Here is a 72,089-nt window from a genome sequence, read left to right as displayed (position 1 = left end):
GAAAACTGTGGGTAGGGGGGAAATTGACTTTTTTTAAACTGCAGGAGCTCTAAGAGATTAGAAAATTGCTGAGGGGGCAAGGAAAAAGTATTGGACCGATTCGCGCTAGAAATGTTTTAAGAGGGTAAATTGATATTTTCCACATCTAAGGTTTTTCATCTAGTAGTTTTCAAATTATACATCTGTTTTTCTTTTTTTAGGATTTTTCCATATATAGTTTTCGAATTTGACATTCAATTTTTTATTTTTGTGCTTTTTAGGCACATTTTACGATGTAATGACAAAATTTCTGATCAATATTTCAGTTTTTTCATTTTTAAGGTATTTCAATGTTTAGTTTTCGAATTTCAGTTACCTTTTTTTATTTACGTTGTTTTAGGATATATTGACTCGTATTTTTCAGATTTTTGATTGATTTCTCGATTGTTAACATTCTAGGACATTTTAATGTATAGAATTCGAATTTCAGTTTTGTTTTTTCGAATTTCATTATTTTAAGATATATTGACTCGTATTTTCATTTTTTCGAACGATATTTCGATTGTTAACATTTTAGAGTATTTTAACATATAGAATTCAAAATTTAGTTCCTTCTTCTGAATTTTGTCATTTTAGGATATATCGACTCGTATTTTTAGATTTTCGAATGATGTTTCGATTTTTGGTATTTCAGAGTATTTCAACTTATAAAATTTGAATTTCATCATTTTAGAATATATCGATTTGTATTTTTAGATTTTCGAATGATGTTTCGATTATTGATATTCTAGGGTATTTCAATATATAGAATTTGAATTTCGTTTTTTGGAATTTTGTCATTTTAGGATATATCAACTCGTATTTTCAAATTTTTGAATGATTTTTTAATTGTTGATATTTTAAGGTATTTCAATATATAGAATTCAAATTTTAGTTACGTTTTTTTGATTTCACCATTTTAGGATAGATCGACTTGTATTTTTTAGATTTTACAATTATTTTTTGATTGTTGACATTCTAGGGTATATCAATGCATAGAATTCGAATTTTAATTTGGTTTTTTTTTTTGTCATTTAAGGATAGATGAACTCGTATTTTCATATTTTTGAGTGATTTTTCGATTATTGACATTTTAGGGTATTTCAACATATAGATTTCAAATTTCATTTCTGTTTTGATTGTTCGTCCATTTTTTATCTTTCTATGTTTTTTTATTTTTTATTTCCACATTTGTTTAGAGATCTGTTTTTATGAAATTCTTACTAATATTCAAATTTTTTTGCAGGATACTACTCATAAAAGGAAACGTGTCAAATGTGAGCTACGAATCTCTGATGAGTCAGGACATTTTCAGGTAGAGGTTATATGTCGTGTACAACACACCGCTATGTCCAAGATTAGGTCAACACTGACCCCGAATCAACTTCGATTGTTTGATAGGACATGTTTTGGGCATCTCCTTCATCTGCCTGATATCAAATTTTCTAGAGTGTTGGTGCATGTATTTCTCCTACAACAACTATATCGACCTTCTGTCAGAGATGAGTTGTGGTTTAAGGTTAACGAGGTTGATATGAGATTCAACCCGTTCGAGTTTTCCTTGATGACAGAGCTATCATTTAATTGACTCACTACTCTTTTATCGTATATTCCTTGCTCATCTAAACATAGAATCAGATATACCTAAGGTATATCTGGTTATTACCATTGCGGCCCGCTATAAGGAATAAATTACTTAAATATCAACCTTCAAAGAAAGAAACATCATTGCAAATAACAGATCGAAAATATTCTCTAAATGCATGAACAAAACATTCTAATGCCATGAAAAAATACTTAAATCGATGGTCATCATCCGTTTCAATAGTGGTAATAGTTCCTAGATTAGTACTCTGTAAATTATAGCAATAATCTTGTAAGAGCATAAATGACTCTTCTGGTGAGTCCCTTAATTAATTTAAAACTTAATTTCTTGTCCGTTAAGTCTATGAATATGAAATGTCAATTTTATACCAGTCGATAATGTCCGTAATTATTTTTTTAGGTTAATAAATTCGATCAATCAACACAAACTTTAACCTTTTTAATTGACTTAAAACTTGGGTCCCAGCTTGTCGGTGATGTGGCATTATTTGATCAACTGAACATGTGTGGGTTAGATTCATTTTACTGATTTGAAAGACTTCACTAACCTTGGATTTGGATGTAGATATATACTATTGACAATTTTCAACCTCGCACTTAATATTTCATTGCCCCGTGTCAGACTTCTTTACCTTGTATTGAAATCCTTTCTGTAGGGTAAATTGCTTCACAACATCTTTCAATTGTTATTTATTATAAAAAATATCACCAAGCTTTATAACATTCTCCTCTCAAATGAGTCTGGTACCACCTGATAATGTTGATGACTATGGAGAAAAATCAGGAAGCCACCTAAATGGATCAATAGAGACCTTGTCAAAAAATGACCCAAAATAATTTCCATCACCCAAAATAAGATCTTCAAGCTGTAAACTGTTTATACCATCGGTAACAGGTGGCTCATGCTTGGGCTCTACCTCTTCAAAAGAAATATCAACCATGTCATTTTCATTAAAGTCACCCCAATCGGAAACCCTATCTTTCTCTCCATAAGCTTATGAGTTTGCAATATACAATGCGTCATTATTGAAATCAATGAAGTTTTTCAAATCATTTTTTTTTTTTCACTCCACTAATTTCTTCTTCTTCTTCTTCCTATCCTTCAATCGATGTATATATAATAAAAAACAGAAATACATTCCTGTAAGTATTGAAACATATTAATAAGACCTTGGATATTTTCATCATTTTGGATCTGTACAGGGCAGTCGAACTCAATTTTTCTTAGCTTTATGATAGTTAAAGGTAGTTTTTCATTGAATCAAGACTGCAAGACTCCTTCAAAAGATGAATATATCCCTCAAATGTTGTTGTGGAGGGAATTTTAATCAATTGTTTAGACCCTCCAACATATTTCATTGTGTTGTCATCACTTTAAATCTATTCTCCTTGGTAACAAATTGATGCATAACCAGTCATTTTAATTATCAATCCTACAATGACAAATTTTTGGAAAAATTAATAATTTATAAGAAAAAAGTCCACAATAACCATTTGAAACAATCTTACAATGATTAATATCAAAATACCTTCCATATTTTTCTAATATTTCATTTAACCCTTATAACAATCTAACATGATAGTTAAAAGTAGTTTTTCATTAGATCAAGACTGCAAGACTGCAAGACTCCTTCAAAAGCTAAATATATCCCTCAAATGTTGTTGTAGAGGGAATTTTAATCAATTGTTTAGACCCTCCAACATATTTCATTGTGTTGTCATCACTTTAAATCTATTCTCCTTGGTAACAAATCGACGCATAACCTGTCATTTTAATTATCAATCCTACAATGACAAATTTTTGGAAAAATTAATAATTTATAAGAAAAAAGTCCACAATAACCATTTGAAACAATCTTACAATGATTAATATCAAAATACCCTCCATATTTTTCAATATTTCATTTAACCCCTATAACAATCTAACATTTTATTTAACACCCTTGTATATTGTCTTGTATCAAAATACATTTATCTATTCTTAACATTTCATTTAAAACATTCTTACAGTGTTTAATATCAAAATACTCTCATATCTTTTAAACTTTTTATTTCCCCCCGTAATTATCTAACCTTTAATTTTACACCCTTATATGTTGTCTTATATTAAAATGTGTCTATCTATTTTTAACATATCATTTAAAACCATCTTACAATATTTAATATCAAAATACCCTCATATTTTTCTAGCATTTCATTTTTCCTCTATAATTATTTAACATTTCATTTAACACTTTTGAATGTTGTTTTGTATCAAAATACATCTATCTATTCTTAACATGTTATTGAAATCCTTTATATATTGCGTAATATTAATATACCTCTATATTTTTGTAACATTTCATTTAGCCCCTCATACTTATCTAACCTTTCATTTAACACCTTTGTATGTTATCTTGTATCAAAATGCATCTATCTATTTTTAACATGTTATTTAAATCCTTCATATATTATATAGTATCATAATACCCCCCGCCCCCATGTTTTTCTAAAATTTTATTTTACCCTCTATAATTATCTATTCTTAACATTTCATTTAAAACGTTCTTACAATGTTTAATATCAAAATACTTCTCATATTTTTTAACATTTTATTTATCCTCTCATAATTATCTAACACTTTATTTAACACCTTTGTATATTATCTTGTATCAAAATATATCTATCTATTCTTAATATGTTATTTAAATCCTTTATATATTGTGTAATATCAAAATACCCCCATATTTTTCAAACATTTTATTTAACCCCTAAATTATTACTAATATTCAAATACCCCATTTACGTGACATACAAATTAGATTTAATAAATAAAATTAAATTTTTAGTTAAAATTCGTATAAATACTTTTTTCACGAATTGACTTGTTTCAATTCAAATTCAAAAATAAAAACTTCTTTCTTTCGAACGAACCTATAGTAATTGAAATTGAGTAAAAATGAGAGTAAAAGTGAGTATTTGAGTGATATGAGAGGTATATGTAATAAGAGTAAGAGTGAGAAGATTTATATAAATGTGGTTAAGGGTAATTTTGGTATTTAAAAAAATTTAGAGCATTTTTGCTTAGGAATAGGAAAAATGAGCATTTTTACTTAAAAATAGGAAAAATGAGTATTTTTGCTTAATAAAAGGGTAAAATGGTCATTTAATTTAATTTCCCTTTCAAATTTTAGTCTAGTTTTTTAATTGTAATTCTAGGATATTTTAATATATACTATTCAAATTTCACATTGATTTTTCAGCTTTTATCATTTCAAGGTATTTCAACATTTAGTTTTCAAAATTTATGTTTGCTTTTTATTTTTGTCATTCTAAGGTATATGGACTTGTAATTTTTGTTCAATTTTTTGGTTTTTGATATTTTAGGGTATTTTAATGTGTAGTTTTTGAATTTTAGTTATATTTTTTGATATTTGTCATTTAAAGGTTTTTGGATATATAGTTTTCCAATTTTAGTATAGTTTTTTGATTGTTTCAAATTTAGTTTGTGACACGAAATTTAAATTGATACGATACGAACACGATCCGATGATACAAACTATCAGCGCTAATTAAATGGTAAATCAAATAAAATAATTTCAATAAAAAAATGATTAGAGTAAGAAAAAATTACCGAGTAAAATCTTTCACCAAGAGAACTAGCGGTGATAACAAATGACAAACGGATTTGCAAGATAGTGCTTCGTTACTATGGACAGCTTTCTGCGTTGTGATGTTTTCTGTCCTACAGATAGGGACTACTTATGTGCCACATCATTGGGCTGTTATATGTTTAGTTTGTGCTGACGAGGTTATTATAATTATTTACTCTTGTTTTTATTCTTTTTTCACCGCTTCTTTTCTATATCTCTAGTACAAGAAATTTCGATGAATTCTCCACTCTTCCTGTTGGAAGACATCATGTTTCTTGCAGCGAATAATGACTTGGGCTTTCACTCAAGAAGGAAAACCAACCTTCCAATCTTCAGAAATTTTGCCAAATAATAGCCATAGTGCAAGCGGCTGCCATTTCTTACAGACACAGCCGGCTGTGCTTTTGCATATGGCCATGCCCATGCAGAAACAGCCCACAGGGCATGGCCAAATAAGGTTACATCAATGCAATGTTGATAAATTTAATTCCCCACGAAAGAGTATTGATAATGCTACATAACTACGTTGAAAACCCAGTTGTCTAATCCACATTTTCTACGTGCTTCCAATTTAAGTTCTGTTAGATATTCCCTATAGTTAGTGTAGTCATAATTATAATACAATGTTATATCTATCTATTTTTTAATAAACAATTATTTAATAATATATAATCTTATAATTAAATATTATTTTATCTTTAATTCAACATTATATAAATACATAATAACTCATTTTTTGTATATCCATTTGTACACCAAATTGTGTCTAAATATTGCAATTTTAAAGCTGCACACATTTGCTTAATTTGTGTTTCATTCTCAGTCCCAGAATCTTCAAAATCAATTTTACAAACCAAAAATAGCCATAGCTAAAATATATTAATAGTTAAGGAACACGAGAATCACACATTCATAAAATACTTGCCAGTTTCTTTCAATGCACCACAATAAAAGGGTTTTCTTTGTACTATAAATATACTCACCCACCATGAAGAAAAACAAATGCCTAACCGTAGAATCTTCCCTTACAACCAAGACTCAAGGACAAATTGAAAACTCAATGCTGTCTTGACAATCACTACCCCTTCAAGGACATCCCCGCCTTTGCATCAACACCATTTCTAATACATCTCATTCTCAGGTTTCTTCAGCTAAAATTACGGTCACCCTCATGCTGTAATTAAACCCAACTGGCCTCAACTTATTGGACACCGTAGTATAGACTGACCTCCGTCGGCAACTCTTCAACCACAATAGACACTGGACCAACCTGTAACCAGACATGTAAAGGTGCCTGACCCAACCACAGCAGACTTGAACCTCACATATACTCTTGTCAACCCGGTATGAACATCTGTTCCATTAGATGAACTAAATATCCCTGCAATTGTAAACCAACTCAATAAGAACCATATTTTAGTTTGAAAGAGAAATAACATGACTTCAATTGCTACTTAAAATTAAACATTTGAGGCCACAATTCTAGCTTACCCTCACTCCTGCATGTGAAGTAAACTGTGATATGGAACTTCAGCTAAAGTTGAATCCACCAGATGGAACTGGAAGCTCACTCCCTCCAAATTGGAAACCTGGCTGGGCACCATCAGCTGGAGGTAGTGCCTCATCCTCCTCTTCCAACCAGAACGTTTCAAGAATCTTAACTGCCTTTTCATAGATCTCATTATTGTCATGACTTTGTAAATTTTCAATCTTTTCTAAACCCTCAGCCTCCTCTACTAATTGGGCATAGTAATTAACATCTCCAGTGTTGCCCATACTCTTCTCAGCTTCCCCAACCTTCAAAATGTTCTCTAAGCCTTCCAGACAGACAGTGACAATCCGTGGATCAGGGCATGCAAAGAGATCACAGAGTGGTTTTATACATCCCTGATCGGCGAGGTACCTAAAATGCAGAAAAGTAGTTCACAACCAATTTTATAACACAAAAACAAGATGACAGAATGAAAAATGCATAAAAAAGAGTTTACAACTGATTCTATAACACAAAAACAGGGGACACAACAGTAAAGAGGAAAGTTCAAAACAAATGAAGAAACAACATACTTGATCTGCTCATGTGTACCACCAGAGGTGGCATTTGAAATTGCCCAAGCAGCCTCTTTCTTTATCTCAAACTCAGCATTTTGAAGTAGATTAACAAGGGGGCCAATTAAACCAGCATCAATTACAGCCTGCATCATTTTAAAATTTACATCAATCAAGAAGCGATTTCTCTTTCCAGAACTAAATGTATTAACTTTCCGATAACAAGTCAGTTAAAAAGCCTATTTATTTTCGCACATATAGTATAATTATCTAAAATTCACCTATATGTGGTGAGATGCAAGATTTATCACAGCATAGAAATGCCAAGAAAATTTTCTTACTTAGCACACTCTCAAACCCCCACTTCAAAACAATATATATCAAACTAGGGGGACAGATATCGACCATCCATCTTGATCATAAGTTATTGTATGCCACAGATACATTCCCGACATACTTGAAACTCATACATTGAAGTTTCACCGTAAAATATTCTGGTTATTCCATTGAAGAACACACTGAGTTGTGCATAACAATTACCAGGACATCACAGGAATTAGAAAATCACACGATTTAAACACACCTAAAGCCTCACCTGAATTTGTTCCCTGTTTCCAGCTGTAATGTTTGATATAGTCCAGCAAGCTTCTTTCTTGATGCTCTTTTTATGATTATGGGTCAACAGACTCAAAAGACAGGGCAAAGCACCATGGTGAATTATACACTAAAGCAAGGAAAAATCCATTAAAATTGATGAAACATAAACATTGAATATTAAAAATTACAATCAGATCCATCACAGCAGGAGATGGTATTGTAAAAATTTCGCAATTATATGCACAAGAAAAAGAGCCTATGAGACAATAGTAAAGCAATTTTTCTAATGCATCTTAAATGAATAATTCTGCAATTGAATAGGATTGAATGAAATTCAACTTAATCATTTATATCATTGTTATGCTTAGTCTACAACTTCTGGTTATCTTAGGCTTATAATATTGATTTTCATTCAGTTTAAAGCAGACTAATTATGTATAGATTTGTTCCAGCACTTTGGACCAATAACAGCAAATCTACAAAGTTACACTAAAATCAGAGCAAGAAGCACATGCTAACTGATAAAAAGTGCTAAATGTACTCCTATTAAACTGGTTGCAAGAAAAGTAACTATGCTAAGATAGAATATTTACATATTCACAAGCACATACTAATGCATAAAAAGTGTTAAATCCCTCAATATTTTTCACATTATATGAACAAGTACACTTGCAACGAAAGAAGATTCAAGAAAGGTTTGTCAAATGTGACAGCTGAAATAAACTGCATATTTAGAAATAGACGATAAATTACAATTTCTAAACAAAAAGAAGATACACATGTTCAAGGGAAAAACAGCTCCCCTCTAGCCAGGTTACCGACATCAAGAGTAGCCTTCCTTTGAAGAAATTATCTTTGCCACTGAGCTCTTAAACAGTTGAACCATGTACTTCTAAGCATCTTATGCTTTAAGCTAAAGAATATCTAAAATGATATGCTGATATTCATCCGGTACAAACATGGGCTCCCAAAGAGGTATCAATAAAAGCAAATATGACAAAACATATGGACTTGCAAATCAAATAGTTGTGAATGGTACATAGAGGCTTTTTGTTAAATGTTAAAATACCTGCAAAAACAGAATCATTAGTACTTGCCACAATCATACCTGAGTCTGCATATCATCTCCTGTGACAATATTTCCCACTGTCCGCAGGGCAGGAATGAGTACTGAGGGAGATGGATGACTGAAACATGCATTGTTTACATGATCAAGTTTATGTCAAAATATGGGAACAAGAAACTTTATCAAATACAATACATAAATGTGTCACACTCACAGAAGGAGCTCAACAAGTCGTGGGCAAACACCAGCCTCAATCACAGCTTGTATTTTGTCATTTGTACCATCAGAAAGATAGGAGAGTGCCCAGCAGGCATCAGTCAAGACTTCTTCATCATTTGAATGAACAAGCTGTGCAAGTGCCGGAAGGGCAGGCTTCACCTGTTCAACGAATTTCAAAAAATAATAATTAGAACGGTTGTCAAGAAAAATTGAATGAATAACAACTAATGCACCTCCAACAAAGCAACCTGATCAAATGGTGGCTGTGGTTTGCCCCTGCAGAAGTTGGATAGTGTCCATGTGGCATTTCTTAGCATCGACAGTTTTGCATTTTCATTCAATTGTGCCAGTAATGGCATCAAAGCTCCTTGGCTAAGCACAAGATCACGGCACCTGGGTGAATCACCAGCAACATTTCCTAGTGCCCAAACAGCCTACAGATGTATTTAGGGAGAAAAGAGCGGTCAATACAAAACCTCCAATTCAACCAACTCCAATAACATCAAACTTTCACAAGCAAACTATATATAGCATTACCTGTTCACGAACATCATCGCTTGGAGAAGCAAGTAGCTTCACAAATATAGGAACAGCACCATGGTCAATCACCACCTTAGTGTTATCTGATGTTCCAGAAGCAATGTTCGTAAGAGCCCAAGCAGCCTCAAACTACAAAAAATTTCAACACATCAATCCACATTAATCATTCTAACACCCTAAGCCAAAAATAACCCACCGTTTGTACAAAACCCCTACCTGAAGTTGCGGGAAGTCCTCTCTCATAAGAAACTCAACAAAGCGCGGAACAACCCCAGACTGTATCACTTCCTCGATCGGAGGACTCCTCTCTATATATAATAAATTTCAAACATTTATTATCATGAAAAATGATTAAAAAATAAACTTTAACAAGCTAAATTGTACCAATGGAAAGCAGTTTCCGAAACTGAGTAGTTGCTTCGAGCTGCATGTTTTTATCGTTCGACCAAACCCCAGCCACCATCGAAGGCAGACTTTCCAACTTCAAATCATTCAATCAACAAATAAAAACTTCCAATATCTGCAATTGAAACCCTAATTAATAGAACAATGTCGAAATGATAATTCCTTACCTTGTTTTGGAGGCTGAGATTGGGAAGAGGAGCAGCCGATGCTTGGAGCCCTTCACGGCGCTTCTTAAGCAAGCTTTCTTCACGCTTGCTTTTCCGGATCTCCACCATGTTGTCTTCTCTTCTTCGTCGACCTTCATCGGCGTCCACGGCCACCTTGTAACGGTGCCGGCGAACCTCGGTTCTGGCGCTCGGTCGAAGCGACATCGTTTTAGGCGAAAGAAAAGAGTTTTGAAAAACCGTGATAGAAAATTAAAGTAAATATGCTAGGGATTAGAAAGGGCAAAAGAGAAAGCTATTTATACAAGAAAGGACTGAATAGTGATTTTATAATTCTTTTTAAAAAATTAATTCTCCGTTCACTTTACTCCCATGTTTTAGAAAATTAAAACACACTCAAGAGTTCTAGAACTGACAAAATGCACCCAAGAAGAGTTTCAAATAAAATTTTATTTTAGGACAGTAAAAGAAAATAAAAAACTGTAATTGGGCCATCGGCACTAGGCCCAGAGATTGCTGGATCCTTCTAACAAAAAGACAGTAATCACAATCCGAAACGAAACAACGTTGTGACCTAAATTATGAAAAAATAAATTCAAGAAAAATTAATGTACAAAAGAGAGTTTCTCGCATAAAATGGAAGTCTAACTTAAAATATATGTTGTTTATACACATTACACTTGATTTGAGTGCTTGGTAAAAGCGGGTGAAAATGCGCGTGTGGGGTGCTGCCGGTGGTTTTCAAGTTGAGTGTCTCTGCGTATTGGATTCTCTCTTGCAATGGTGGTGAGGTGGGGCGATCTTGGTGGAGAAACAAAGAGTGCAGAGACCTCAACAACCTCTCGCCGCACGTTTTCGTGTTCTTGGGATACTTTTTCTGCACCCAATGCTGTCAAGTATAGACCGGCTGCAAGGAAGACTGTCATTAATGCGAAAACCCCTCCTGCAGAAAACAGACCTTCTTTGATTACTAGACAACTTGGTCTTGGCCTTGACCAGTTCTTCAAATGGCCTGATTCTATACTCACCCCAATTAGCAGTAGAATCTCCGCAACCGCAAAACAAATCCTGAAGAAATCACCCCAACAAACTCAAATTACATAGTAAATGGGATTACTCTGCTTGAGCTTGATTGAGACATAGGAATAACAAATCAAATTATACCAAGTTGTAACAAAGAAAAAGCCTGCTTGCCATGCCAAACTCTTGACTGGAGAAGCGTCACGATCCCAAGAAACCAAAGCCAGAGGCGGCGATTTGCTTACTGCGATCAACATGTACATATGTTCCACCACCATGGCCACTGCTAATCCAACAAATGCAATCAAAGCACACAACAATGGTGTCTTCCCGCTGCCACTGTACACGCATTCATTTTCTTTGCCTTCACTCCCTGTACTCTTCCATATCATCTGCAATAATACAAAAAGGAAAAATATGTAATTGAGTTTATATAAATTTGAGTTCGTGTGCAAAGATGGGACAAATATATAATATAGGTAACAATTTTTCACCTGGGAACGAGTGGCTTCGGCTGTGAGACAGAGAATGAAGCAACATAAGCCGCAGAGAATGGTCAAGACTATGAGAAAAACACCAGTATGGCTACCTAATTCTGTGCAAGGAGGACTTGGCGCAAGATCAGCATGTGTAACAGCTCTTCTTTTTGACATTTTTCGAGTACAAAAGAGATAAAATTCGTATCCAGACTCAACAGGATGATGACAATATGGGGGTTTTCAAGTTTTTCACTTTAAAAAGAGAGCAAAAGAATTATAGAATCGCTTGCAGCAAAGGTTGCTTAAAGGTGAAAGATTCCCGGTTCTGGTCTTTACTTTTTTCAAGTATTCAATCAAGCACACAGCAGTTGGTTATTAAAATTTTTGCTACAAGTTATTTTTCTCGTTAGTGTATGCCACATTTATAACCAAATCTTGTATGTTTAGTTGGCTTTTGCCTCTTTTGCTTTATAACAATTTTATCCCCATTGCCAATTTAATTATAATGATTTTTTTTAATTAATATAATAACAACTAAAACACCCCTAATTAATTAAAAAAATTTTATATAAAATAATTTTATATTGGATTTTTAATATTTTAAAAATCTAGAAATATTCAACATATTTTAATTATCATTCCATCTCACAATATATTTTTTAAAAACTGAAACACACAATCATCTCTAAACTTTTGTTAGAATTTTTAATTACATATATGGGTAAAACCGTTATTTTAATTATAATATTTAAAAAATATAATTTTATTTCATTTCCCTCTCAAGTTTTAAAAACTAACACTTCACTCTTACCCAAAATTTTCAATTTTTGAAAAGTTATATTCCTCTCCCTCAAGTTTTTTTCCTTGATCTTTCTAGCCACCATCTCCGACGACTGCCTCATTCCATCCTAAACCATTGTCGTCTTTCTCTTCTTCTGAAGCTACTATTGAATCCCGCCAAAAGGGTGAGACAAAGCACCGTCTCTCTCTTCTTCCAAAGTGTAACACCCCTCTTTAAATATATACCCCTGATGGGAATATACCAAAAGAGATATACACTGCGGGACTATTGGAAAACTTTGACGCATGATCATAATTATAAATCGTGCAAAAAGGTGATGTAATAAAAACACTTTATAAGTCAAACTCATAAAATAATAGTTATCTGAAAAAGTTTATATGGAACAATTGGACGGTTTTGTGGTGCTTGACAATGAAACAAAAGTTTGTAAATTAGTTAAATCTTTGTATGGCTTAAAGCAAGCTCCTAAACAATAATGTGATCTTATCACATGGTTTTTAGCATAATGATCCAGATAAATGTATATACTCGAAATTCACTAAAGAATATGGTGTCATAATATGTCTTTATATGGATGACATGTTGCTAATGGAAACTAATTTACAAGGGATAAATGATACTAAAAAATATTTCAACTCACAATTTCAAATGAAAGATTAAGGTGAGGTAATACAATCTTAGGTATTAAAGTTAAAAAACATAATGGGGGTTACGCTTTATGTCAGTCTCATTACATTGAGAAAATAATTACAAAGTTTAATCATTTAGGCTTTAAAGAAGCTAACACTTTATTAGATGTATCTTGTAAATTGATTGAAAACCATGTAAGGTTTATTAGTCAACTAGAATATGTCAATGTCATTGAAAGTTTAATGTATGTCATGCATTGCACTAGACTAAACATTGTTTTTGCAGTTTATAAACTTTCAAGATACACATGTAATCCTAGCAAAGATCATTGGAAAGCTATTGGTAGGATATTCGGTTATCTTAAGTACACTAAATCATATGATTTGGTTTATAATAGTCTTCCAATAGTAAGGATACACTGATGCAAGTTGGATTACAAGTATAAGTGACAATAAGTCAATGTCTAGTTGGATATTCACCTTAGGTAGGGGAGTTGTTTCTTGGGCTTTTAATAAACAAATGGTTATTACTCATTTTACAATGAAATCTGAGTTGATAGCTTTAGTAGCTACAGGGAAAAGAGGTTGAATGGTTAAGAAATTTATTAATGGATATAGAGTTGTGGCCATAACCAATGTCTGCAATCCCTTTTCACTATGATAGTCAAGCAACTATATCTAAGGTCTTTGAGAAAGTTTATAATGGAAAATCTAGACATATTGCTTTGAGACTTGAATACATAAGACAACTAATTTTAGATGGTGTTATTACAGTTGTTTATGTAAAGTCTAGTAATAATTTGGTTAACCTATTGATAAAAGCACTTGCGAGGGACATGGTTAAAAATACAGTTATATAAATATGTTTAAAACTATTTTAGATAAATTGTTGCCAATAACAAAAACTTAACCTTTCTATTTTAAGAAAAAGGTTTAATGGGTAATAAAAAGTTATTGATTCGCAACTGAAGCAAGTATTTGGACCAATAAAGTACTTAGAAAAAAGAGGTTGAGCAATAATTACTCTTAATGAAGCAAAAGTTATTTAAGGAAACAAGAAGTTTGTATAACAAACTACAAGAGCTTTACCTAAGTGAACATAAGGAGTGGTGTCGTTCTTAGCAAAAGTGAGAATAACTTTTGTAAATATTCATGAGTATAGGATTGTAGCATAAGACCATATAACGATACTAAATTACCGATAACACATTATGAATAAAAAAAGAAGTTTATGTGTATGATATTTCCGATTTTGATACCATAAAATCTAAGTTTAAAGCAAATATTAAGCTACTATAGATTTTGTCAAAATCTTGAAATATTAACACTAATAGAAAGTTTAATTGTAAAAAGACTTTCTTTATACATGAATCCATAAGTGTTGATTAATACAACCTAAGTAGGGGATTGTTAGTAGCTTGTATTTAGTTTTTGAAAAATTTTGGAAGGAAAATTTAAGAAACCATGAATATATATATATGGTCTAGTAATGACTTTTGATATAGACATGATCTTACAAAAATAGACATGACTTTTGCTATCAAAAGTTATGTTATTTTAACTTAAACTAAAAGTTATGATTATTCAAGATAGATATGTCTAATCGAAAAATTATGTCTTTTTAAAACATAATTTTGTTTAAAAATAATGACTTTTAATGTTAATAGACATGTTTCAAGTTTATAAATTGAGGTTTAACTTAGATTTTTTATTCATTCCAATTTCTCCATACAGTCCTACTTTCTCTCTAGTTCAACATCATCACATCAATATTATTCATTTTTGTGTTTTTAGGAGAATATTTAGTAGTGTTGACTATTACTTTAAGGGGTTTTGTTATATTCTGAAGGTGATTTGTTATATCCCTATAACATCATATAACTAGTGGGGACAAATATCATCTTAAAGAAAGTGATCTACATACCTCAAAGTCTTCCCACATTTTTTTGTTCAAATACATTTCTCTAACATAAACTAGTAGTTAAAACAATTTAGCATATTATCCATATTTTTGTCATTTTATCTATATAAATCTTTATATCACCTTCTATTATATGTGTCTAAGTATATTATAGGTTTCTCTTGTTTGTAATTAAATCAAAATATTTGTTAACTATCCAACCTACTAAATATTTATTAAGTGATATTATGTTTCTATTTAGCATAAATTATTATTATTAAGATATGATCATAAAAAAAATTGATTATAGATAATCAATTCTTGCATGTTATGTTTGGTAGGGTTTATGATTATTAGATTTTATATATATATATATATATATATATATATATAAAATTTGATTATGACTATTTAACAAATAAAATAAAAACTAATTATTTGTGTTAAAAATTTTATTATGTTTGATACTTGAACTCTACCTACCAGTATGTCACTATATTTAAAATCCTAAACTAAATTCAATGTGTATACTATTTCTTTAAAATTGTCAACTAAATTTTAATAAATTATTATACTAATGAAGTCTGTGTTTTTTTCTCTAAATCTAATTTGTTATTTTATTCTATTTTTTTTTTATAATTAGCAATTTTAGAAATTGATTTTAGAGGAGGGATAAAAAGAAAAACTTAGGCAATTTGGGGGTGACCTTAATTTTGTAAGATTCATGAAGGGAGAAAAAACTTGATCAACCAAACTCATACCCTTTTTGTATTCCTTCTTCATGTCATTTAAATGTTGTACAATTGTATGATAACAAATGAAAATATGACATGTACCCAACTTAACAAAACATAAAACAAACACCTATTGTCTCAACTAAACCATACATCGAAGACTGCAATTTACAAAGCATTTCACTTGTTGTCATTTGTCGTATTTGTCATTCCATTACCCATATGGAAGGTCTCATAATCTTTTCACCAAGTTGGAGTTTTTTCACCCTGTGTGACCTCTTAGCTTTTGGTATCACTACCTTTTTATCTCTAACTTAGTCGCTATCAAATTATTCTCTTTTAAAAAATAGGACCTTGCCCTCAAGGTCAAAATGAAGATGAATGAATTCCTCTTAGGAAACCCAAGTGGAGTCTTTGATAGGTAGGACTTTCTATTGAACTAGAATTTGTTTCTCAAGGGTGCCACTCCTAACAATATGATGGCCTTGCAAAATTGCAATAGGAAGAACCAAGTGATGACCATCAATGGCACATTGAGGTAGAGTAGGAGTATGGAAGGTCAAATTTTCATGAAACAACTTCAAAAGAGACACATGAAATATTGGATGGATGTAGGAGCGCTCTGACATATCCAATTTATAAGCCATAAATCCAACCTTGGCCAACCCTTTAAAAGGCCTATAGAATCATTGATTCAACTTGGAATAAGTATGGCAAGTGAGGGAAGGTTGCCTATATGGTTGAAGCTTCACTAGAACTTTGTTGTCAACATCGAATTGGAGATCACGCCTTTTGCTTTAGTAATTTTGGTCAACAAATCCTCAAAATGATTGTAATAATCCATGACTAAGGAAATTTATACGAATTCAGATAGCTTACCTTTCAGGTCTCTATATTCAAAAGAACCAAAACTATAACACCTCTTTTCAAATACATACGCCTATACAAAATATACCCTAAAGAGACATGTATAACTTAAACTCTTTCTCAGCTACATCGAAATTTAAGCATGATAATGAATACTTAACCATAAATGCATGCAGAAAGGTGTATTACAACCATAAATGAAATATCTCAATCTATATTATTAAATAAACACATCCATACAAAATAAGGTGTTCAAAATCAAATCTCAAAATAACTATGCATAATTAATTCAATGTCTCAAACTGGAAATAAATGCATAGTCTCTTAAAATTAAAAAATGATGAAAATGCCTCTCAACCTCATGCAATTACTCAAGCTAAACCGTTGGCTCCCCTTTGCATGTCCAGCTACTCAAGTCTACCTACAAAACCAAAAAAATGAATATATGAGTAAAAATGACTCAGTAAGGAGATGACTTCTCAACACCTTGCACACAACATCTCATAATTGTTATTCCATTACGATCTAACTAGGTGATTATTATAGATATTCTTCAACATCCTCCTATTCCCATCCGTCTTATTGTGGTACTTTCGTGCCTTAACTACTAGACAACTTCATCTTGGATGATTAAGGTTTAATTTGATTTTGACACATTTAATGCCCTTGTAAAAGTAATTCAAATCCCAAATGTCTACTATCTATGTGCCTTATGTACAACTTTGATTGAACTTTGGGCAAACAAACTATGATAACTAGTCACACTGAGAAATTGATCACAGTCTCTTCCTTACTACATATGCATAACTATAAGACTACTAATTAGATTACTATCTTGGGATGATCCTTATCATGGGCATGTGTGTAATGCATCCCAAATGTCATCTTGAGACTCGTCATCTAAACGATTTTTGTTCAAATTTGATGAATCTAGATGAAAGTTGTCTAGACGCATCATTGTTCAAACGAATTGTTTGAATGTCGACATGTTCATATGATGATTTTTAGGGTAGGGAAATGTGTACCAGCGTCGATAATGGTTCAGGGTGGAAAGGAGATATCGTCGACACTAGAGATGGTAATTAGAGAGGATGAAAAAAAAAAAACCTTTAGGTTTTGGGGAGTGAAATGTGATTTTTTAAAAATGTAAAACTTATTGGAAGGGGTGAATTGTTAGTTTTTAAAATATGTGAGAGAAATATAATAAATTATATATATTTAATAATGTTATTAAAATGACAATTTTATTTTGACCTTAACTAAAATTTTAATATAATTTGACTCATACATTGATATTTGAGTTTTTTAAAGTCGGAAGATAACACTTTGAAATTTTACTATACGTTGGGTGGAAACAAGTCTTTTGGCCATTTGGTAATTGTCAAGACTCTAACTGAGTTTATCTAGTAATGAGTCTACACAACATACTATTAGACAACAATTTGGTTGGATTCAATAATGTTATAATGTTTTCTAAATAATCTATCATTAGTTTGATTGGTAATTGGGCTGGTCAAGATTTGGACCAACCGCTTGATTGGTCAATGCTATGTTTTGTATTTGAAACATTTGTTTTTGTTGATAATGAAATTGTTACCCTACACCATATACCATGATGGTGGCATTAAATGAAGTTGGCTATAGTACCAATGAATTATATATATGTCTATTCTATTGTTCCATAGGATTTTAATTTTTAGTTCTAGCTTCAATTCTAAATTCTAATTGCAACCAAACAATGCAACCGACTCCTATTCTATAACTTATATAAAGAGTAATATTATATATATCTATTTTAAATATATAAATAAGAATATATTTGATATATATTATTATATAATTTGATGTTATTTTATTTTTATTTCAAAATTATTAATTATATGATAATATATATCAAATACGTATCTATTTATATATTTAAAGTGAATATATATAATTTTATGATTTACATCAAATATGCATTCTGACTAGATGAATCAAATGATCATCTGCATACACTATAAAATCACAACAAAATCATTCAACCTATCACATCAATCCATACAATATTTTAAGTAATAATATAATAGCTCTAATTACGTCGTTATCCTTTTTATAATATAATTAATAAAATAATGCTTATATATTTTTATTATATAATTTATATATATAAATAATATATTATTATATGATTTAATAATTTTAAATTAAATATAAAATAATATCTAATTGTATAATAACATATTATCTAAATATGTAAATTATATATAAAAAAAAATGTATAAATATATTATTGCCCAGTAAATAAACGGTCCATATTACATCCCTAATAGACAGGCCATTATAAAATTATCTATGATGTGAAATTACCGTGTTACCCTCAATTTCCAACGGCAGATCTCCTCACTTGACGCGTGGCAACGCTCTATCGAGCAACTCATTTTCAACAGGCGGTCTCCTTTGTAACGACACACATGCACGTGCTGGTCTCCGTTTGGAATTTGAAATTTCTCCCTCTAACAAAAGAGACGTTACAAACTTAATAACTTTTTTATCATACAAAACAAAGTGTTTTCTCGAAGCATTTTTGGAGAGCATGTTCGTTGGAATTTTTTAAACAGTGTATTGTTATTACAATTTGTCTGTCCCATTTAATGCTTTCAACTACACACTCTCTCTCTCTTCAACTTTCTCATACTCTCTTTAAAATCTCTGCAAAAACTAATAATTACTCTTCGGTATAAGCCCTATGTACCAGACGCAAAATTAGCTGGCATTGATTGGACTCAGACCCAGAAGAGATCCAGAGACTGTGTTGAAATTGTTTTCATGTAAGTTCAGTTTCACTGCTTTTGATTTTGATGAGTTTATGTTTGTGGGTTCTGTTTGTTTTACAAGGAAATGTGGGAAAAAACGAGATTGATAACATTGGTATAAGTTTCTTTTATGGGTCCTGAAAAAAATTTAATTTTGAAACCTAATTGAGGTCACAACATTGATGCTTTGTAGTTATGTAAGTTACTTAAAGTGTCCGATTCAGACAGCTTAGTTTGGTAGATTAAAGTAGTAGCATTTTCGGTTTAAATTTGAGTCTGTTGAGTGGTTAATCAGAGATGGGCGCTTAAAGTGTTTTCATATGAAAGAAGAGTTAGACAGTTGAAAGTTGAGTCAACTGTGAGGTGCTAACTTCTTGAGTTCTTAGTTTTCACGAACAAAGTTTATTCTTTTGTGCTTCAGATGATGCGAGGTGGAATTCAAAGTCGTATACTCTTTCCTTTTATAAAAGATCAGGGTTCCAGAACTATTGCGAGTTCAAATTTTGTTGTGAATTTAAATCAGATAAAGAAGCAGTTGTCACTGGGTAATTTAAGAGCAATATCGGGTTATTGGCTTGAATGGATTAGTTTATGGTTGTTTTGAACTTCTCCCTACAATTGCTGAAAAATGACCATTTAGAATGATCCAGTGTCACAGAAGCTGTCAGTGTTTTGGGCTTATTAAGTGATAAGTTATTATTTAATGATGTTCCATGTACAGTTGCATACTTTATGATTTATGAACATCATAATCCTAAATGTATATTCTGTAAACTTCATACAATTGTTTAGAATATCTATAGGACCATATGATTTTATCGTTTTTACTGACACCAACAAAAATTGCACATCAGGTTTTAAAATATTCATTGGGTTACGAGAGAAGGCAAATTGGTTGGAAATATTGATTAACTGCTGCATTGAATCAGGTTGTTGATGGATTTTGGTTGGTGGAGCAGAGTCGGTCTTCCTTCTTGTTTCCATAACTTGTAATTACTGGAGTACGCTGGGAGTTGAATTATGAAAATGGGAATCGACAAAGATGGTTCAAAAAGTGGAGGCCACGTAGGTGGTTTCTTTCAGTTGTTTGACTGGAAGGCAAAATCTCGGAAGAAGCTATTCTCAAGCAAGTCAGATTTTCCAGGTACAGTTTGATTCCATGGTGAAGAATGTAATTACATATCTTATTTTTTTAAATGATTGTACATAAGATCATTCTTGTTCATGGTTGGTCATGGACTCCTCAAAATTTCCTTCATTTCATTGTAGAACGTTCAAAACAAGGAAAGAAAAGTGATGGGACCTTGCCAATGACGCGGCTTCATCTGGTGAGAATATGATATTCATGGATCTTCTAATATGCATTCTATCATTCTTGGTTACTGAATGTAAGACTAATTTAACTAACTTGTTATGTATTGCAGATAGATGAGGATGAAGCTGGAGCAGGAGAAAGTTTTAATGGAAGTAGTGATTATAGTTGTGCTTCATCTGTAACAGATGATGACAGATATGGAGCTAGAGCCCCTGGGGTAGTAGCGAGGCTTATGGGATTAGATTCTCTGCCCATATCTTCCGAGCCCCATTCTACCCCATTTTTTGATACCCTATCTCTTCAAGATGCTCATTGCTGCGGGAAAAACCCTGAATATCATCTTGACCATCAAATCATGCATTCTGGACATCTGCTCCGTAAGGTGGAAAGTGATACAAGGGACTTTTTGGAGTCAAAGGCTCAGAGGATGAGAAGCAGGCCAATAGAGAAGTTCCAAACTGAAATTTTGCCTGCAAAATCAGCTAAATCTATCCCAATCACACACCATAAACTTTTATCACCTATCAAGAGTCATAGCTTCATTTCAACAAAGAGTGCTGCTCACATAATGGAAGCTGCTGTAAAAATTATTGAGCCTGGACCCCAAGCTGATAATAGGGCTAGTATGGCTGTCGTTGGGTCTTCTTCTCTACCCTTGAAAGTTCGGGATCTTAAAGAAAAAGCAGAGGCAGTACAGAGAATGCCGCTGGTTGGCTCTTCTGCAGTACCCTTGAAAGTCAAAGATCTAAAAGAGAAAGTAGGAACTGCCCATAAAACAACTAGGCTTGCTGAAGCTTCCCTTGGACCTGTTGAGATTAATGCTGCCAAGTGTCTCAAGGGTCAGTCTTTGAACAAGAGCTGGAATGGATCAGTAGATACAACATCTTTTAGAGAATTCGATGCGGAAGAGGTTACCTCTGGCGTAAAAAACAAGGAAAAGTCCATTTCACTTGCAATCCAAGCAAAAGTAAATGTCCAGAAAAGAGAAGGCTTAAATTCAAGCAGTAGTCGAAATTTTTTATCCCAGAAACAGCAGAGTGAGGTTAAGTCAAGCCAGCCATTCAAGAGTCAAGGAAACATAAAAAAGAATTTGCATAAGCGAACATCTGTGCATAATAGTCCTTCTGGAGTGCTTAGGCAGAATAACCAAAAGCAAAACTGTGTAATTGACAGGGACAGGCTAGCCTCAAAGCCCTTGGCTTCTGGCTTGCAGAGTAGAAAAATGTCATCTGGGGATCTTTCTACTGTACGGCAAAAAACCTTAAGCCGTACTTCAGGGAACTCAAAAACTGGAACCAGGAAGTTGGACTCTGATGTATCAGATAGTGAAAAGGGAATTTCATATTCCAATACTAAGAATGTCCCTAGGAAGAAACGATCAATTGAAAGGGACTCTCGTGATGAGAAAAATCAGTTTATTGATAATATGTTAATTAACAAAAGTCAGAAGGCAATTAAATCTAGTCCAGTTCTTGATAGACACTTCTCTTTGACAGAGGACGGCAAAAAGAAATGCATTGATATAGGACACTCTTCATCAGGCATGGATGTTGTTTCATTTACATTCACAGCCCCACTTATTCGATCAATGCCTGGCTCTGAAACATCATGTCAAGTTGAACAGAAAAAATTTAGTGTTTGCACAGGGAACCACAGTAAGCGATTATTGCTGGACACAGACTGTGTGAACGTATCTTCACTGGGTTATAATGTGATTGGGGGAGATGCTTTGAGTATGCTCTTGGAACAGAAGTTAACAGAATTAAGTCAGAAAGCTGAGTCTTCCCACCATGATTCCTTCAAAGTAGGATCCTCTTCATGCTCTGATTCAACTTTTCCTGATCTCTTACCTGCTACTAATTCAATTGGCACTGCATCGAAGTTTCAAGATAAGGAATACCAACACGTGCTGCTTAGAGATAAGCGAGGTAGCCAGTATGAACCTGATTTTTCTTCAAGTGGATTCAGACCAAATAAATTTCAGGTATGCAATTCTGGCTTGTTTCTAAGAGACTGTTATATAATTATGTTTATGGAGCGAACTGATCTTTGGTATCTAGTTACAAGAAGATGCATTAGTTTTGGGTTTATAAATCTTAGGAAATCATATCCTGAGTTTTGGGGTTTATCTTAACTTGGCTCTCAAAATACATGACAGAGTAACTGAAAGATAAAAATGGGGAAATTATAACCCTGGCACAATGCCTAGTCCCATCTTTATGAGGCCAATCTGGTCTTCAGGACATTCCTTGTATGCTCTGCAAGTCTTTTTGCCTGACTTTTGCAGGATTGGCAAGTAAATCTTAGTTCATATCTAAGGAAATTAATCCTAGGTCTTTGATTCTATGTAGATATATACGTAGATGTTTAGGATGTCCTGCATCATGTTCATTCCTTTTAAGTTTTTATTAATTAAATGAGTTTTATTGATTGGCAAGTAAATCTTAATTCATATCTGAGGAAATCTTAATTCATGTGTTAGGAAATCTTAATTCATATCTATGGAAATCAATCCTAGATGTGTAGATTTTTAGGATGTCCTGCATCATGTTCATTCCCTTCAAGTTTATTTAAATGAGTTTTATGGATTGGCAGGTAAATCTTAATTCATATATAGGGAAATCAATCCTAGGTCTTTGATTCTATAGATGCTTAGGATGCCCTGCATCACGCTCATTCCTTTCAAGTTTATTAATTAAATGAGTTTTATGGATTTCTGTACGTAGATATGTAGATGCTTAGGATGTCCTGAATTGATTTCCTTAATTCATATCTAAGGAAATCAATCCTAGGTCTTTGATTCTATAGATGTTTAGGATGTCCTGCATCATGTTCATTCCTTTCAAGTATATTAATTAAACGAGTTTTATGGATTGCCTTCAAATTCTATAACTACATATCCTGAGTTGAGTTCTATAACTACATATCCTTTCAAGTATACTAATTAAATGAGTTTTATGGACATCTATATGTAGATATGTAGATGCTTAGGATGTCCTGAATTTATTTCTTTAATTCATATCTAAGGAAATCAATCCTAAGTCTTTGATTCTGCGAAGATATGTAGATGTTTTGGATGTCTGGCATCACTATCATTCCTTTCGAGTTTATTAATTAAATGAGTTTTATGGATTGCATTCAACTTCTATAGCTAATAGGTTCAAATGTGGCATTATCAGGGTATTGATGAGATGGATGAGTGCAGCAGTAGCCATCTTGATGGGAAACAGTTACTTGATTGTCAGCATCCAAGCCCTGTTTCTATCCTCAAACCTTCTTTTTCTACTGAAAGTTGCAACTCTTCTGATACAGCAGATAGCAGTATTACAGAGGGTAAGACCATCAGCATCATATGCCTTTATCTCTGTTAAAAATTTATTCTCTAGGAATGCTCATTTATTAACAATATGCTTTCAGGAAGTAAGCAGTGTTCATCTATCCAAGCTCAGGAGTTTTTTGGTCTGAGTTCTTTAAAGAAGTACTACCCATTAGAAGCTGATACAGAGTTGTCAGATTCAGCTTCTTCCACATCAACCGGAACTCTGGCTAAAATGAATGCAAATACAACTGTGAAACATCTGTCTGGATCAGCTAAGTGGGAATTGGAATATGTGAAGCAGATTTTATGTAACATAGAATTGATGTTTAAGGACTTTGCACTAGGCCGAGCTCGTGATATCATCAATCCTTATCTGTTTGATCTGTTGGAAACTCGAAAATTAGGACCTCAAAGTAACAGTGATGAGTCTAGGCTAAATCGGAAGGTATTATTTGACTGTGTAAGTGAATGCATGGACTTAAGATGCAGGCGGTATGTAGGTGGGGGATGCAGAACATGGATAAAAGGGGTTGCAATGGTGAGACGAAAAGAATCGTTAGCTAAAGAATTGCACAAGGAGATCTCCGGATGGAGGGCCATGGGAGATTGCATGGTGGATGAACTTGTAGGCAACGATATGAGCAGTCAGTATGGCAAATGGCTGGACTTTGAAGTTGATACATTTGTACTTGGAGTAGAAGTTGAGGGTCATATATTCAATTGTTTGATTGATGAAGTGGTTGCTGATATCTTCCAAACATAATGCCAGGGCTCGTTGATAATTTATCCTTTGAAAATGTATGTTGTCTTTTCTCCAAATACCCTATGGTTTTAGGATTCTTAGACTTGTTCATCAATTACTTACTGAGTTTCAAGGCATTATGAATGGAGCTGCATTTCGCAATATTAGAGCGTGCAAAAGACCAGCTTTAAAAAAATAAAGTTATGCTGCATATAAATAGCAAGTGTGTGATATTAAGTTTTGTGTTTTATATATCATTGAGGCTGTCAAAGTCCATGATTCTTTAACCGAAAATTTATTTGATTTTAGTAAGGTAAAGCATGTCAAATATCCATCGTGGATGAACTTTTCTTTTGATTTAGCAATATTCAGTTTGGGTTTCTACCTAGAATCCGAAAAAAGGGTTAGATTCTGGGTAGTAATATGATGGAATCGTTAGGTTCGAGTTTGAGACAAACTCCTGCACTTTTAAGAATAGGTGAATATTTAAAAATAGTGTCAGATCTGGTGACTGACCCAACATGTATATTTGCTAACTGTTCCATTTTTTGCTTTATTTTTCTCAGAATCAGTTGATCTTCTCCCTCATTCCTCTGCAGATTTTCCATTTCTCCAAATGAGAACAACCTTCTGTGGGAAAATTTCTAAAACTTTTGATGATTCCTTAAGTTTATTCAATTCTTCATCGATTCTTCTTCAAATCTAAAAGTTTTCACCTGCCACCGCACAAATTAACAAATAAAATGCAAGCAGGAAATGTGCTTCCCGAGACAATAAATACTGCATGCCAAAATAATAAATGCATTTCCATAAAAATTCTCACTTTTTTCTCACGTGGTGGAAAACATCTCCTGCGTACTTACACTATCTTTTGAATTTTTTATTATTTTAATTTTATTAAAAAATCTAGTGAAATAGAAATAAAAATAAAACACATAATTATTTAATATTTTTATAAAGTAAAATTAGACATTTAAATTATTTTATTAAAAAATTTAGTAAGACAAACCCTAATAAAAAAATATAATGTACATTTTGTTTGATATGTTTGTTTTTTTCTGATGATTACTCTCTCTCTTTATAATGGAATTAATTTAATTATTTGTCGAATTGTTACATACTAATGTTATACATTAACTTTTTAAATATTGATGTCGATAATGTTTTGGTTAATAAATTTGTAAGATTCACACTATATTATGTTTGCTTAACATCAATTTTTCAGTTCGGTTAGAGTTCATGAGTGTAAAAGAATGTCGGTGGGATATGTTTAGCTCTGTCTCCTTTAACGTATCCATCTCTAATTTGAACAATACATGTTGTATTATCTTTATATAATATGGAAGAAGCGTCTGTTATAGAAAAAAGATTTCACGTATTTAAGATATGATGAATAATAGACCGTAACCACATGCATTCTGCGCTAACTTCATAAAGAGCTAGAATCTCTCAATGATTCAAAAATGTTGGTAGAGTGTCATGATATTGCTATGTCATTATAAGTGAAAATATATCCTGTTTGTGAGCTGACTTATGACTATCAGAAAGATAGCTAACATTTACATATCTAACATAACTAAGATTTTTAGGGGATTTGATATAATAAAATAATCTCAAATTTATAGTTTCACATAATTAACAAAGTGCATGTTTGATTTTGTTCTAGTGGTGACGAGTTGATGTAGAGCTAAATTAGACTAATAAATTCACTGTGAAGATTATATCAAATCTACTGCATTAGATCAAATATAATAGAGCTTCAATGATATTAAGATATGATACTTTAGGATCAAGTATATTTTCATCTTCTTCTTTAAGACGAAATGAGTATCGAAAGATCAAACAACTATTGGGGTGTTCAAAGGATAACTCTTATCCATATTAAAACGTTTTTGTAATTTTTTAATATATACTAATTGATGGATAAACATTTTATTTGAATTATGTTTGATCTGTAGGCCAATACAATATTTCGTTTTTTCCAAATCTTTCATCTCAAATTCTTTTTTCAAATATTTAACAGTTTTTAAGAGCTTTTCAAGAGTTTCAATTAAATTCATATCATCAATATAAATTGATACAATGGTAAATCATGATTCTCACCTTTTGATAAAAACACATAGATATATATGGTTATTCACATACCTTTTTTTTTTTTTTTCAAATATTCACTAAGACAATTGTACCACATTATTTTGGATTGTTTTAATCTGTATAACCGTCTTTGTAATTTAATTAAGTACATGTCTATTAGTCTAACTTTTTTTGCTTTAGAGAATTTAAATCCTTTAAGAAGTTTTATATAAATTTCAGTATTCAAGTTTTCGTATAAATAAATAGTAACTACGTCCATTAGACATATATCTAGTCTTTTAGAGATTGTTAAACTGATTAAATATCTGAATGTGATTATATCTATCATAGTTTCTAAATCAATACTTTGAGGAAAAATTGTTAGTTTCTAAATCTAGAGGAAAAATAGATAATATTTTATTATTTTTAATATATTATTAGTTAAATAATGATTTTACCATAAAACTAACTGTTTTTGTTAATTTTAACTGTTCATAAATGAAAACTTAAGTTTTTAATATTTAACCGCTATCGATTTATGATTGCAATAAACCTTGGGTGGGAATACGTCTTTCGGCTTTTTTTCTTTTTTCCTTACATTTTTCTATGTCTTGTGCTTATGTTGATCCTTTTTACCTTGAGTATGAAATTTTTTTTTTCTGTATGCATTGAACATTTAGATTTTGTAAGAGCACAGTATAATATCATCTCCATAAATGATGAGCTTTTAAGTTAGTCCAACTTTAAAGTTTACTTGATATTAAAAAAAGTTAACCTTTGTTATTCCGGCTTCATGTCCTGTCTGACTCTACTAATATATTTCTTGTTCTTAATGCAGACATTTGATTTGACCTAGTTAATAAATATGTATATTATTTACATATTAAATACATTTAAAATAATTTTTAAATCAAAAATATATTAAACATTTGTTTTTCACTTTTTTTTATATTAAATACGAATTATACCATATATTTTATATTTATTATTTTTTTAAATTTTGGACTAAATTTAAAATACAAAATTATCCATTCTATTTTCAATTATTTACAAAAATATCACTACAATTTAAAGAAAAACCCAATAATATTTCTTTCTTAATTTTCAACTCTAATTTTACACTTTTCACCCATGTAGCCTTTATAAAGATTTATTTTGATCTGAAGTTTGAAATCTAAACCGATTAATTTGTTTGTTTTTTTCTAATTAACCGGCATATTACTTATTGTACAAAGAATTTTAATTGTATATTATCTTATATTAGGTTCAATAGTTAATTAAATACTTTATATTTGAATTGTTATATTGATTTTCAATGGAAAATTTGTGAAAAATATTAAAATTATTATGATATTGCTGTATTTTTAGAAACGTATTATTGATGATGTGTTATATTAAACCTGTATATACACGTTTCGTACTTTTCCCATATGCAAATTTTAGGGATATTTTTTTATAAATGTATTTTTCATAGTTTGCTGTATTACACTCGTATAATTTGTGGATGGTTTTTTCTTATTCTTGTATTTACTAACTAGGGTTTGAAGTAAGGGCATCAATGGGTCAGATCAACTTCAACACGACCCATCAGGTCTAAGGGCTGTATGGGGCTTAAGGCCCACATAGTTGGGAGCCTTTGGATTGGGTCAACCAAAAAAAAAAAAAAAAAGGCCTACGGTACCACCCTATGTATATATGGTCAAGCCATGCCAAGCTTTAAATTGGTTGGCCTGTTTAAACAAAATTTTTTAATTTTTTTTAAAAACAAATTAAACATAAATTATTTATCAATTACTAAAACCAATGATAGTATCTCAGATATTTTATTGATAATCCCTCACTTGTGACGGAGGAATACCATGATTACATAATGAAAAATATTATAACATATTACAAATAAATTTATTTACATAATATACAATTACAAATATAAATATGATATATATACCATCCATTTACTCGTCTTCAATATTCAGATTCTTGAATTCTTCAAAGATATCTTCTGTAACCTGATTTTATAATTTGAAATTATCTTTGACCTAATCCTTCATACACATGATTATATTGATCATGTTTAAGTATAAATTGGATCGTCTATCATCCAGCATATATGCATCTGCACTAAAAGTGGATTTCAATGCTACATCAACATTAGAGGGGTTAATATATCTCATACCATGGTGGCAAGTACAAGAAAACTTTTTGCCTTTTTTTTCCACAATGCCAAAACATCTAATTTCTCATAATTATTATTGAATAGTTTTTTGAATAATGATCAATATTGATATAATTATTAAACTCTCCATAATTTGAACTCTAACCTATTTGTTGCTTACCTTTGCGCAGAAGCGACCATATGCGTAACTTTTTTTTGCTTGAACTACCATAACTTATCTCTTATTCTGAACTTTATCCAATCCTTCCATATTTATGTTCATAAATATTATTCATTTTTAGTATAAATTCTTTAACATTATTTATGCAATTAACAACGTTGGTAATTATCAAATTATCATTACTAACATCAAATAAATTTTTAACTCCTAGTATTTTTGCCTTATGATCAAAGACAATGGTAGTGACATAAAGTAAAGGAATTTCATTATAATATTTCTTAAATTTATGTTCCATGCGTTTGTCTAGATATATTTTGAAAAGTATTATGATACCTATATTCTTTAAAAACATCACTGATTTCTATTATATTATACAAAATTAAACAAGTAGTTGGATAGTACACACTTAAACATTGATTCATGACTATCTTCAATGACTCTAAAATGTTCATCAAAGTCATAACAATCTCCAAATCATGATCTAAAAAAAAAAGATTTTCTAAATCTTTTGTTTGGATATTGAAGAACTGTGTTATAGGTACTTTATATCTTTTACATGTTTTCAACATGAGATATGTTGAATTCCATATAGTTTTAACATGGAATTTTAATTTTTATTCTTAACTGCATTGATTTACATAATTCATGATATATTTGCATCTGTGATGAGGATGATAAAATGTATGCAATGAGATGTTTAATTGTTGATATCTCATTTTCAACCATGCTCAAACCATTTTAAATTATTAAATTAATAATATGACATGCACATCTAATATAAAATAATCTTCAATTAAATGGAATAGATATATGATTAAACATTAATTCAATATTTGTATATCACTTGATGATATGATAGCTTAATGTGTTATAAATACATATGTATGAAACTTGGTTGCATTGGTATTGCATTTGGGGCCTAATCTGTTGAAGTAGTGCAATTTGAAGTAAATAGTATTTTCTAGCGCTCCCCTTTTGGATTTCTTGCTCATGCATGGTGTTATGCATCGGTTTGGTATCAAAGTATTAGTTGTTTGTGTGAGCTAATTGTGATTTTCTTTATTTCAGAGTTACCGTTCTTTACTAAAAGATATTGTTCATTGGCGGATACTGCTCACAGCAAATAAACTTTGCCTAAACACATGTATTTTTATGTTTTTAGATTTATTTTAAGTTAAGATAGAAAAAACTGCATTTAAAATTCGCTATAGAGGGCAATAGATTGAAGGTGATAACAATGTGACAAAATATGTTGGTAGGAATGAGAGAAGGATGTGTATTGATACAAATATTGATTTTGAAGGATTCATTATTATAATAAGCTATTGCCTAAGACTCGATCGAAGTAATCAAATCTACACTTATTTACTCTAGGTGATGTGGGTTTAATGAAGATTGTAGATGATGATGATCTAAAGTTTTTGATGGTTGAAACAAGAAGTTTATGAGGATTGATCAAATTCTATGTTACTGAGAGTCTAATTGACAGAAGTGTGCCCACTTTGAAGGATGACAGTAAAACATCATGACGACCAATATTGTTGAGTTATTTAATACTTTAACATGAACTATTTGCACTTTGCCTGTCACCTATTAGTTGAGTTTTTGAGGAGCATAATACAACACTAGTTTTTTAATAGGCAAAATATGGCTAGTACGTATGACTAAAATTTGTTTGATGTTTTTTTTATTATGTTTACTAGTTGTTTTTACAAGTCACAGATCTCACCTGTTAACACTATAGGTTAAAGACAAGCTTGCTTGATATGTGCTCAAATTTGCTAATATAGTTGTTAAACCAATCAACATGCAATAATACGATGTCCATGATTCACAACAATAGGTGTTTATCATGAATATTCTCTATCAAACTTGTGACTGTGGGAAATTTCAACTTTGCCATATTCTATGTGCACATATCGCAACTATTGTAAGGTATAATAATCTCTTAGACTGTGTAGGATGGGTCAATGCATATTACTCGACAAAATATTTACAAGGGATATTAATCCACTAGGGGATCAATCAACTTAGCACCATTAAATATGCTTACGATTTATCTTCCACTGATGGAATAACAATGATTTGATCATCTGCTAGCCATGCAAGATGACCTTCACAAGGAGAGAAAGTCTAACAACAAACTGCATTTGATGTCATCAACCTGAATATAATCATTGGAATTTTCTAAGTACAGTTTTGGTGCCAGTGGTTGGCTCATCCCACACATCAAGTAGCAGACCAGGACGAGGTCATCGTAGTCATGGTGTAACCTATATAGCTGAATAAATTATCATGGTTAATTTTCTTTATTGTCTGATATTGTTATTTTAAGTGTATATATATATATTATATTTTTAATTTGTCTATTGGGTTATTGTCCAAATTTTAATTTATTAATTTTTTATTTTCAGGCTCTTACATGTATGTGATGATAGTGGATTAAAACAACAGAGTAGAATTACCATGACATTTATTTATTATTGTTCATTTTATGTGTATATTTAATTTCATTGCATCACACCATGTATTTTGTATTAACATAGTTTATTAATTCATTTCATTTCATGAATAAGCAATAAGGAATAATCAAAAGGAAGTTATGATAGAAAATACAAATACATCACTGAAATAATAATAAAATGAAATCCAATTTATATGCATGTTGACCTATGCCTTAAGTGAAATCCTTGAAACCTATATTTTGATAATCCAATTGAATTTAATAAATACGACCAATTAAGTAAAGTTTGGGAACAAATAAACAAACCCTAAGCCTTAAATACTTACTAAGGGCTCTTCCTTGGAATATGGTAGTGGTCATGCACCTTTGTAGCCTCCTAGAATGTTTGGAAGTGAAGTTAAATAGACGATTTTAGGCTAGGTATTCTATAAATATAAGTTAAAAAATCCCACAATCTCCGCTTACTATATCTTATTTCAGCATGTGACGAACACAACTGTATTGTAACGTTAGTGGAGTCTTTGGTGGTTAGATTCCCTTTGATGTATAAAAATTATTTGCCTTTATTAGGTATGTCAGTGTCTTATATGATATCATCAACTTCTTCATTCTCTCTAAGCTAGTGGTATATTCGGTGGAGTCGTATACATACAACTTCCAGTCATTGATATCTAATACGTCGCACACCTAATGTTGGCTGTCGAAGTTGAAAGAAATGAATACTTGCCAACCAATGAAGGAAAATAAGTATAGTTATCGATAATCGTAAACCTTAAACGAATTACGTTGTAAACCACCTTGTTCACACTACTCCATGGCCGAAAGTATTCATTGGGTTATACACTGAGACACCATTAATTTGATCTAGGAAAAATAAGGGCCACTCCATATTTGCACCTAAATGTTTGAACTCATTATAGCACTGTGCGAGATGTGCAATGAACTAGGTCAAAATAGTCATCCACCTACTATCTCAAAAAGATTTATGAAGTAGTCCCATGAAAGCTTTAAAGTGCTTTGTACACAAATAAGTTAGACTATAAGTTGAAAGTGATAAGCAATATGAACGAAGACAAAGGAATGATGCATACTATGTTTTCCAACTATTGCTTCTGAGTTACAATTTGGGTCCACTAGGGTTTACTTACATTGGCTATCATTTTGTTTGGTCTCCTGAGGAAGACACGTTGACTATTATCATTTAAAGCACGATGGTACTATAATAAGAACTTTGAGTAGTCTTCAACTAATTATGAGTCTATAGGATGATCCTCAGGTATGAGCTATTTATTCTTTTGTGCCTTCATTGGATCTGTGAAAGGACTTACAAATTGCTTTTCTTTTTACAACACACGTCCAAATGCTGACACCTTTTTGGCTATCGAAAGCTTCTTAACAATTTTCGATTAGTCCTTTTCTTGTTGTTAAATATCATCATCTAATGAGTCATCTAACTGAAAAAAAATTATGATTTTCATTATTCTATAATACAATTAATTGAAATAATAAAAAAAAATATAGTGAATAATAACTTGTACTAATCCTGATGCCAGAACATACGAATCCTCAAGTCTCATAATACAATGCTTTAATGAGAATTGGAGTTCTTATATCTCCCCATGAAACATTAATGAATGCTATTGCCACTACTTTTACATCTCCCTATGAAACATTAATACCTACGACTATCACTGCTTCTGCATCTCTCCACAAAACATTGATACTTGTTGTCACCACTACTTTTGTATCTCCTCACGAAGTATCGATGTTTGCCTCTATATCTCTCCACGAATCATTGACACATGTTGCTCCTATTTTGTACGTATCATCGCAGCGTGTTAGTCGAGTTGTTACTGTATTTGGGAGTTGATGACTCTTTTATGATCCATTAAGAGTTGTTGAAGATGGTCATACGATACACTATTGTGTGAAATCCTATGAATTGAGTGTCTTGCAAGGGAGACCCTCTGATACCCTCAAGGATAGGAGACGTGGGAGGTAAATATTCATGGAAGGGACGCATGTTATGAGAAGTCTTATGTGACTCTCGGGGGTATAAGATGGGGAAGGGTGACACTTATGGAGGGGATACTTGTCTAATATGAGAAGTGCCAAGAACAACGGGTTATGACCTTTATGATAAAGATATCTATATAGAAACGATATAGACATAAGGGTTGGCTACATGGGTAGGGAAAACTTGTACTTAGGGGGATGCCATAACGATATGAGAGACTTAAGACTTAGTAGTTGAAGACCACAAAGGCTCTCTAGAGGTTGCCTGAAAGGCAGTGAGATGAATTGATTGGGTATTATCATCATCGTTTGAATTTATAGACTTGTCATCTGATAATGCTTGTAGAGCCTATTCTCCCATAAACTCCAAAGCCTGTATGTACTACTCAGAGTTGTGCTCAGTCTTAGTTGGATGCAATGCAATTGTAATTCTTTCCTGGAACACGAAAGAAATTTATAAAAATTAATGAAATGAAAGATGAAATGTAAAATATAAATCATCAATAAGTAACTTACTAGAGGAGCGTCCTAAAATATTGATATGTCATCTCAGGTCAATAATACAATTGTCTTCCACTTCAAGATACAAAGGGACTTGTTCATTTGCTTTTAGACAAACATGAGGCTATAGATTGTGAATCATCTCATAAATCCAATACTACACAATATACAACATTTATGATTAGTATTTAGAATCATCAGTATGAATGTTAACTTTATCTATTATGTGGTATTTACCTGAAAAGCAATCGAGTATCCCAAAATATTGTAACTAAGCAGTGGGAGCAGACTTATGTAGGACGGGTAGTATTGTACACAATACTGATATTTGTTATGTATACCCTTCCATATTGATTCAATTGTTTTATTCTATGTCACCGTCTCCCAAGGGTACTGACCAAATGCATCTAAATTGTCAACTATATGCAAAAAACGATTAAATATTTTTGTTTTGTTGTTAACCCTTAATAGTCCTATAAATGCAAAATACAATACCGCGAACTTCCCTGCGTCCTCATCATTGTCTTCCCAAATTTGATCGATAATTGCTTACTCGATCTCTTCATGGGATAACAAATTGTTAATACCCAGAAAGTATTCCTCTCTCAATCAAGGTGTCACTATACAATAAATGTAGTTGGACACCTCCGTGTCCTCCCCGAATATCAGACTAGTGACTAGTGCAAACTCAACAGGGTTGAATCAGAATTCAAGACCATTTAATCTGAACCACATTTCTCTCACTGGATACTTGTGGTTAATCATATGAAGTAACATCACATGCATCAAAACAACACTAAACCTTGGCTTTGCAAAATCTAATAAGTGTCCAAAACATGTTGTTCGAAAAATAGCTCTTTGAGTAAACATTAGTTTGTTCCTAATTATAGTCACAGTGTCTATTTTTGTTCGAAGCAACATGTGCACTTGGAATCCGTATGCCTGATGGAATTTGTACACCCCTTCTTGATAGTTGATTGTAAATGCCTGAGAAATATATTAATTCTTTTATTACATTAATGAAAGATTAATGAAAGAAAATCATTTTTAATCAAAGATTAATTAAACAAACTGAGTTATCATTAAATTAATATGGTTGGCATCAACTAATTCAATTGACTCTTCTATTTTTCAAAATTAATAATGACCTTAAAGTTATACTCTAAAATGAATTTTTTCATGAGTAACATTTAAAAAAAAAAGGATAAGTGAGATGTAAAAAAAATTGGAATAAAAAATTGATGGCCTAACAGAAATGGTTGGCAGCAACGCCAACCCTTGGCGGCCCTGCCAAGGGTTGACGTCTCTACCAAACTGTTCCCCTATAACCCCCACCAACAAATTTCACCTTTAATTAGCTTAAATTAAACAATAATTCAATTCTAATCAAATCAAAATTTACATTGAATTACTTAATTAGTAATTTACATTGAATTACTTAATTGAATTCAGATTGAATTAAATTTGGTACAATACAATTATGCTTCTGTTTTTATAAGGAAACCTCACATGTCGTCTTGCCATTACATTGCCGCTGCAAATCCAAGAAGTTTCGTTGTCGACCGATAATTGATAAAGCTGTTTACTAAATTTTCTTTGTTCATGGGAAAACAATTCAATGATCTATGTTATATATGTTTAATACTCTTATGCAATATATTATATGATCTTCACGGGAAAGCAAACAAATACTTTTGCAGAAAATAATTGCAAAAGTATGTACATTCACGTGAATGAACACATGAAAGCAAACAAGCTTGCAGAATGTATTTTCTGCTTTCTGCAATACTCTATGCAAATATTCTCTATAATGCAAATATTTTTTGCTTCTTTGCATATTATATTATATTTTTTATATGATATATAAAAAGTATTATTTGTGCTATTCTATGCCAAGGCTTGAACTCTTTGCTTCTTTGTAGTACACTGAATTCTTTACATATTCTACGCTAAGGCCTTCACTACATGTTTTTCATGGGTGGCTTATTGCATTAGTTTTCCATGTGTTGCTTCAATATTAGATTAACACCCACCAAAATTTAGAGAGATAAGATCAAGTGAATTTAAGATTTTTTCATATTTAATCTAAAAAATTTAAACTCAAAAGTTTTAAATTCGCTTGATCTTATTTAACACATATATATAAATTTTGTTTCAAATATTGATACCAAATATCTACACTTTTTAGACATTTTCTTTGGCCTTCTTGTAGTACCATTTGTACACATTGGCATTCAATTATGAGGTGGAAAATTTAAGCTTGTGTTTTATATGTTTAAGTACTAATGAAATTCTTGCATCTGGACTATTTCAGCTTTCAATGTTAAAAAACATTTTCATATGTAATACATATTTCAGCTTTTAGTGCTGCAGAATTGCTCACAGATTCATAGAAGCAGCAAATGTGTTTTTATTGACAATGTATAATGTATTAAGTTATGATGGTCGGGTGTAATTTCAGCACTTTTTGTTAAATGACAAGTGTGTAGTACTGCAGTTTCTGTCCTTTTCTCGTTATATGTTACCAGTTTTATCTCCATGATCTTGAAATTATTTGTAATTTATCTTGTGATGGCTGATTTGCAAGGTTTTTTTTATGGCCAATTAATTATGTTACAATTTTTATTGTATGATCTTTTATTTCTACGTCACAAGTTTTATTAAAACTAAAGCTTACTCTTTTAAATCTCCTAATATTCAGTTTCAACAAATTTTATTTAAACACATGTTACACATTAAAAAAAATTATAAAATTTGGAAAAACAAGTTTCAAATAGGAACATCAACCTACTTGAAACCTGTAAGGTCAGCTCCTATCCGAAACTGACCTTACAAGTTCTAGGTTCTGCTTAATATTTCTAGGGATCTACTGATACCTATTCTAGTTCTGGTTCCTCAAATTTTTATAGGATACCCGAACTCGCTCACCCCTAAATGAACTTAATAAAAAACATTTAATCTTAATCTCATAGGATTTACACATATGATATAAAATATTGAATTAAAAATTTTTATAGTTCTAAGAATACCTAGAATGCCTTGCATTCTAAATTTGTAGAGTTCTCATACCTGTATCGAAGTGATCATAACCTTTAAGTGTATTTTTATTTTTATTGATCACTTAAGTCTATCTATAAATTATTATTGGACTATTCAATTACCTAGTTTCATTAAACTAAAATCATGATTAATGCTAGACAATTTTAGGAAATTTTCTAACATTCTCTCACTTGTACAATATTAATTATTTTTAAGAAAAAATTTGACTCGCGGGAATAATCCAAAGATAAATTACACTACAATAATTAATCTAGTTAATATTATCACTAATAGCAAATCAAGACATCACTAATGTCTTTTTTTGACATAAAATTGTCCATGATTAAAATTATTGATAACCAGGGCAACACACCTAGTCATATGATCCCAAATAGTATTACCTCTTTGTCAATTATCTTTGTGATTTTTCTTAAACCTTTATTTTTCAAAAGAAAAAAGAGAAATCTCTTCACTTTTAATAAAGCCATATGTTTTAACCTTACTTGAGATATCATTAAACATATAAATACAACTATTATACTCAAGAGAAACTATAGTCTTAAGACACATGTTGTACTATAACTGTATATATGTGCATCATCTAAATACGAATAAATATACATCTATAAGATCATAATCAAGAAATATGACAACTCAATTATTAAAGAATTGTCCTCAAGTGAACAAATTATAAAACTTCTATTAACCCTAAATATCAAAAGTCTCTAAAACACTCTTATGTTTTTAACATAATTTTATACGCTACAAGTCTTAGTCAATTGGTTAAAGGCTTAGCCTATATCAATCCTGTATTTATATATTCTATTATAATGTCTCCATTTTTATGAGGTTTTTGACTATAAGATAATTTAATTCTATACACAATTGCACTGTTATCATAGTATATAAAGTCAACATCTTTAACCAAAAAACTTGAGAAGTTGCCCTATAGTAGGCTACAAATTCATTATCTTTGGTTGAAGATGCTACTAGTGACTACTTACTGTTTTCCAAAATATGACATCTTTAACAAGTATAATGATATATTCAAAATATGACCTTTTCCAAAACTCAGCTAATATCTCAAAACACCTTAAACCCTTATGATAGTGTGACTTATTAGGTTAGATGCCCTAGAGCCATTCTCCTTTGACATTTATAGATGTAATTTTATATTAATAATTAATAAAAAAATTATTGTTATTCAATTCATATGTTATCTATTTATATGATCGTACGAATAAGATACCTTTAGAATAGTAGAATTGTAACGGGGGGATCAGATGACTATTCGTAAGAACCTTATGTACACTTTTAGTGGTCATTTTAGAAACATCTGTAATCTTGACATTACAATGAATAGGGGCACATATAATAATAATGAGCTTATCATAATATTGAGTGACCCTATAAAAAGACGACAATTCTCACATGTCAAAGTTGTTGTAGATAGCCTGGTGCAACATATGAGTGTATTTTGTAGACGTGTTCATTAGACTGACTTGACTAGAAGATATCCATATGGATGATTGCTCTAGTGTCTATAGAATAAATCCTTTAAACATCGTTGATACATGTAATTCTTTGACTATAGGTCACCAGACTATCTTGTGTAAGGATTGGTATGGTTTGATGTTATCTAACATGTCTTCATAATTGAGGTAATTATAAAGGTAGTAATTGGCCTTACCATGAGATAGATAGACGCTATGGTTGATTGATAAAAGATTCGTCACTCTTGAGCATAGGGGAATATATCTCAAATGAAAATACTGAATGACATCTATGATAGCTTGAATTTGTGGTCATAGTGCGATAAGAATGTAGCCTAATCCATGTTAGCCATTGATGTGTATCAGTTCTTATCAAGGAATCATTGAGATAAAAACATTTTTATATCTTAACCTCAAGAGATATTGGTTGACGAAATGATTGAATTGCACGTAACTATGATGTTGTCAATGCTTAAGAGATGTCCACTGACACTCTATCATCTGAGTCGCCATAATGCTTTACTAAAGGCTAATCTTGATTTGTGTCTAGATTCACTCTAGACACTACCGGTTCAATAGAAAACTTATGGGCCACCCACATATAAGAATTTAGTCGAACTCAAATTAGTGGATTGTTTCTTGATAACCCTAGTGTTTAGGAGAGAAAAAGACTATGAATGGACTGAGTTTTCCTAATGAGTTGAAAAGACTCAGTTTGACTATGCCTTGACAAAAGTGATGACCATGCATTTTAATGTGCCAGTTGTACACTTAGTAGTCATGGTGTCAGCTATGCAAATGCATGGCATGACTGATACCATAAAAAAATAAATAAATAAATAAAGGCATGAACAAAAGGACAAAAGAATGTTCATCTGTGCAATGCTTGAAACATGTTGGTTGTGCATGTTTAGATGCCAACCATGCATGTATATGTTAAAGAATGTCCTGCATGCTTAAAATTCTAATAAAGCTTGAACACTTGCACATATATTTAAGGCATAATTATTCATGTAGTAAGAGAGATAGAAAAAAAAAAGTGAAACCCTAGCTATCGCTCACTCATTCTTTCTCTCCTCTTACTTGAATAATGAATCCAATTAAGAGCCTTAGCAACCGTTTTGCCTAGATTTCCTTTGTCATGTTTGTGTTCCGTGTGAATACCAAGGTGTCGCCTTTCAAGGGTTAGATAGCGTTCATCTCAAGCCACGTGAAGATTCAGCATAACCATTAATACAAAAATATATATTTTAAAACGAGTATCCTAGTTTGGGCTTTTCAAGCTTGTTTGATTTGAAAATTTTTCAAATTTTACTATACTGCTAGTTATTAACACCCTAAAAACCCTACAGTGGTATTAGAGCTACTATTTAACATATTTTCATGAAATTATATACCTGTTGCTAGTTTTGATTGATTTTATATGTTGATTGTATGTAATCAGATCAATGAAAACTGTTAAAATTGATAAAGATGATTTGCAATCATGTTGTTGCATGATTTGTTAAGTATCATATACAACACAAACTGTGTTAAATCGTTGAGTGATGATTTCTAAATTTTCTTGATATTGCAGGTTTAATTTTTGGTTGATAGTCATAGGATTCATGTTGTTACATGAAATCACCTTCGAATTATGTTGATTGCATGCTCTGAGTGTTACTGTCAAAGTGAGTCTGGTTTACATGCCTTTTTCCCTCACACTGATGATCGACTTACTAAAAATTGGGACCTTTTTTGGATTTTTTGTCTCTGAAAAACCTGGAAAGCTGCAATTGGAGATTGAAGCATGATGCACAGTTGGACCAATTTTTGGTCTAGTGATGGTTGTTTCATGGTGCTTTGGCACCATGTGTGTGGCATAATTGGACAAATTTTTATTTAGCCATGTTTGTCTCTTGGTGCCTTGGCATCATGTGATTTGCATGGTTGGACCAAAAAATTGGTCTAGTCATGCCTTTTTCTTGGTGTTTTGCACCACATGCTTTGTATGGTTGGACCAAGTTTTGTCTAGCCATGATCTATCCTTGGTGCTAGCCACCTAGGTTTTTTTAGCCATGCCTAAGCCATGACTTTGTCGTGCAATATTATGAAATTTTAGTAAATTTTATATACATGGTTAGATGTCATACTTGTACACCTAACAAAATTAAAAATTACAATTTACTATATTTTGTGAAATTTAGATTGAATTGAGATTTTCTTGAGCTTTTGGGGGTTGAATTGCACTTTTATAAAACTTTAGGAATCAAAATGTAATTTGACACTTGGGATAATAATAATTAAAATTTTAATTTTTAATTGGTATGTATATGTATAGATGTATGCATGTATAGTGTCCAGTACACAATTAAAAAACCTTGGGGAGGTTTTATATTTTATTTTACTTTTCACTTTTTGGTTGTAATTCCTAAATATGGTCTGTGCGCCTTGCCTTTATCCTCTTTCTTCTTTTACAATAAGTTGTTTATATTTTCTTAGAATTTTGTAATTAAGAAACAAAGACATGTAGTTATTGAATACTAGAGACAAAAGGACAAACATGAAGACTCGAAAATGAAGATTCATCTAGGTTGACCATTCAAACTCTTTTTGGCTCTAGGGGTTTGACATTGGTTATGGTTGTGTGCTGACATGTTTTATTTTATGTTGTAGAATGTATGTGTAGATTTTATTTTACAAATATCACCTAACATGTGGCTAAAATCTAATGAGACTAAATAATAAAACCCTAAACTTAAATATTAGGTCTAAGATTTAATTGGTGTCTTCTAACATGATGCCCTAATTAAGCCTTTGTTTGTTGGAACCTTGTTCGTCAAAGTGAATGGTAAATTTTTACCAGGTGGAAAATTATGTGATGATTATGTTGAGTCTAACTTAACTTATGTACTTTGCTTGTTTGCCAAAATGAAAGTGAAATATATTAGAGGCATGAGTAAGGAATGCATTTGTCAATGTAAAGAGATATGTATTTTCCACCCTACTGATACCAAGAGTCAAATTTGAGATCGTATGATTTGTTGGGGTAACACCTCGCTTGAGATCATGTGCTTTTGGTGATTAATTTGAAATTTACCTATTCGATTAATTTGAACTTCTTTGCGAAAACGAAGGGGAGAATTAATGCAATAGGGTCTTAATCTACTAGGAAATTCACTAGAACTTCTCGAGTTCAATAGTGATGGCTATTGACTTAAGAAAAATGGTGGGTGCATTTTAATTATTAAATTTGTAATTAAAATGAATATTAATAATTAAATAAAATTACTAATTCTTTTATTTGTAAATTGTAGATCATATAATTACCATGTCAAACCTAATGTATTGATCAATTCTCAAAAAAGAAAATAGGTTCACTGTAAGCAATTTCACTTATTGGTATAAAAATCTTCGGATTATTCTATGTCAGGAAAATAGGCTATTTATCCTTGAGGCATTGTTGCCTTTTGAGCTTGGTCCCAATGCCCCCTCAAAAAGAAAATGATACTTTTAATAAGTATTTTGATGACTTTGTAGAAGTTCAGTGCCTCGTACTGACTTCTATGTCAATTGAGCTTTAGAAACAACATGAGGAAACAGATGCACAATTTATACTTGCACACCTTCGAGAGTTATATGTCACTCATATGAGGGCTGAATGATATGAGGTGTCAAGTGCACTATTTGATTGCAAACTCTTTAAGGGAGCACAAGTTAGCCCTTATGTGGTTAAGATGATTGGCTACATTAAGCAATTTGTGAGCTTGAACTTCATCATGGACAATAAGCTTGCCATTAACTTGGTGCTAAAATCCCTCCTTAAATGTGTATTGATTGCATTATGAATTTTACCCTAAAAGAAAAGGATAAAACCTTTGAAAAGTTGTTGTATATGCTCAAGTAGGCTAAATAAAAAGTACGAAAGGTAATTTCAACTAATCTACATGTGGTTGAAGCCCAAATATCAAAATCAAAGCTAAGGACCAAGCCAAGGCTAAGGTTACGCCCAAGCTCAAAGAAAGAAACAACCAAATATTGTTACTTAGCCTAAAAGTGGTGTGGGGAAAGGAAATGTTGTCTATTATCATTGTGGTAAGATAGGTCACTAGAAAAGACAATGCAATGTCTTTCTAAAGAACAAGAAAAAGAAAACAGTTGAAGCCTCTAGTTTAGGTATGTTTGTCATTGATATTAACTATTCTTTTTGTTCATCTTAGGTTGTAGACACAAGATATGGTTTCATATTTGTTCTAATATACAGAGACTATGATAGAATAGATTACTCATCAAAGGAGAGATTGACTTATGTATTGAAAATAGAATATGTCTTGTTGCATTAGCCACAGGTGTTTATTATCTTAGGTTTCTTACTAGGCTAGTTTTAGACTTAAAACATTATTATTATGTTCCTTCTGTTTCTAGAAATTTAGTTTCTATATCTATTTTAGACAAAAAGAGATTTATTTTTTACTGTTGGTGGTATTATAACCTTAGCTTAAATGATATTCTCTATGGAATAGCTAAATTTTATAATGGTCTGTATATTTTGAAACTAGATAATGAAATTTTCAATGTGCAAAATAATAAACTATTGAAATCAAATGATCTGAATACCACATATCTATGGCATTGTAGTCTAGACCACATAGAACCAAAACGTATAGCAAAACTTTTTGAACAAAGAGTCTTGTAATCATTTGACTTTCAATCATATGATAAATACAAATCATGTCTATTGGGTCTGATAGCTAAAACACCCATCATTGGACATAGTGAAAAGGCGATTGAACTATTAGTGATCATACACAGTGATGTGTGTGGGCCTATGACAGTGTCTAACAAATATGGGAAAGTCTATTTTGTCACATGTACTAATAACTTCGAAGATATGGTTATGTGTTTTTAATAAAACATAAGTCTGAATGCTTTAATAAATTCAAAGAATTTAAAAACGAAGTAAAAAACCAACTTGGGAAACAAGTTAAAATTTTTCAAAATGATTAAGGGTGTGAATACCTGAGTTCTAAATTTAAACAATACTTGAAGGAAAATGAGATAGTATCTCAACTCACTCATTCTAGTACTTTACAACATAATGATGTATCTGAACAGAGGAATAGAACCTTGATGGACATGGTTAGGTCCATAATGAGTTTTACCAATCTAACAATGTGTTTCTAGGGTCATGTCCTAGAAACTATTGCTTTTACACTGATCGTGTCCTATCTAAATTTATGGATAAAACTCCATATAAGTTATAGACGAGGAGAAAACCCAATCTAGATTACTTGAGAATTTGGAGCTGCAAAACTTATGTTAAGAAATTGATTTCAAATAAGCTGAACGCTAAGTTAAGAAATTGACTTCAAACAAACTGAGCGCTAAGTCAAGAAATTGACTTCAAACAAGCTAAGCGCTAAGTCTAAAAAGTGTATTTTTGTGGGGTACTCGAAGGTTACTAAGAGATACTGCTTCTACCACTTAAAGGAGCAAAAAGTCTTTGTTGCTTGTATCGTGGTATTCATTGAGAAAGAATTTATTCTCAAGAAGACTAGTGGGAGAAGGGTGGAACTCGATGAAGTTTTTAAACCACAAGATACTATAAATATTAGATAGGATGATGTTCCATCATATATGATTGATCATAATAAGAAAGTTCCTCTATTTCAAATGGAAAAATCTCAACATATATAAGAACTACATAGGTCTACATAAGTATGTCAAAAGCAAGTCCTAAACTAGAGATATTTGGTTTTCTTATGACTCAGCACGGTAATGTACTAGTCGTTAATGATAACGAACCAAAGACTTACAACAAGGCTATTTCAAGTTTAGATTCTGATGAATGATTGGATTTCATGAAATTCAAAATTGACTTTATGTACTAGAATCAAGTATAAACTCTAGTGGACACAACTAAAAGGATAAAACTCATAGGATGCAAATGGATTTTTAAAAAGAAATTTGACATAGAAGTTACGTGCATACCTATAAAACAAGACCGGTTGCCAAAAGTTTCACTCAAAACCTTTTTGCCAATCACTATGCTTAAGTTTATCAGGATTATGATTAATCCTATAATTGTACATTATGACTATGAAATCTTTCATATGGATGTCAAAACTACTTTCCTGAAAGGTAACCTCGTAGAGGATGTCTATATGGCCCGACTCGATAGTTTTGTTCTTGTTGGACAAGCAGACAAAGTATACAAATTGGAAAAATTTATTTATAGACTTAAGTAGACTTCAAGAAGTTGGAATATTCGTTTTGATAAAGTTTTTCATGAGTTTGAATTCATCAAAAACAAAGATGAATGTGTGTGTACAAGAAGGTCAATGGAAATGTGATTACATTTCTGGTATTATATGTCGATGACATCTTGATTATTAGAAATGACATATCAAACTAATAGTTGGTAAAGACTTAGTTATCTAAGTGTTTCTCCATGAAAGACTTAGGAGAAACAGTTTACATTATTGGGATAAAAATTTACTGAGATAAAGAGCATTAAGTGTTGAGCCTAAGTCAAAACATATACATAGACAAGGAATTGACTAGATTCAATATGAAAAAATCCAAAAAAAGATTTCTACCCATGGCGTATGGTGTATATCTTTCGAAAGAGATGTGTCTATATACACAATTTGAGACATGTAAGATAAGTAGGATCCTATATGTTTTAGCTATAGGATCAATCATATATGTCATATTATATACGAGAATTGATGTCTCATACGCCTTTAACATTTGTAATAGATATCAGTCTGATTTAGGTGAAAATACTAGATAGTTGTCAAGAGCATTCTAAAGTGCCTAAGAAGGATTAAGAATGCAATCTTGGTTTATAGAGGGGAATCTAAACTCAATGTAAGAGGTTATAGTGATGTCAATTTCCAAATTGATCAAGATGATTACAAATCCCAATTTGAGTTTACGTTTTGTTTGAATGGTGGTGCAGTTAACTGAAAAGGCTCCAAGCAAAGTAAATACAAAATTGATCGAGATAATAAACATATAGTTGAGCTCAACATTAGATATATAATTGATTGGATATAATGCAAGTAAGAGATTATTAAGGTAGGTGCCCTAGAGCCAATCACCTTTGACATTTATGAATGAACTTTTATATGAATAATTAACAAAGGATTTATTGTTATTCAATTCATATATTATCTATTTATATAATCGTATGTATAACATGTCTTTAGAATGGTAAAACTATGATGAAGGGATCTTATGTACACTTTTAGTAGTCATTCTAGAAACGTCTGTAATCCCAATATTACATTGAATAAATGCATACATAATGATGATAAAATTATCATTGTGTTGAACGACCCCACTAAAAGTGACAATAGTTCTCATATGTTAAAGTTATTATTGAAAGCTTGGTCAATGTATGAGTGCATGTTGTAAATGTGTTTCGTAGAATGACCCGACTAAAAGATATCTATATGGATGGTAACTCCAGTATCTTTGGAATAAATCCTCTAAACATTGCAATTGCTTATGATCCTTCGACTTGAGGTCGCTAGACTGTCTTATGTAATTATCAGTATGGTTTATGTTATCTGACGTGCCATCATAATTGGGATAATTATAAAGGTAGTAATCGATCATATTGTGAGATACATGAAAGTTATGACTGATATCTCATTTGAGAATACTAAATGACATCTACGATAACTTGAATCTATGGCCACAATAACCTAATCCATGTTAGTCATTGATGTTTATTAGTTCATATTGATGAATCATTGGATAGACACATTTCTATGCTTCAACCTCGAGAGATATTGGTTAATGAAAAGATTGAATTGTACATAATTATAATGTTGCAAAAACTTAAGAGATGTTCACTAACACTCTATCATCCAAGTTGCCATGATGCTTTGCTAGAGACTAATCTTAGTCTATGTTAGATTCACTCCGAATCCAAACACTATCGATTCGATAGAGAGCTTATGAGTCATATGTATATAGAATTTAAATCAAAATCAGAAGAGTTGATTGTTTGTTGATAATTTTGGTATTTAGAAAACAAAAAAAAACTACAAATGGATTAGGTTTGCCTAATAGGTTGAGAAGACTCGGTTTAACTATGCCTTGACAAAAATGCATGATCATGCACCTTAATGTGCCAACCATACATTTAGTGGTCATGGTGTCGACCATGCAAATGCATGGCACTACTGGTACCATGAAAAATAAATAAATAAATAAAGGCATGCACGACTAGACAAAATAATGTCCACCTATGCAATGCTTGAAACATGCCAGTTTTGCATGTTTACAGGCCAACCATGCATGAATATGTTGAAGGATGTTCTGCATGCTTAAAATTCTATTAAAGCTAGGACACTCTTACATATATATAAGACATAACTATTCACATATTAGAAGAGATCGAAAAAGGAGTGAAACCCTAGCCATTGTTCACTCATTTTTTCTCTCCTCTTACCTGATCAGTGAATCTAGTCAAGAGCCTTACTGACCTCTTTGCTTGGATTTTTTCTATCACATTTGTGCTTCGTATGGATACCAAGGCGCTATCTCTTGAGGGTTGGATAACATTTGATCTCAAGCCATGTGAACATTTAAATAGCCATCAACATAGGTATAACTTTAAAACACCCTATAAGTGTTTTACATATTCATGAATATATGTTTTAAAATTGGTATCTTGGTTAGGGTTTTTCGGGCTTGTTTGATTTGAAAAAATTTTAAATTCTACTGCATTGCCGATTATTGGTGTCTTGAAAACCCTACACGGCTAACAATCAAAAGGTAATTTGCTTTTGATGTGACAAGCTTGGCCACCAGAGTAGATGCTACAAAACCTTATCAGTTAACAAGAAAAAAAAAGATTGAGTCTTCAACTTCAACTTTGATTGAGAATTGAACTTTTCTCAAAATTCTGTATTATTTAACATGCGATTAAGTTCTCATATTTATTTCAATGTGTAAGAATTGAAAAGGCATAATGGATGCTTTTTAAGAGAAGATATGGATTTACAAGTTGGAAATGCGACAAGTAGACATCATATTAACTATAAGATCTAAGCATTCATTGTAGCCTATTGACAAAATAAAAAGAATTAAAAAGAGTTCTAATATTTTTCAAAAATAAAACTTTTGCAAGATTTGTAATTTTGATTATTTCAAAATTTCTCAATTGTATAAATTAATTTTAAATTGGACCAATGATTTGACACAAAGGGGACTTAGTTATAAGTAGGATTTTGACTTGTTTGACTTTTATCGAATAATGAATACTAGTTATGTCCATTTGAGAAAAGATGGCTAAGCCTCTCACTATTTTCAGTGGGAGTCCCATCTATTAAATATTCTCTCAATGACAACGGTTATTTAAGAGTTTGTGTTAAATGAAATGAAATTCTAAATCATGACTAAAATTTTGATTTGTTTTATTTTAATCAAATGATGAATATTAGTTATGTGTTTAGACAAAGATGACTATGTCAATCTTCCACCGTTTTCAATGGGAGAGTTATTCAACTGTTGAATTTTGTCTAAACAATAAGAATTAATAATTAGAGTTGAATACTAACAAATTTCAAATTTCAAATTTCATTTGATTCATTGAAAATTTGGATGAATGTGATTTATAGATTCTCATAAATATAGATCTAATTCCCTTGAAGAAATTTAAGATTGAAATGAAGAATTTTTTGGTGCAGTATTCCATTACTTCAGTTGAGCCAAGAATGTAAATACATTGATAAAAGGTCCAATTTGATACCTAAAATGTAATGGAAGTTTAAAAACTTACTAAATATTATAAGGTAATGCTTTAAAAACCTACTGAATATTATGAGATAATACCTTAGAGATTGTAATCCATATTTATGTCTATGTACAACACACCAAATATGTTGTACCTATTGTATTGAAGTGTAAATACTTATTTAACAATGGTAGTGACTCTAATATTAAACAATTAACTTGAGTTAGTGGAATCATATGTTAAATGAATTATTTTGTGTAATTTTTCAAAGAAAACATAAGAATATTGTCATTTGAGCACCAAATACATTTTAAAATCTATTTTGAAAGTTCTTTTAGACATAATTCTCTGAAAGAACAAGTGGGAGGATAATGAGACTTAACCAAGCTCTAATTCATACGAGAGATAGACATAAAATGAATGACGTGTCATTATATGTGCTTATCATCATGAGGTAATCATTAGTTTTCAAATGGGAAGAAAATGATCCATTTGTATATATAGAAAATTTGTAGGCACTATGAGGTGTGTTATGAGTTTATGAGAATCAAATTTGTCATTACTCTTGATAAATGTATTAGTCATTTACATCGTTAAAATTTGAGACCTTCAAGTGACGTTGAAATATAGATGCGTTCATGGGTATTGCATACCATGTATTAAAAGTTTGATAATTAATTATCAAGAGTGGCTCCAATAGATAAAATCTAGAAATGGTTATGACCATATAAAAACTAATAGTATTAAACTTAAAAAAGAGCTAGTCGGGTATGCAAGATGATGAGTTCTGTTTAAGAACTCATATGAAAGTTCGAGTGTAGAAACATTTGTATAAATAAAACCATAAATTTTGTTGGTTTTATAAATATGAAGTCTGTATACAAAATCGAGGACAATTCTGATATACAAAGATAAACATATCAAAATTAAATACCATATTTGTAGATGACATAAGTCTTGGGTAACTTAGTAATCCTTCGTAAAATGACTTAAACCAAGTAGTCTTGATCATCATTTGATCTATTGTTGTAAATCGTATAGACTACTAATTTTAAGTTAGAGTGTTTATAACATACAAAAGTTAAAGTGATTTAACAAATAAAAATACAAAAGGATTCTTTTTCGTCATAATAATATATGTCTCTGTTAGATAATGTGTCACCAAACACATAAATCGAGAGACAAAAATGATTAGATTTTTATTATCATCCCTTATTAGAATGATCCTGAATCTCATGATATACACTCAAGCTGATATCTCAAGTTTTAGAAATATCAATTACATCCAAATAAGAGATGTTAGACGGAGCACCAAAAAATATTCTTTAATTCCTAAAAAAGAATGTTGATAATTTTTGGGTTTATAAAAGATGAAGTCACTAAATAATGGGTAGTGACATAAAATAAATCAGATTTAAAATGATGAATTTCAATGCAGAAATCAAGTCACATGTACATGTTGAATAAATTCTACATTCATCTGACGTTGTTTGCATGGGTGATTGATTACAGTGCAAGTGGGAGATTGTTGGAGTTAGCTCTAAAGCTAATCCTTATGGTGACACAAGTTTATTAATAAAGGTCATATGTATAATTTTATGTGGCTTTCTTCATCGATGAAAGTAAATGATTATGCCCAAATAAATGTCCTTAGAATGATAAAATCATGACAAGGGGATCAAAAGATTGATCGTGAAAATCTTATCTACACATTAGGTGATCATTCTAGAAATATCTATAGTCTTGACATTATCTTGACTAAGGACACAACCGAAGGATATGCTTTTATCATAGTGTTAAACGACTCCACCGAAAGGTGGTGACAATTCTTAAATATCAAAGTTGTTTGTTAAAAGCTTAATGCAAAACATGGGTGCACGTCGTAGACGTGTTCATCAAATGAACTCAATTTAAAGATTTCCATATGGATTGTTACGCTAATATCTATGGAATAAATCATCTAACTCATGGGTACATGAGAGTTTTAGACTTAAGGCCATCAAACTGTCTCATATAAAAATTGATATGGGTTGACATCACCCAATATGCCACTATAAAACCATAAAAGTCGTAGTTGGCTATACCAATATCTATACGGAGGCTATGGTGAATCAATAAAGAATTTGTCACTCTCAAGTATGAAAAAAGATATCTCTAATGAGAATACTGAAAAACTTGATAACCACTTGAATCTATGATCACAATGGGATCAAGTCAAAGCCTAGTCTGAATCATTTAGTCATTGATTGATATTAGTTTATATTTAAGAGTTCTTGAGATAGCCATTATATTTTTGTGTCAACCTCGAGAGACATAAGTTGACAAAAAGATCATATCATATGTAACCATAGAGTTAACAAGACTTAGAGTTGTTCATTGACATTTTATTATTCAGGTGGTCATGATACCTTATTAGAGACAAGTCTTAGTTTGTGTCTAGATGTGACCCAAATTTGAATACTGTAGATTAATAGAGAGCTTATGGGTCATACATATAAAGACGTTGATTGAACTTTAAAGATATAGGATTATCTAAATATAATCTTGAAGTGTTTAGGGGTGTGTGTGAGAATGTATAAGGTTGGATGTATCCAATCGGATTAGTCTAGACCTAGCCCGAAATTCCTATTAACATGTTCATGGTGGATAAAGATTTTATCTTATCCTTATCCAAGTGGGGAATTTGGTTAATTATCAAAATTACAAGATTGAGAATCAAATGGACCACCCGTACATTGTGAAACGAATGGGCAGTGTTGCAAAAACAACTTGGGATAAATGCGAAGCACAAACAACACCTAAGGCTTAAACTGCCCAATCAAAGTGCAAGGACTGGGTAATCCTAAGGCAAAGACTGTAACATCCGAATTCAGGTGTGTCAGTAAACTCCACTCCCAAAATTACCCCTAGAATGGATTTTACAACTTGTTGTGTAAAGAAATTGTAAAAGAATTAGAGAAAACTACTAAATGAGCAATATTTTTCAAAGGGGGTAAAATGGTCATTTTACAAAGATTCAAGGGACAAAGTGGGAATTAAAATTGAAGGGCACACTTGAAATTATATGGTGGTGCTAAGGGTTTTTGGTAATTGACTAAGGATAAAATAGTAATTTATGGAAAAAGTTAAGGGCAAAATGGTCCAATAGGCTTATAAATTTATCTCTATTCATTTTCTCTTCCATTTTTGCCGAGAACCTCCATTGTTGAGCTAAAAACTTTCCTTAACCAAAATTCGTCCAAAAACCTAGCTAAACCACCTAATTTCCAGAGGCCCCAGTTATAAAAAGTGTAGATCTGTCAATTCTGGTCAGTTCTAAGATAAGAAATTTAATTTTTAAGATATGTGAAATTTGGGAGTTTGATGGATGATCATATTTTTGGTTGATTAAGGTTGCCAGAAAGAAGAAAAGAAAGTGAATAAGCTTAAATCACCAAATCAGCAAAGAAAAGGTAAGAATTTCATACTTTACATACTTGAAGTAAATTTGAGTTAGGTTATTTAAATAACCTTTACTTATATCAGTATGTAAGGTATTAGAATTAAGGTGATTTATGCTTAAAAGAATAAAGAAATTCATTATGATTCAGGATGTAATTTTTGGCTATAAGGGTAAAAAGGTAATTTTGGCCATAAGGGCAAAAATGTCATTTTATGCGATATAGGTTAATGTTGTTTAATTATGTGCATGTTATGTGAAATAACCCTTATATTAAGCCTATATTGTATAATTGAAATTAATTTGAGACATGATATATATATTTATATATAAATGCATGAGAAAATAACATGATGTTTGAGAAGGAATGAAAAGAATAAGGGAAAATAACAAATGCGCATATTTCATAATATGGATATATATGTATAGATGAGGAATCATAACATATGCATGATTTAGAAAAAAAAAAAATAAAGAAAGAGGAAAAATATTTTCTAAGTCATGCATGCTTTCATAATGACTCATATGATACAGGAAAGCAGAAAACATACTTAAAATCCTTACACGCCAGCTGTACTGTGTGGACAGCAAATAAAATAATCGGTTGTACTGTGTGGACAACCAGCTGTACTGTGTGGACAACAAATAAAATAATCGGTTGTACTGTGTGGACAACCAGCTGTACTGTGTGGACAGCAAAAGAAAAATATCAGCTGTACTGTGTGGACAGCAAAGAAAAATATTAGCTGTACTGTGTGGATAGCAAAGAAAAATATTAGCTGTACTGTGTGGACAGCAAAGAAAAAAAATACGTGTAAGAGAGAATTATACTTGGTATGGTGACTGCAAGTACTATCATATGTAGTCTAGATCGATCAATGAGAAAGAGAGAGAAACAAATTAGTAAATATTTTATGAAAGTCATTTGCATTAGAATTATGCATACAAGCCTGTGTGGCTGATAAAGAGTTGAGAAAGATGTACAATCAGAAAATAAAAATGTCATGGCATTCATACATGCATAAATCATAATGAGTGAATCATATCTGTATAGTAAGGAAATGAATAAATGTGTGAAAGAAAAGAATTATGATATGTGTGAAATGCGTGTTCTGTGTCAATTATTTTGTTGTAAATAGTTCAGACACGCTGAGTATGGAAAAAATTATAAAAGATTAATACTGGTACGAAATACTTTAAGTGTTTAGTATGATTTTCTTACTGAGCCATAGTCGCTCACTCCGTTTAATTTAATATTTTACAGGTAAAGAAATGCAGCAAAGGTTCCCGGGGAGCACTAATGAGACATGAGGCTAAGGGAGGAAGGCACCATAATTTTGTTGACTTAAATGTTATGATGTATATGTAATATATATATATATGACTAGTTTGGAAAATTAGTTATAAAGTTTCTGTGGGTGATAATTTTTTTTATGATAGTTATTATTATGTACTTATTTTATTTATTATGATTATGTGATGAAAATCCAGTCGATTGGTAGGACTGGTTTGTGTGAATTACAAATTGGGAGTGTTACAGGGCATAATGAAAAAGAGAAAAATATTCCCCGGGCCCTCTAAAATAGGGAAACTCATGCCGTTTTTTTCTGTAACACACCCAATGGTTAGGAGAGGTTACATTTTTGGTATCAGAGCGCGATTTTGGGCGCTTAAAGAAAAATATAATATAATGTGTGGTAATATAATACAATATATCTATGGTTTTGCATTCTAATATTGCACAGGTGCCCCTCATGTCTCATGGATCAGCTCCCGAGAATCGACTGCAGTAAGTTATTTTCTTTACCTGTATTCAAATAATAGAATATTATGTAATTACACTTATGCAGTTATTAGATGATGAGTACCACAAGACGAGGACGAGGACGGGGTAGTGGAAGGAGTATTCAAAGAGAGACGGGAGAACCGTCTAACCCTGCCTCGTCAGTTGGTTCAGGATTTGGGCTAGCAGAAATAAGAGATATAGTTCGTCAGGTGTTGACTGAAAGTCAAGATAGACCCACACCTGAAAATATAGCCAGAGATGCCATCCGAGATGAGATTAGAAGTGAGATTCGTGAGGAAGTCATAGAAGAAATCAGAAATGAAATGAGGAATGAAGGAAGAGGAGAAATTAGAGCTCAAAGGCGACTTGAGCCTATTTATTCCTTACCTAATCAACATACCCCTCCTGAATTTAAAGGTACTAAAGATCCTTTAGTGGCTGATGAATGGATCAAGCAAGTGGAAAGTACTATGGATTTATTTTCTATGACTGATAGAGAAAAAGTTCGGTATGCCAGTTTCTTAATGAGGGGAGAGGCCCGCGTATGGTGGGACCTAGTTAAAGAAACCAGAAATGTGGATCTGATGACCTGGAAAGACTTTAGAAGGGTATTTGAGGCCCAATACAGAACAGCTGATGTGGTAGCAGTCAAAGTTCAAGAGTTCATTTCTTTACAACAGGGAGAGGGTTCAGTAAAGGATTACTCTACCCGTTTTGATGTCTTAGCCAGTTTTGCTCCAGGTATGGTGAGTACCCCTAGTCTCCGGCTAGACAGATTTCTTCAGGGCCTTAGACCGGAGATAGCCTTGCATGTGTTAGCTGGACCACAACCTCCTCAAACTTATGAAGAGGCATTGGAGAGAGCATTAAGGTTGGAGGTATATGTTAATAAGCTACCCAGGAATGCACCTTCTATGTCAACACCTCTATCATTGACAGTACCCCAAACAGCGATGTCAAGTCAGTCCGCTTTACCTGCTTCATTGACTATTTCTGCACCAGTTACAACATCAGGGGGTAGTTCAGTTGGCTCCAGTTTCAGAAACAATAGAGGAAAAAGAAAATTCTAGTCAAAAGCAAGTAGAAAAGGCTGGAAGAGTGACAAGAAGCCTAGAAAAGAAAATATTCCCCAATGTCAGATTTGTGGGAGACGTCATAGTGGGGAATGTTGGTACCAGCAGAAACAGGTGATTTGTTATAGATGCGGACAGCCAGGGCACATAGCAAAGGATTGCCAAAGTACCGAAGTGCCAGTTCATATACAGCCACCACAAAGCCTAATTCCACCAGTGCAACCAGGGAGAGGTACTAATGCACGGGTTTATACAACTACCCATAGTCAGGCGGAGGCTAGTCCATCTACAGTTACTGGTCAGCTCTTTTTCCACTCTATTTCTTTATATGCATTGATTGATTCAGGAGCTACACACTCCTTTATTGCACCAGGGGTTATTGAAAGGGTAGGTTTAGTGCCTGTTAGATCTACCCATTCCATTAGAATTGAGATGCCAGATGGAGGGAGTGTGATTACAGATAAAATGCTAAAAGACCAGAAGGTAGTGATACATGGGAGAGAGTTAAAGGTGGACTTGATTGTCTTTGATATGTCCGATTTTGATGTTATCTTAGGCATGGATTTCTTAGAAAGATATGGAGTCGAGATTGACTGTAGAAAGAAAAAGGCTCGATTCCAACTCGATAATGGAGATCGCTTTAATTTCGGAGAGGGCCATCAGCCTAGTATGATGATCAATAGTGTAAAGGCACAAAAATTATTAAAAAAGGGGTGTACGGGATATTTAGCTCATGTGGTACATGAGCATGATGTTCAAAGATTGGGTGTTCAGGATGTCCCAATAGTACAAGATTTCCCAGATGTCTTTCCTGATGAGCTACCAGGTTTACCTCCAGAGAGAGAGTTGGAGTTTAGTATCGAGTTAGAACCTGGCTCAGCCCCAATTTCAAAAGCCTCTTACCGAATGGCTCCAGCTGAATTACAAGAATTAAAGAAACAGTTGCAAGAACTTTTAGATAAGGGTTTTATTAGACCTAGCCACTCTCCTTGGGGAGCACCCATACTATTTGTCAAAAAGAAAGATGGGTTGCTTCGTATGTGCATTGATTACAGGGAGTTGAATAAACTGACGGTGAAGAATAAATACCCGTTGCCTCGAATTGATGATTTATTTGATCAATTGAAAGGAGCTTCTGTGTTCTCCAAAATTGACTTGAGGTCGGGTTATCACCAGGTGAGGATTGCAGAGCAAGATATTCCAAAAACAGCTTTTCGGACTCGCTACGGGCACTACGAGTTTGTGGTAATGCCCTTTGGATTGACTAATGCTCCAGCAATCTTTATGGATTTAATGAATCGAGTATTTCATGATTGCCTTGACAAATTCCTGGTGGTATTTATTAATGATATCTTGATATACTCCAGATCAGAAGAAGAACATGTCGAACACTTGAGATTTGTGCTACAAAGATTGAGAGAAAAGAAATTGTATGCCAAATTCTCTAAGTGTGAATTCTGGTTGGATTGAGTAGTATTTTTGGGACACGTGGTTACTAAGGAAGGTATAGCTGTAGACCCCAGTAAAGTGGAAACAATACTTGAATGGGTGAGGCCAAAGACTGTGAAAGAGATCAGAAGCTTTTTAGGGCTAGCCGGCTATTACAGAAGATTTGTTCAAGGTTTTGCTCGGTTGGCCAAACCACTTACAGCTCTTACCAGACAAGGAACTCCTTTTCTATGGACTGAAGCTTGTGAGAAGAGTTTCCAAGAGCTAAAAAGACGGTTGACTACAGCTCCTATTTTAGTATTACCAGAGGAAGGTGTAGATTATGATATTTATTGTGATGCCTCGCACAATGGCTTGGGAGCCGTGCTGATGCAAAAGGGTAAGGTGATAGCGTATGCCTCTCGGCAGTTAAAAGATTATGAAACACGCTACCCTACCCATGATTTAGAGTTAGCAGCAGTGGTTTTTGCTTTAAAAATTTGGAGGCATTATTTATATGGAGTTAAATGTAATATCTACACCGACCATAAAAGTCTAAAATATTTCTTCACTCAGAAAGACTTGAATATGAGACAAAGAAGATGGTTGGAGCTGGTCAAAGATTATGAATGTGATATTAAATATCAGCCGGGTAAAGCAAATGTGGTAGCCGATGCCTTGAGTAGAAAGATTGCCATAGCTCACCTCACCATTCAGATAGAGTTGCAAAAAGAGTTTCAGAGGGAACATATTGAGGTGATAAGAGGTCAAGTGGCCAGATTGGAAATTCAACCTAATCTCTTCAATGAAATAAAAGAGAAGCAAGTAGAAGATTTATGGTGCCAGAAAATAAGTCAACAGATATGCGAAGGGAAAACAACTGAGTTTCAAATTATAGATGGAGTGCTCAAGTTCAGAAACAGGGTATGTATTCCCCAAGATCTGGAATTGAGAAAGAAAATCCTAAGTGAAGCACATGATACACTTTACACTGCTCATCCTGGGGAAGTAAAGATGTATCAGGATTTAAAGAAAACTTATTGGTGGATAGGTATGAAGAAAGATATTGGTGACTATGTAGCTAAATGCTTGGTATGTCAACAGGTCAAGGCCGAGCATCAGAGACCTTCAGGTTTGCTTCACCCACTTAGTATTCCTGAATGGAAATGGGAAGATATTTCAATGGATTTCATCATTGGCCTACCTCGAGTACAAAAAGGGTTATAATGCATTATGGGTGATTGTAGATAGATTGACTAAATCGGCCCATTTTATTCCAGTGAAAGATAGTTTTACTTCAGATCAATTGGCCCAAATTTATATACGGGAGATTGTGAGATTACATGGCGTACCCAAAACTATTGTGTCAGATAGAGACCCCAAATTTGTTTCAGCTTTTTGGGGTAGTTTACAAAGAGCATTGGGTACGAGGTTGGCATTTAGCACAGCATATCATCCTCAAACAGATGGCCAAACAGAGAGGGTGAATCAAATACTAGAGGATATGTTGAGGGCCTGTTGTTTAGATTATAAAATGACCTGGCATGAAATGATTCCATTGATCGAATTTGCATATAATAATAGTTACCAGTCCACCATTAAAATGGCCCCATATGAGGCTCTTTATGGAAGAAAGTGTAGATCCCCATTACATTGGGATGATATTGGAGAGCGAGATGATTTGAGTCAAGTTCTTGGACCTGAATTAACCCAGAGGATGGTTGACGATATAAAGATTATCAAGACTAGATTGAAGCAAGCTCAGGACAGACAAAAGAGCTATGCAGATTTGAAAAGGAAAGAAGTAGAGTTTCAACCGGGTGATAAAGTTTTTGTGAAAGTAGCCCCTTATAAGCACGTGATGAGATTTGGAAGAAAAGGGAAACTTGCTCCAAGATTTATTGGCCCATTTGAAATTTTAGAAAAAGTGGGCAAGGTGGCTTATAGACTTGCACTTCCACCTAGTATGGATCGAGTTCATAATGTATTTCATATTTCTTTATTGAGAAAATACATTAGCGATCCTTCACATGTCTTAAAATCAGACGATGTGGAATTAAAAGAAGATTTAGCTTATGAGGAGCAACCAGTGCAGATACTGGACAGAAAAATAAAAGAGCTCCGAAATAAGACAATTCCATTAGTGAAAGTATTATGGAGGAATCATAAGGTGGAAGAAGCCACATGGGAGGTTGAGCAACAAATGAGAGAGAGATTTCCCAACTTATTTGTTTAAATTTCGAGGACGAAATTCTTTTGAGGGGGGAAGAAATGTAACATCCGAATTCAGGTGTGTCAGTAAACTCCACTCCCAAAATTACCCCTAGAATGGATTTTACAACTTGTTGTGTAAAGAAATTGTAAAAGAATTAGAGAAAACTACTAAATGAGCAATATTTTTCAAAGGGGGTAAAATGGTCATTTTATAAAGATTCAAGGGACAAAGTGGGAATTAAAATTGAAGGACACACTTGAAATTATATGGTGGTGCTAAGGGTTTTTGGTAATTGACTAAGGATAAAATAGTAATTTATGGAAAAGGTTAAGGGCAAAATGGTCCAATAGGCTTATAAATTTATCTCTATTCATTTTCTCTTCCATTTTTGCCAAGAACCTCCATTGTTGAGCTAAAAACTTTCCTTAACCAAAATTCGTCCAAAAACCTAGCTAAACCACCTAATTTCCAGAGGCCCCAGTTATAAAAAGTATAGATCTGTCAATTCTGGTCAGTTCTAAGGTAAGAAATTTAATTTTTAAGATATGTGAAATTTGGGAGTTTGATGGATGATCATATTTTTGGTTGATTAAGGTTGCCAGAAAGAAGAAAAGAAAGTGAATAAGCTTAAATCACCAAATCAGCAAAGAAAAGGTAAGAATTTCATACTTTACATACTTGAAGTAAATTTGAGTTAGGTTATTTAAATAACCTTTACTTATATCAGTATGTAAGGTATTAGAATTAAGGTGATTTATGCTTAAAAGAATAAAGAAATTCATTATGATTCAGGATGTAATTTTTGGCCATAAGGGTAAAAAGGTAATTTTGGCCATAAGGGCAAAAATGTCATTTTATGCGATATAGGTTAATGTTGTTTAATTATGTGCATGTTATGTGAAATAACCCTTATATTAAGCCTATATTGTATAATTAAAATTAATTTGAGACATGATATATATATTTATATATAAATGCATGAGAAAATAACATGATGTTTGAGAAGGAATGAAAAGAATAAGGGAAAATAACAAATGCGCATATTTCATAATATGGATATATATGTATAGATGAGGAATCATAACATATGCATGATTTAGAAAAAAAAAAAATAAAGAAAGAGGAAAAATATTTTCTAAGTCATGCATGCTTTCATAATGACTCATATGATACAGGAAAGCAGAAAACATACTTAAAATCCTTACACGCCAGCTGTACTGTGTGGACAGCAAATAAAATAATCGGTTGTACTGTGTGGACAACCAGCTGTACTGTGTGGACAGCAAATAAAATAATCGGTTGTACTGTGTGGACAACCAGCTGTACTGTGTGGACAGCAAAAGAAAAATATCAGCTGTACTGTGTGGACAGCAAAGAAAAATATTAGCTGTACTGTGTGGACAGCAAAGAAAAATATTAGCTGTACTGTGTGGACAGCAAAGAAAAAAAATGCGTGTAAGAGAGAATTATACTTGGTATGGTGACTGCAAGTACTATCATATGTAGTCTAGATCGATCAATGAGAAAGAGAGAGAAACAAATTAGTAAATATTTTATGAAAGTCATTTGCATTAGAATTATGCATACAAGCCTGTGTGGCTGATAAAGAGTTGAGAAAGATGTACAATCAGAAAATAAAAATGTCATGGCACTCATACATGCATAAATCATAATGAGTGAATCATATCTGTATAGTAAGGAAATGAATAAATGTGTGAAAGAAAAGAATTATGATATGTGTGAAATGCGTGTTCTGTGTCAATTATTTTGTTGTAAATAGTTCAGACACGCTGAGTATGGAAAAGATTATAAAAGATTAATACTGGTACGAAATACTTTAAGTGTTTAGTATGATTTTCTTACTGAGCCATAGTCGCTCACTCCGTTTAATTTAATATTTTACAGGTAAAGAAATGCAGCAAAGGTTCCCGGGGAGCACTAATGAGACATGAGGCTAAGGGAGGAAGGCACCATAATTTTGTTGACTTAAATGTTATGATGTATATGTAATATATATATATATGACTAGTTTGGAAAATTAGTTATAAAGTTTCTGTGGGTGATAATTTTTTTTATGATAGTTATTATTATGTACTTATTTTATTTATTATGATTATGTGATGAAAATCCAGTCGATTGGTAGGACTGGTTTGTGTGAATTACAAATTGGGAGTGTTACAGGGCATAATGAAAAAGAGAAAAATATTCCCCGGGCCCTCTAAAATAGGGAAACTCATGCCGTTTTTTTCTGTAACACACCCAATGGTTAGGAGAGGTTACAAAGACCGCCAAGTCCAAATGCAAGGACTAGACGGGTTATCTTTATCACTATATATATACACATGTTTTCTCACATATTTAACACAATGTGTTCACCCTAACTTCTTAACACTCTTGTACCTTTTAGTCCAAACATATTCCTCTTGCACCCAACATCCTAACAACTTTGAGGTGTAATATCTGACTTCATTCTCTATTTATGCTTCGTGTGGATACCAAAGTTCATACCTACACTTGGTCTGAAAGCAAATCCTATAGTTCCATTTATCAATGAAAGATAAAGGAGTCGTTAACACAAGTATGATTTTGATAAACACCCTATGCGTGTCTATGCATGTTGGTGAATTAATCCTCTATGAGGGATATCTAAAAAAGGGTAGTTGCAGTTTGTTTGTTAATTTTTTAATTACATGTTCCGATCTTTGAAGACCACAAATTCCTTACAATAAGAATACCTGGAACATGTAGCATTCTAAATTTGTAGAGCTCTTAAAATTACATGCATCGAAGTTACATATCTTTTTCCTTTGAAACCTCTTTTAGATGATAACTTTCAATAGATAAAATTGTTTTATATAGGTTTTGAAAAAGGGATCTCGCTAATATATAATAGGTTATTAAACCCTTCAATGGTCCAATAAATTTTAAGATTCATACTAATGATATCTACATAAATTATAACCTTTATATATATTAAATTTATTTTTATTGGTCATTAAGTGAATTTGTAAACTGTTAATAAACTATTCAATAATCTAGTTTTATCAAACCAAAAATCATAATTAATATTATACTATGAAATTTTCTACCGAAACAAACTCAAAATTTAACCTCAGGTCAATTTGATCAATCAAACATGTAAAATCTAATCCAGTGTTTACTGTTATTATATACTCTTGGCAAGATCAAAAATTCATATGTACACTAATTAACACAATGTTCATGAAAGTCTATGTTGAAGATATCAATTAATTAATGAGAACCACGCATGGTTGCATGCATATTACAAACTTTATGCAATTAATTAAAGTCTTGTAATACAGTTCACGTTGCAAATATATATATATATATATATATATATAGAGAGAGAGAGAGAGAGAGAGAGAGAGAGAGAGAGAGAGAGAGGAAGGACTGCTCCCATTTTGATTAGCCAATTTAGAAATATTAATTGAGTTCTAAATTGCCTCTTATTGATTAATTAGCTTCTCCTCCATTGATATCGCTATCCCATAACCAACACAATAACTTGTCTCCTTCATCATCATCCCATAATTTCCATTGATTATTTTGACTGATCTCATCAACGCCGCCACTGTCACCACCACCTGCCGTCCAGTTCCAGTCAAGCCATTCTTGATCATCAAATCCCGAACCACAACTTGCACTATACCATTCCCCACCGCTTATGCTTTCCGCATTACAACTGCTCCAACAACCACCGCTCCTATTTCTTCCTTCTTCACTACAGTTTGTCTTCTTCTCTTCCTCGTCTTCCTTCCCACTTGCTTTCTCTTTGTTGTTGCTTTTAATATTATCATTGTTCTCTCTTGCTTTTTCCACATTATCATCTCTTTGCATCAACTCGTTATTTAGTCGCTGTATTTCACAGTCTAGCCACTCATACGGTTCCCAGGCCTCTGTTATTTCTTCATTATTTTTCTCCATGCATGTCCCATGCACGCTACTTATTGCGTTTATATTGTTACCTTCTAATCCCTTATTCTTTGGAGCCACCATCTCCACGTTTATAATTTCTTCCCCTTTATTGGTAATAATTAGGTCTTCCTTTTCTCTCGCCAAAGCTGTTTCTAGTTCAATTACGTCATTCATGGCCATATTGGCACCATTCTTTGGCTCCTTGATTGATGGTCCAGTATTTCGCCCTCTCTTTCGCTTGAATGCTCCAGCTAGCTTGACGACGTCGATATCACTTGCTACAGAGGTGCTGGTTCTTGATCGGGTGAAGCTGTAAATTTTCCGGCTCAAATGTGAATTCCAGTAGTTCTTTATCTCATTATCCGTTCGTCCGGGTAAATGTGCCGCTATTAAAGACCACCTACAACATTTTTATTAAGTGAAAAATTAGTTTGATAATAACTAATGATTCATAATTCTCTCAAATTAATGCATGGAAATATATTAGTTACAAAGTTAAATTGCCTTGAGATGAATGTTAAGTATGAATTAATAAGCTATACTTTAAAATGAGTTTAAGTTGAATTGAAGCAGACAAAATTAATAAATAAATCAAAATCAAACCATCCCTGTCTTGGTAAAAGCTAATCAGTGAATCTTCAGTCTTTCTGTAGCAAATATTTATAAATGAAACCCATTATACAGTTTCTTTTATCATTCTTGAAAACGATAATTTTTTATGTCTAAATATTTCTAAAACCGGATGCCTTTGTACTTAATCATAAATTAAAGTGTTGTTATTTATAGTAAACACTAGATTATCCCTGAATATTAACAGTGATTTCATTCTGAAAAAGGACGTTAATTAATACCTGTTACCAAGAGCTCCATGCAGCTTAACAATGGTTTCTTCTTCTTGAGTGGTGAAGTTCCCTCTCTTCAAATCAGCCCTCAAGTAATTTATCCATCTCAGTCTGCAACTCTTCCCACATCTCAACAGTCCTATTTACAATTTATTCATTAATAAATTAAAATCCCAAATGAATAATATGTGGGAAAAAAATATAATACATATTACGTTGTTGTTACATACCTGCATTCTTGGGCAAAGATCTCCAAGAGCCTTCACCATGAGCTTGAATGTACTTGATCAATTGTTCATCTTCTTCAGCTGTCCATCTTCCTTTCTTTAACCCTACTTTCTCACAACATGGAGCTCTCCCCATTTCCACAAGTTAAAGATAAAGAAAACAATAACGCACACTCGCTCACTCTGCAGAGATTGAGATTGTCTTCGTTTGTTTGTAGATGGTTCGTAGTTGTATGTGAAGTTGTTCTTCAGTTCTGGTTTGTAAGTTAATTTGTGATGTATGGGATATGATTCTTATATAAGCGAATAAAAAGAGAAGGGGAGAGGGACTGATCACAAAAGTACATTGGGCAGCTAAATAATAATAAATCAGGTTTACAAATAAATTTATAATTTATTTGTATAAATTTAGTAGTAGAAGACTTGATTATTTATTTATTTATTTTGTTTGATTTCAAAAACATTATTAATTTTTCTGAATATTTTCTATGGATCTCATTGTAAAATCTTTAAGAAACCAAAAAATAAATAAATAAAATATGTGTCTTTGTCCATGTAGGTATCCCATAAATAGACACAATTCCAAACCTAAACTTAAGGAGAAAGTATTATAAGTCTCTCTTATTTACTTTGACCTGCATCTTGATAAATTTTAAAGCCTAGTCCAATGCTGTGTAAAAACCCACAAAATCCAAAGTTATGGCCTTACTGCACGCCCTAAAAGGGTTAGCTAAAACATCTTCACAAAAAAACTAATATAAAATTTGTTAGTAAGCCAGAGAGAGTAACCATAAGATGTTCCCTTGCCAATGCAATAACAAAATTAATTTCAATTATCTTTTAAACAGCATCAATCGATGCTGATGCTGATGCTGATGTGATGTGAGACAGATACCTGTTTTTATACTTGGAGTCTAGATTGAAGACCTACTAGTACTATTCTTTATCCCCATCGCAATCTCTGAGCACAGTATTCACAGCGACAATCGCACCATAGGTTCAATTTTTTGGCTTTTTCTAAGCATTGAAAAGCACTGTGCAACAAAATTAAATGACCGTCCTCTGGACAGGACACTGTTCACCAAATTCAATGAAAGCTGCTTACAAAACAAGAAATAACTTAATCGACAAGAGGTCCCAGATTTCCACCTCTAACCTACCTTTTTGTGATCACTTCAAAGCTCGACTTTGATTTCTCTCCTTACAAACTTGGTTAGATATATTTTTCAGCTAAGAAAAGCAACTGAAAATTAATTAACGTTTTTATTTCTCTTCTATTTTACTTCAACTCACTGCATTGAAGGGTTTGTGAATTCCTGCAGACCCATAACGATTCTGATGATTCCCGTGTAACAGAATGAAAAATATGGCGGAGGAATTGAATTCACAAACAATTAAAGAGACTTGTTGTGACCCATTTGCAGTTGCAGGCAGGCGATCAATGCTCTTCTTTTCAAGTCCGTGGTCCAAATCTACAAAATGAATCATTGTTAACTTCGACAATGGTTTGCTCTTTTTTTTTTTTTCTCTGCGTTTGCCCAACATGTTCCTTGGACCACTTCACATGATAATTCCAGAATGCCGCCTGATGGCCTGCCTCTTCTTTCCCTCAATCATTCAAGACCTCTCACGTGTTGTAGTTGAATTATTTGGTAATATTATTTTATTAATGCAAGAACAGAGCTTCTTCCTCCAACACAATGCCTGCATGTCAAAAACCCCTTAAACAGAGAGAGAAATAAACTTCCATATAACATAATCAATAATGTAGCTGCTGATAATTATCCCGTCAATCACACTTAATTTGTGTCTTTAGTTAAGCAATTACAATTACAGTACATTTTGAATGGTGCAAGGATTGTCTAAATTTTATGGTTGAAAAATTTTCAGCTCTTTCTATCAAATGTCTACTCAGAGAGAGTTGAATTTACAACATCACATAGGTCACAAAGGCAGAAAAAAACAAAGAAAAGATTTTCTGTTTACATACTCCCTTTTGTTTAACATATTTACTTAAATACCCGCCTTATGTCACTGATTGCAAGCTTACCGAAGATCAACAACATCAAATCTTAGATTAGCATTCATGAAGACATGAGAACAGTGCTCATAGATAGCGGTTCCATCAGAGGGCTCTTCATGGGGATGAAAACCCCGCTGCTGGCAGTTGCGTATCACAGACACACCACCCGGATCAGAGAGATGAAATATGCCATGTGGACTGCAGTATCACAGAAGGTATGTTAGCAAGCAATTAGTAACGCATATATCAGGAAGCCATATGGTTTTCATCAGCAATTTCTTACTGAAAATTTTTAACAAAACAAATTATATTTCCATGTTTGTGTTTGCCTTCTTGAAAAATTTTTGATGATGTATTTTTGAGGGTTGGCAAAGAATTATATGCTTTCTTCAGAGCTAAGAGATCTAGCCAGCAAAAGTAGAACTGGAAGCTTTAAAGAGAATAAAAACACACCAAAAGGCCAGAAACAGTCAACATACCTGTTTGTACAAAAAAATCCTAATTTAATATTTTTGACTAAGCACCATGAATAAGTGGTCAGACATCTTCTACAAGATATTAGCTTTTCATGTACAAATACATAATCATACTCATTTATCTCACAGAGCATATGTTGCTTAGAAACATGATTATATGGTTATAACTTATAACCAAAGGAATAATTTTCAGTTTCTTGCCAAATTGTTAGGCATTCTTGCAATTAAGAAACATTTATAGCAAATCTTTCTTGAGCCTCATTTATCTCACAGAGCATATGTTGCTTAGAAATATGATCATATGGTTATAACTTATAACCAAAGGAATAATTTTCAGTTCCTTGCCAAATTGTTAGGCATTCTTGCAATTAAGAAACATTTATAGCAAATCTTTCTTGTCCAATCACTCATTCTTCTCTGAGGGAATCTTCTGTTATTTTCTGTAGATTGAATTTTAAGCAATACTCACAGGAGGAAAAAGCAACTTACCTTGATGTATCAGTTGGGGCCATAACAATAGCGACAGCTTCAGGCAACATAATCTATAAAAAAATCCACAGAAGGAAGGCCGTTCAATGAAGTACAGTATTGGTAAATGATATAGATGCAGTACAATTAGGAGAGAAAGCAAGCAGGAGAAGGCTATTCACAGCTATGCCCTAATTTGCAAGATATACAGCTAATGTTTGTTAAACTACATAAACGGTACTGCTTCCACAAGATTTTATGTTTATTAATTAGTCACATCAGCATGAGCATCTTCTCTACAAAATGTGAGTTTCAAGTGCTACCACCCTGAAATCTCTAGAAATTAATACAACTACATATTACTTTACTAGCGCTGCAACTTAAGCATCAAATTAAGTTTTTTGTCATTTTCTCCTAAAGGAAAGTATATATATATATATATATAAAATATATTATGTGAAAATTACAGAAATAGTGGACTCAAAATTTGGAGTTCTAGTATTGGTTCTATGTTTAGTCTTCCATTTTTAGAGTACTTTCGCATATCATTATGAATACATGTACTACCACCATAAAAGATGCCCCCCCAAAAAAAAAAAAAAATCCTTGTACCCTAAAACTTACTAACCATTCGGGATTGTCTGTAGATAGATTGCTTCTTTTAAGAATGAAGAAAGATTAAAAAGTTACTCCAAAATGCTATATCCAGCTTTTTTTCTGCTAAAACCCCTTTATTTATAGAATTGTGATGCATGATTACAAAGATAAAAATTTTTAGGAAACATTGAAAATGCACACTTCAACCCAAGAAAAAGATAAATATCATTACTGTTCCTTACTTGATATGAGTAATGAGTGTGAAGATCTACTGATGACATGAAACAGGTCTGTGTTGGGTGTGTCTGAAAATAAACATAAGATTCAGATAACACTAGCATAGCCTCCATGGATATTAACAACAGACTCAACTTAGCTTAAAAAAGAAAAATAGAAAGAACATAAAAAGGTCCCTGAAGTACAGAGATCAGAAGAGAATGGTTTACTCTAAAATAAATCTGAATGTCTCTTTGTTCTATCAAGATAACATCTGATTCTGCATCCTAAACATTTCTTCTTTCTTTTTTCCTTTCTCTCTCTCTTTCTTTAAATCATCTCATAATTCTTCTCCAATTTCCAAAATTAACAAATCAAGAAAACACTCAATTGAAAATGGTTTCTAAGTTTTCTAATTTCATGTGACTTTGGATTTTGGGTAGTTTCAGATTACGGGGAGCATGATCATTAATCACAACACTTATTCTGTGTTCAGTCCATACAACTGTTAACTAGAGGAAGTGCATTCATAATCATACTCTGCAATAAACCAGGAGAAGCTAGTGTAGCTCAGTAATTCTAATTCACCATGGACCTACCAAGAACTAATAATCCAAAAAAACACAAAAGAAGAGTCTAGAAGAAAAGGTCAAAATCTTTGAGAATCTTTGTTCTGAACAAATGCTAAAGACAGAACATAAATAAGAACATGCATTTAATTGCAAAAAGTTTTAGAATAGATGAAGAGTTACAGGTCATCAGGGCTCTCAACAACTTACATGAATCCAACCAAGAGGGAAAAGAGATAGTCTGTCTTGAACTTCAAAAATTTGTTCTTCATTCAATGTCTGACACTGAACATTGAAATTTAATTTAGCAGAAGAGAATTAAAAATATATAAATAAAAATGAAGATACAATGAAAAGCAGCTAATATACTTGACTAAGATCAATCCTGGTTGTAAAGTAATTATCATTTCCAAAACCAACAGGAATTTATTCTGCACTGCAGCAAAGATGAGCTTTATATCTTAGGGAGAGGGAGACACTCTAGCCGATCAAAGGAGAGGTAAAAGCACAGATGTATCTCTCCACATAGGAGCACAAATAATTTTCAACATGCTATTTGCATCTATTGGAGTGAAAGCGGACCTCCCAAGGGGAGCAACTAGTTTTAGGTTTAACTAGAATATCAAAAAATCTTAAATTCTTCTCAATAGATAAGCAATTTGTGAGTCCGATTGAACCCTGAATTTCTATCACTTATTCACTAACTCAATGTTCATGATGTCAGCAGCAAAGAACAGGTGAAAGCTAAGTAAACAGTAATAAAAACACAAATGAAATGCCAAACTGAACCATAAAGCTAAATCATTAATCTACTGTTTGACAGGAATATTAATTAATTAAATGGATAAAATTAAACAAAAGTAATTGCTATCATACCGAATCAGATGTTGACTCCTGTTTTGGGATAATGAGTGTAGTTATATGGAAAACCCTGTTTTTCTACAGCCAAATAAACATTAAAAATATATATATATATGAAACAGTGTCAACAACTTCTGGTGGATAAAACTTAGTTTTCTTACCAGGGAACCAGCAAGAATGCCACAGGTTTCTAGATTTTTCTTAGTATTTGCCTGGGCCAATCTCAAGAAATCTTGCATCAAGTTTACTGGCTGCAGATTAGTCAAGAGAGATAGAACTATCATCAGTCGGAGCCATATGCTATGAGCATCATAACCATTATTTGAGAACAGAATACCACCAAAAAGAACTGCCACAAGAACATATATATCAGCACAGAGAAACCTACAACATGTAAATGTTGATATGAACTAGAGCTGAGTGTTCCATCCTGAGAAGGCTTCGCTGGACCAGGTCTTGGATCAGCAACTTTAGATGGAGAAATTGGAGCAAATTCTTGCTGCACTTGAGCAAGAACAGGAGGAGGAGGAGGTTGCTTGATGCCAACAAACTGGAAAGGATCTTCTCTTGCTTCATTAACAATTGGAGGACACGAATCCACAGCATGTTTTGGCCAGTTACCATCATCTAAGGAAAGAACTGACTCCATCGTAGATACAGCCCCTCCAGGTTCACCTCTTTTTAATGGAACCACATCATAATGGCCAGCCTGATTCAGGCTATAATGATTGGTAAAACCAAACAAAAAGAGTTATGGAAGCCACAGTTTAGTAAAAGAAACTTGAAAAGATGTCTATTGGGAAGCACATAAATTTTCAAATGATGCCAATTAAAACAAAAGAATCTTATCAAAAAATCAGTCAAGTAAAATAAGCATATCTGAAGATTAATAAAAAAAAATGAAAATTTTGCAGACGTGAAAAGTTGTACCTTGTATGTTCAATTGGGGTAAGGTCAGTGCTGCTTGGGTATTGAACCTTTATCACACAACAGAATTGATCAGTCATGCCCTCTCACAGTTCAGTGAAAAGGAGAAATGTATAAGATCAGTTATGAAAAAGCTACAAATATTACCTTTATCTCTGCACTAGGAACAAGCAATTGGCCTCGAAGACCACTTGGACCTAAGAATGAGTGTCTAGACAAAGTTTCTTTGCTTGGACGAGGCAGGCTAACAGATCTGCACATGTCCAGGAAAACTGCTCTACTTAGACCTTATAGAAAGAGCCAGACAAAGATTTTATCTTACAGATATAGTCAAATAAAAATACATAATGTAGCTTCCAAACACAGCCAAATCCAGTTAAATAATGAAAAAATATAAGAAAGAATATAAGCTCAAGAACCAAAAGGAAATAAAAGAGCTCCCATGTGACAACACCCGAAAAGAGCATATCAATCTCAAAACAGTTCCTTCTTTACAACTTCGTTGCAAGAAAACCTTAATGAAGCAAAACAACTGACTTATAAGGACTACAGTTGCTGCCCTTAACTAGCTCAACTGTTACAGTCTACAGGATAAAAGGCCAGCTATCTTCTCTACACTTCCCCATGCCTGTAAATGATGATTCTATCATCCCAGAAAAATTATTAATAATGATAAACTTACAGTCTCTGAAACTCCTTGTCAAGTTGCACAGAACTCGAAGATAAAACTTGGTTACGGTCATTATTATTCCTCCATGATGACTGAATTGCCATGCTGGAAGGGTGCAGCTAATTGAAAAGTAATATATTAAATCATCATACAGAAAATCATGTATTAACTTGCAAAAAAAAATAGACAATACATTATATGGAGTTGAATAAACAGTATGATTGAGGAGGAGCAATTAAAAGGAAAGAAAAAGAGCAGGAAAAACCACTCAGAGCTAGAACTGAAAGAAACATCTTCAGCATATAATTAGCATACAAAACAAATGAGATAATATTAACACATTAACACTGCCACTATCATTTCATAGTTTTGCATGAATAAGGTACCAAAAATGCTAATGCTTAAGCTTGTACCTGCTTTGTATCCATGCTCAGATGACATTTTTTATCAACAACAGGCCATTCCAAAGAAGACGTTTCTGCACCATATGAAGTCATGTCTCTGCTATCAAGGTCAACCAGTTGAGCTCTTCCATGGGCTCTATTAAGTTCATCCACTCGATGCAGAAATTCCGGCTTCAAAGACTCAAGCTCGTCTAGCACAGCAATCAATCTCTGAAATGACACACATTATATCCCAATCACACAATGTTACCCGGTATAGTGGCACATTACAAAGTAACATAAACTAACTAAATGAACTAACAAGCCTCATCCACACCTTTCGGTATGTAGCTCTTTCTTTCACAAGTAGTGCCTGGTAGTCCCTATGAAATGGTATTGTTTCGGACACCAAACTGCAAGTAAAAAAAATGATAATAGGCCTTGGCTTACGATTCTCCTTTTAGAGAATTCAGAAACATAGAAAACAATTATCAGATTCAGAATATTTTGCTTTCTTTACCTTGAATATCTTAGCAGTATTATATACAAATCTACAATATTCTTCTCCTCCCGATAAATACTAGCCTGGACATAACAAAAGCTTTCACTTACTATGATCGAAAATTAAAACAACCACGACCATGTTAATAATATTTTTATCGAAATCTGTTAAAAGAAAAAGCATAAAATTCAAGGAATCAAGTGACTAACGCCAATTCGAAACTTAATCGCGAAGATAATCAGAGAACTTAAAAAGAATGGAACCTGTTTAAGGAGATTATCAGCGATTCGGTAGTAATATCGTAGAGGAATTCGATTATCGACCTCGACTTTTCTAGCGACAGAACTGACATTGATCCTCATTTTGTTAATTGTTTGAGATGACTATTGCCGGCTCTATAAAACTCCGATCAGCTTCTCAGGTAACACGCCACGTATCCTCTCACTGTCCGTGATTGGAATCTAGAATTAAAAGCTTCGACCTGCGAGCTAAGGAATGTGAAAACTCAGTGGTTTTCAAGAATGAAGCTTGTTTTTATGTCGACATAATGAGGAGCAGCGAAATTTTGGTTCGACGCCGTTATTGATACACAATTCCTCTACGTATGTTCTAGTGATTCAATGCCAAACGTAAGGGCAATCTGGTCCACCTGTAATGTAAGGAATCAACGATGTCACTTGCCAAGAAAAGAAATTATTATAATTAAAAATAATAAAATTCTATGAACTGATTTTAATTATACAAATAAACATATATTTATTTATTATATTATATTATTAAATAATTTTAAATTAAAAATAAAATAATATTAATTATATAATAATACATATAAATATAAAGAGATGAAATATTCTCTATTTCTTAAAGTACCTTAAATAAATGTAAATTTCTAAATTTGTATA

At 32.5% G+C, this 72,089-nt stretch overlaps 5 protein-coding genes across 7 annotated transcripts; 1 reads left to right on the top strand and 4 right to left on the bottom strand.

Moving 5' to 3' along the window:
* Nucleotides 1–6,099: 6,099 nt before the first annotated feature.
* Nucleotides 6,100–10,574, bottom strand: LOC123211741 (importin subunit alpha-2). The gene is made up of 11 exons (XM_044630602.1): nt 10,296–10,574; nt 10,108–10,204; nt 9,940–10,031; nt 9,721–9,852; nt 9,432–9,617; nt 9,179–9,342; nt 9,007–9,085; nt 7,897–8,025; nt 7,320–7,447; nt 6,747–7,158; nt 6,100–6,636 (listed from the first exon to the last, which is right to left on the bottom strand). The coding sequence occupies exons 1-10, from the start codon at nt 10,497–10,499 to the stop codon at nt 6,786–6,788; spliced, it is 1,584 nt and encodes a 527-aa protein (XP_044486537.1). The 5' UTR covers nt 10,500–10,574; the 3' UTR covers nt 6,100–6,636; nt 6,747–6,785.
* A 288-nt stretch (nt 10,575–10,862) lies between these two features.
* LOC123211742 lies at nt 10,863–12,014 on the bottom strand. Its single transcript, XM_044630603.1, has 3 exons — nt 11,807–12,014; nt 11,457–11,704; nt 10,863–11,360 (listed from the first exon to the last, which is right to left on the bottom strand). Exons 1-3 carry the CDS (start codon nt 11,963–11,965, stop codon nt 10,967–10,969), a joined length of 801 nt encoding a protein of 266 aa, XP_044486538.1. The 5' UTR covers nt 11,966–12,014; the 3' UTR covers nt 10,863–10,966.
* Nucleotides 12,015–19,362: 7,348 nt separating this feature from the next.
* LOC123210635 lies at nt 19,363–25,111 on the top strand. Of its 2 annotated transcripts, XM_044629109.1 has the most exons (7): nt 19,363–19,533; nt 20,448–20,662; nt 20,788–20,846; nt 20,943–22,637; nt 22,716–22,817; nt 24,013–24,166; nt 24,251–25,111. In XM_044629109.1, the coding sequence occupies exons 2-7, from the start codon at nt 20,539–20,541 to the stop codon at nt 24,913–24,915; spliced, it is 2,799 nt and encodes a 932-aa protein (XP_044485044.1). In that variant the 5' UTR covers nt 19,363–19,533; nt 20,448–20,538; the 3' UTR covers nt 24,916–25,111. The 2 variants fall into 2 exon arrangements, with proteins under 2 accessions (XP_044485044.1, XP_044485043.1); XM_044629108.1 differs by having other exon boundaries at nt 19,364–19,533; nt 20,943–22,817.
* Nucleotides 25,112–61,892: 36,781 nt separating this feature from the next.
* Nucleotides 61,893–63,776, bottom strand: LOC123212250 (transcription factor MYB111-like). Its single transcript, XM_044631337.1, has 3 exons — nt 63,499–63,776; nt 63,278–63,407; nt 61,893–62,826 (listed from the first exon to the last, which is right to left on the bottom strand). The coding sequence occupies exons 1-3, from the start codon at nt 63,629–63,631 to the stop codon at nt 61,965–61,967; spliced, it is 1,125 nt and encodes a 374-aa protein (XP_044487272.1). The 5' UTR covers nt 63,632–63,776; the 3' UTR covers nt 61,893–61,964.
* A 1,448-nt stretch (nt 63,777–65,224) lies between these two features.
* Nucleotides 65,225–71,796, bottom strand: LOC123211977 (AMSH-like ubiquitin thioesterase 3). Of its 2 annotated transcripts, none has more exons than XM_044630971.1 (14): nt 71,451–71,796; nt 71,206–71,270; nt 71,023–71,098; nt 70,716–70,916; nt 70,315–70,421; nt 69,780–69,885; nt 69,636–69,682; nt 69,046–69,424; nt 68,867–68,956; nt 68,721–68,783; nt 68,055–68,129; nt 67,302–67,364; nt 66,484–66,536; nt 65,225–65,716 (listed from the first exon to the last, which is right to left on the bottom strand). In XM_044630971.1, exons 1-14 carry the CDS (start codon nt 71,547–71,549, stop codon nt 65,542–65,544), a joined length of 1,599 nt encoding a protein of 532 aa, XP_044486906.1. In that variant the 5' UTR covers nt 71,550–71,796; the 3' UTR covers nt 65,225–65,541. The 2 variants fall into 2 exon arrangements, with proteins under 2 accessions (XP_044486906.1, XP_044486908.1); XM_044630973.1 differs by having other exon boundaries at nt 69,094–69,424; nt 71,451–71,795.
* Between the last annotated feature and the right edge of the window lie 293 nt (nt 71,797–72,089).

Source organism: Mangifera indica, chromosome 3 (assembly GCF_011075055.1).
Source record: "Mangifera indica cultivar Alphonso chromosome 3, CATAS_Mindica_2.1, whole genome shotgun sequence".
Lineage (NCBI taxonomy): Eukaryota > Viridiplantae > Streptophyta > Magnoliopsida > Sapindales > Anacardiaceae > Mangifera > Mangifera indica.
The sequence above is the reverse complement of the archived record's forward strand: the minus strand, read 5'-3'. Positions and strand labels throughout refer to the sequence as shown.

Bases quoted from the DNA above. Each gene is read 5' to 3' on its own strand.
- LOC123212250 (XM_044631337.1), bottom strand. From the start codon at position 63,631: ATGGGGAGAGCTCCATGTTGTGAGAAAGTAGGGTTAAAGAAAGGAAGA. The intron at 63,408-63,498 runs GTATGTAACAAC...AATTGTAAATAG, and splicing joins ATCTTTGCCCAAGAATGCAG to GACTGTTGAGATGTGGGAAG. The intron at 62,827-63,277 runs GTATTAATTAAC...AAAATGTTGTAG, and splicing joins CATGGAGCTCTTGGTAACAG to GTGGTCTTTAATAGCGGCAC.
- LOC123211977 (XM_044630971.1), bottom strand. From the start codon at position 71,549: ATGAGGATCAATGTCAGTTCTGTCGCTAGAAAAGTCGAGGTCGATAAT. The intron at 67,365-68,054 runs GTAAGTTGTTGA...GTTTATTTTCAG, and splicing joins TCCCTCTTGGTTGGATTCAT to ACACACCCAACACAGACCTG. The intron at 65,717-66,483 runs GTAAGTTGCTTT...GTGATACTGCAG, and splicing joins GCCCCAACTGATACATCAAG to TCCACATGGCATATTTCATC.
- LOC123211742 (XM_044630603.1), bottom strand. From the start codon at position 11,965: ATGTCAAAAAGAAGAGCTGTTACACATGCTGATCTTGCGCCAAGTCCT. The intron at 11,705-11,806 runs GTGAAAAATTGT...GTATTATTGCAG, and splicing joins CCGAAGCCACTCGTTCCCAG to ATGATATGGAAGAGTACAGG. The intron at 11,361-11,456 runs GTATAATTTGAT...TGATTTCTTCAG, and splicing joins TTTTTCTTTGTTACAACTTG to GATTTGTTTTGCGGTTGCGG.
- LOC123211741 (XM_044630602.1), bottom strand. From the start codon at position 10,499: ATGTCGCTTCGACCGAGCGCCAGAACCGAGGTTCGCCGGCACCGTTAC. The intron at 10,205-10,295 runs GTAAGGAATTAT...AATGATTTGAAG, and splicing joins ATCTCAGCCTCCAAAACAAG to TTGGAAAGTCTGCCTTCGAT. The intron at 8,026-9,006 runs GTATGATTGTGG...TCCTTGCTTTAG, and splicing joins GAGATGATATGCAGACTCAG to TGTATAATTCACCATGGTGC.
- LOC123210635 (XM_044629108.1), top strand. From the start codon at position 20,539: ATGAAAATGGGAATCGACAAAGATGGTTCAAAAAGTGGAGGCCACGTA. The intron at 22,818-24,012 runs GTATGCAATTCT...TGGCATTATCAG, and splicing joins TCAGACCAAATAAATTTCAG to GGTATTGATGAGATGGATGA. The intron at 24,167-24,250 runs GTAAGACCATCA...ATATGCTTTCAG, and splicing joins AGATAGCAGTATTACAGAGG to GAAGTAAGCAGTGTTCATCT.